The sequence below is a fragment of the Vombatus ursinus genome, unplaced genomic scaffold, assembly GCF_900497805.2.
Source record: "Vombatus ursinus unplaced genomic scaffold, bare-nosed wombat genome assembly UNPS02014801.1, whole genome shotgun sequence".
Lineage (NCBI taxonomy): Eukaryota > Metazoa > Chordata > Mammalia > Diprotodontia > Vombatidae > Vombatus > Vombatus ursinus.
The window spans coordinates 15,548,589-15,609,536 of NW_020954579.1; the positions used below are offsets into that span (position 1 = coordinate 15,548,589).

At 38.0% G+C, this 60,948-nt stretch overlaps 1 protein-coding gene and 1 long non-coding RNA gene across 2 annotated transcripts; both read left to right on the top strand.

Moving 5' to 3' along the window:
* Positions 1-3,818: 3,818 nt before the first annotated feature.
* On the top strand, positions 3,819-40,000 carry LOC114050810. Its single transcript, XR_003570081.1, has 3 exons — positions 3,819-3,889; positions 37,875-37,982; positions 39,916-40,000. It is a non-coding gene; the product is annotated as an uncharacterized LOC114050810 (long non-coding RNA).
* Positions 40,001-41,986: 1,986 nt separating this feature from the next.
* Positions 41,987-60,619, top strand: JPT1 (Jupiter microtubule associated homolog 1). The gene is made up of 5 exons (XM_027873153.1): positions 41,987-42,168; positions 48,787-48,929; positions 49,229-49,320; positions 50,963-50,981; positions 59,627-60,619. The coding sequence occupies exons 1-5, from the start codon at positions 42,113-42,115 to the stop codon at positions 59,773-59,775; spliced, it is 459 nt and encodes a 152-aa protein (XP_027728954.1). The 5' UTR covers positions 41,987-42,112; the 3' UTR covers positions 59,776-60,619.
* Positions 60,620-60,948: the final 329 nt, after the last annotated feature.

The following is a 60,948-nucleotide window of genomic DNA, read 5'->3' on the forward strand; positions in this document are numbered from 1 at the left end:
CTAGGTTCTCCCTAAACACTAATTTTGGGTCTTCCTGAGAATTGCATTGAGTATGCTGCTGGGGGCTTTTCATGTAGCATTTAAGAGGCTCTTTTAAGATCTATGAGAAATTAATTTGGTTAAGACTCTTTAGTTCAAAGGGGAGGGCACTTAAAAAGATAATACTTAGTTCTCCGGAGTCCCCCAGAGCACTTTGTAGGATTGGGAATGTGTACTAATGAATTAAATTAGCCCTGGTTGATTTGTTGAGGTCAGCAAATACTTAAGGAGAAAGTGAAAACTAATAATAGGTTAAAATATGAAGTTGACAGCAAGGATCATTAAGTGCCTATTATTTGCCAGGCACTAGAAATAACAAATCCCCAAAATAAACAGCCCTTGCCCTCAAGGAACTTGCATTCTATGCAATTAGGGACATTAGTAACAATGAATTGGTATGATACACAAAGTAAGAACCCAAGAGGATCAGAAAAACTAATAAGTGGTTATTGCTATGTTAAAGTCAAAATATGTGCCATTTGGGGTGGGTTAGTGATCTATAAGAAACACAAGTTAGGGACATAATCATTTACAATTCCATGTTTCGTAGCTATGGCTTGTATGAGTGATTTCTTATGTTCATGCTCATATACATATATGAATATCACTGCTTTTCAGTGGATGTAAAAATAAAACATATACTTGTAAAAATAAAACATATACTTAAAAAAATAAAAGTAATTGTCATTGCAAAATATTTTCTCATTTGAACCTCATAATCCTTTAAGATTAAGTAATAGTAGCTCCCACACAAATAAATATGTACAAAGTGCTTTCTGCACATTATTTCTTTTCATCTTTGAGATCCCCACAATGAGTTAGGCCTTGTGATTTAGAGGCTATTATCCCCAACTTACAGGTGAAGAAGCAGGCCTTAGCCTGTTAAGTGATTTGCACAGTCACAGCTATCATGTCAGAGATGGGATCTGAATCCACCAAGTCCAACTCTATCCACTACGTAGATAATAGAGGTATGTTCATCTCCATTTTATAAATAAGGAGCCAGTCACAGAAAGGCTAAATGACTTGCCCCTACTTATACAAGCTAGTAAGTATCAGTGGTAGGTAGAATTTGTACCCAGATCTTCTGGACTCATCCAACAGTTTACCAAAAGTTTAAAGTATATTAATTTTGTTTTTATTAGGAATGAGCTTTATTTTTGAAAAAATATTGGTTCACATGCTGTTATAATGGGTCCAGTAACGGATTAAAACCACCCTAGCTAAGTCAGAAGAGCTCATCATTAATTTTTTATCATTTCAGTCGTGTCCCACTCTTCATGATGCCTTTTAGGGTTTTCTTGGCAAAGGTGCTGGAGTGGTTTGCCATTTACTTCTCCAGCTCATTTTTACAGATGAAGAAACTGAGGCAAACAAGGTTAAGTGACTTGCCCGGGTCACAGAGCTAGTCACAAATCTGAGGTCAGATCTGAACTTAGGTCTTCCTGACTCTCGGCCTGTTGCTGTATCTACTGTGCCACCTAGCTGCCCACTCATCTTCAATGGTCAGGCTATTTGATGATTGATTCTTCAGACGTAGCAACCCATTAAATCCAGAATGGCTCCTTAGTCCTGTGCCTTAGTCCCTTTTCTGCTTCTGCAGAACAGTATTAAGAATCACATGCTTTTTGACTATCTGTAAACATTAATTTAGATATTCATACCCTAAGTGTGAGATCCTGTTCTAACAAATGTACTTAAACTACTGGAGGAACTTCATTATATCAGTTTTTATATTCTCAAAATGCAAATTAAACCAAAAGACAAAAGCGGCAGGATGGGTCAGGTTTTTCTTGGAGATAAAAGGTGGCAGACAGTTTCATTTTGTATATATAACCAAAAAGAAACATTTGGTAGGATGTTTGGTCATAATATTACAGTGTTCTGATGAGTATTTGCAAGAGTTTTCATTTCTTAATTTGCATTTGTTCTCTGAATTTGAACATGTTTTCATGTCATTTGGTTTGAAAATTTTTTGAAAATTGTTCACATCCTTATCTTTGGAAAAATAGCTCCCTTAGGGCTCAGGTGGTAGGAGCAGCATCTGCCCTCAATCATGCTAGGCTACTTAGTCCCTAAAAGGAAACGGAAACTGTCCTCCAGATTCAATTTTATCACAATGATCTAAAACAATTCCAAAAGACTCATGATGGAAAATGCTATTCACATACAGAGAAAGAACTAGGGAGTCTGAAAGCAGATCAAAGCATTCTATTTTCACTTTTTTGTTGTTTTTTTCTTTCTCATGGTTTTCCCCTTTTGTTCTGATTCTTCCTTCACAGCATGACTAATGTGGAAATATGTTTGATATGGTTTGATATGATTGTACATGTATAACATATATCAGATTGCTTGTCATCTTGGGGGAAGGAGAAAATAATTTGGCACTTGAAATCTTATAAAAGTAAATGTTGAAAACTAAAATTAGTTAATTTTTTTTAAAAAAGATTCAATTATATCAGAGGTTTGAGGTTCAGATTCTTAATGTAGCTTCCTGATTGCATAAGTAAATGCAATACACCAGAAATTGGATCTCTATGCTTGAGACTCTCAACTAACTGCACTGACCGTAGCATACATGAAGATAAGACATTCAGCATTCAGCTGAATCTGTGTTTTATTCTTGATTAACATCTTCTCCCTACTGCCATCATTGGGCAAACATTTTTGTTAAAAGTTATATGGTCTGTGAGTGTCTCATTTTGTTCTGATCCTGGACCATTAGAGGAATCTGTTAGACCTGGCCCAAAACATTTGGCACAGCTAAAAGGAATTGACTTGAATAATATCTTTAAAGTGAGGGAAGAACCTTGCTAGCTGTGTGACCCTGGGCAAGTCATTTAACCTCATTGCCTAGGGGAGAGTTCTAGATGGTGGGCTGGGGAAACACTGGATGGGTGGCAAAAACTCAGTATCAGCCCTGGTACTGGGAAGGTCTGCATGCAGCAGAGTAATAATCTCTTAGTTAACTAACTGCTTGTGATTGACATGTAATGAGAATTGGTAGCTGTGCTCTAAGTGATAACGCTTACTAAGCTCTGGGCTTAATATTCCTGGTACTGCTTCTGCTCATTGTGACCCTTTGGACCATTCAGTAAGGATACAGGCCTGCTTTTATCCAGTGTGAACTTCGAAGATTTGGCATCACACATCACATGCATTAGAATCAAGAGGTTCCCAAAGTGGGCAATACTGGAATGATCCAGAGGGGCAGTGGTAGCCTTGGGTACAGCTGGAGGGCATTGAATAAAAATAAGGGGGTGGTAGAAGCATAAGGAAAAAAGAGAAGAAAATTTTGAAAAATCATTCATGTTTCATCTCAAGTGCAACAGTTAAAGTTGTAATGATTACATTATTTTCCAAATAAACACACAAAATGCAAGTTATAACAGATTAGTGGTCAAGTCCACCAGACAAGTCTTAACAAGCAAGTGCTGGCAGGTGAGTGTGTGTCACATTGTCAGGAAGTCCAGTGTGTCGGCAGGAATATGTGCATGTAATGACTTGTTTATAATATAATATTATTTGGTTACATGATGCAATATTGCATCATCAAAATTTCAATGCAGGAAAAACCCATACATTTACAATGTTATTAAATTTAAGATGCATCATTTTAAAAAATTTTGTATTTTTTAAAATTATGCAAATTAAAAAAAAAAACCTGTTAAAAGGTTAAAGAAAGTAGATTTCCAGGGGGGCACTGAGTAATTTTTTTTTTTTTTGCTTTGCCATCTTGGCTCCGCCCCCCCCCCAATTTTTTTTTTTTAAAGGTAGCAGCAGGCCAAATAAGTTTGGGAACCTCTGCACTAGATTAAGATACAAGACTTGGTCTCTCTGAAGGAGCTAGGTAAGCCTGGGATTTCTGGATTTCATTCTCTGTGGCCACTTGGGTATTCTTTCAAGGGGCTCTATATATTACTTGCTGTCATTTTGAGGTCTTTGTTTTTAGTTTTCTTTTACTTGCACTTAGCTCCTCCAGTGCTCTTTATGCCAAGTTTCTAGAATCCTTGAGGTCAAGATTGTTAGGTAATGGTCCTAAAGTCATTTAAATGGGGGAAGGGGTGGCCCTAAAGCCATTTAAATGCAGGATCCTCCTAAAAGCTACCTTGCCAACAAGGAGTGGGATGGAGTAGTTACAACATCTACCTTACATAAGCTAGCCTAGTTTTTTCCTAAAAGGCAATGGAACTATCCTTAATATTTAATTGGTCCATGGAACTAGGGCTTGAATTATTTAAATGTTTTTTAATTTAATATTTTATTTTTCTCCTAATTACATGTAAAAACAATTTTTAACGTTTTTTTTTAAATTTTGAGTTCCAAATTTTCTTCCTCCCTCCCTTTCCCACCTCCCTGAAATAGCAATCAATTTGATATAGGTTATACGTGTAAAGGATATTTCCACATTAGTCATGTTGTAAAAGAAAACAGACAAAAAAATGAATAAAATGAAGAAAGTGAAAAATAGTGTGCTTCGAACTGCATTCGGACTTAATGAGTTCTTTCTCTGGAGGTGGATAGCATTTTTCATCATGAGTCCGGAATGAATTATTGTATTGCTGAGAATTTATCATTTTCCTTTTCTGTCATATTAGCCAATCTGATAGGTGTGAGGTAGTACTCAGAGTGGTTTTAATTTGCATTTCTTTAATCAATAGTGATTTAGAGGATTTTTTTCATATGACTATAGATGACTTTGATTTCTTCATCTGAAAACTGCATGTTCATATTCTTTGACCATTTGTCAATTGGAGAATGACTTGTATTCTTATAAATTTGATTCAGTTCTCTATATATTCGAAAAATGAGGACTTTATCAGAAATAATTTGCTATAAAAAAAATTTCCCCCCAGCTTTCTGCTTTCCTTCTAATATTAGCTGCATTGGTTTTGTTTGTGCAAAACCCTTTAAATTTAATATGATCAAAATTATCCATTTTATGTCTCACGATACAGTCTCTGTCTTGTTTGGTCATTAATTCTTCCCTTATCCAAAGATCTAACATGTAAACTATTAGGGCTTGAATTCTTGAAATAGATTCTTGGTTATTTAGAGTCTAAGAACCCAGTACATAAGAAGTCAGGAGCACCTCAGGTTTCATACATCTTGCTGACCGCGCACATCACTGTGGTAAATGCATCAGCAGGGGACCTATACCCAAATGAATTACCGTTGTGTCCTTGCTGACTATTTTCCCCATGCTATTGTTAAATTGACTTGTTTTCGTCAAATGTTATTTGGTCTTCAAGTATCTCATTTCTTTGCTATCTGAAGCCTGAGCCCCTGGATTGGCCCTATTCAGTCCTGTCTCAGAATAATTCCGCTCAAAAGCCACTGTCTTTCATGGTCTTTATATAAAGGATTTCCTACAGTTGTTGATCCCCATCTTCCCCCAAATCACTATGTATCTATTTTGTACATATACTGTATTTACTTATGGTTAAACATTGTATCCCTTTAGTAGACCATCAGGTCCTTGAGGGTACAGACTATCTCACTTTTATATCTGCATTTCCAATGTCTAATGCATGCCTATTACACAGTAGGTGCTTAATAAAAGCTTGTTGGATGATTGATCTCATGTATGGCTGTGAGTTATAAGATACCAGAGTCTCCAAAGAATTAAAGTTGAAGGTTACTCAAAGGGGAATGGAGATGCACATTGTGATGATGAGTAGGCTACAATACACTACTGAGCCAGAATTAATTGCACAATAAAAGAAGCATAAAGGATAACAGGAAGTTATGGGGGTTGGGGAGAACAGAAGATGGGTTTTTTATATAGCAATAAAGCAATGAACAGCCCATGTGTTCCACTGGTAGCTACGTAATGCTAAGAGAATTAAAGCACCAGAGTGTTTGGTGGACCTTTTGAAGGACTGAAAGGCATGAATGAGCTACAATCTGTATTATAGGAGAGATGTATTACATTGAACAAATCATAGATCCATTAATAATCAAGTATCAATATGATATCCTACGTTAAATTTTTTTTTTAGATGACATATCCCAACAAACATTAAAACAGACCTCCCCCCACTACCACTATAAATATCTTGCAAAAAAGAAAAAGTTTATTGACCATTAACTGATTGACTGTTGTATTTAACTAGAATTTTGTGGCTTTGATGCCATATAGTTCAGTCACATCCTCCTCTTTATGACCCCATTATGGAGTTTTCTTGGCACAGATACTGGAGTGGTTTGCTATTTCTTTCTCAGTGGATTAAGGCAAAATAGAGGTCAAGTGACTTGCCCAGGGTCACATAGCTAGTAAGTGTCTAAGGCCAGATTTAAACTCGGGTCTAACTGACTCCCAACCCAGTGCTCTATCCACTGAGTCAAATAGCGGCTTCTTGTTGATACTATATCAATTACTTTAGTTATTTTGTATATTATTTCTTCGGCTCTGATTTCTTCTTTACCTTAAAAAGGTAGTAATAAGAGTATTCTTTTTGTTTTCCTGTCCTTTTGTGAACTTAATTTAAAAAAAAAAAATTTAATTTTTATTTTTTTCTCAGTTGCATGTAAATATTTTTTAAACATTTGTTTTTTAAGATTTTGAGTTCCAAATTCTCTCCCTCCCTTCCTCCCCTCCCCCCTCCTTGAGAAGGCAAGCAATTTGATGTAGGTTATCCATGTGCAGTCATGCAAAACATTTGATATTAGCCATGTTGCAAAAGAAAATACAGATCAAAAACCAAAAATAATAAAGTAAAAACAGTATGCTTCAATCTGCATTCAGACTCCATCAGTTCTTTTTCTGGAGGTGGATAGTATTTTTCATCATAACTACTTCGGAATTGTATGAATTTATTTTCTACATATTTATTTTTTAAAATTTGCTTTTATTATTTATATAATTGCCTATATGTAGATCTTTCGGAAGGGAGGAGTTAGCTTTCTTTTTTTTAAATTAATTAATTAATTTTTAGTTTTCAACATTCCCTTCCACAAGATTTTGTGTTCCAAATTTTCTCTCCATTTCTGCCCTCCCCCCACCCCAAAACGGTGCGCATTCTGAATACCCTGGAGAGTTAGCTTTCTTTCCTCCATCATATTGACTTCAGTGCTTCATTTTGGTATGGAAATGGCATTGTGTTCTGGGAAGCTATGCTAGCAGAAAATGTGCTCTTGAAGGTTCTATCACAGTGGGTAGGCTTCAAATATGATCCCCAAAATAGAGTAACTGCTTTCTGAGGCCCAGCCTAAAATACATCGAGAACAATCACCAGTGAGCTAGGTGACAGTGTGTAGAGTGCAGGCCCTGGAGACAGGAGAAACTGAATTCAAATCTATCCTCAGATACTTATTAGCTGTGTGACCCTGGGTAAACCATTTAACCCTGTTTGCCTCAGTTTCCTCATCTATAAAAATGATCTGGAGAAGAAAATGTCAAAAATGCTCCAGGATCTTTGCCAAGAACACCTCAAATGGAGTCACAAAAAGTCAGACATGACTGAAACAACTGAACAACCTAGATAGATATCTTCATGAGTTCAAATCCAGCCTCAGACCCTTACTAGCTGTTTGACTCTGGGTAAGTCACTTAACTCTTGTTTGCCTCATCTGTAAAATGAGCCAAAGAGTCAGGAGTGACTCAACAACAACGAAAGTATTAAAAATAATAATACTTATACCCTTTCCTCCTCATCTTCATGGATAAGTAAACTTCTTAAAAAAAAAAATAACCAGCAAGAGGGCCACACAGAGAATGAATTATTTGGATATGGCAAAAAATGCAAGATGACTCTCAGTCTTGGGCAGCCCCTTTCTGTTTCTGCAAGTGACAGTTACAGAGGAGTAGAAACAGGAACAACAGGTACTACAAACCATGCTTTTTATGCCACCTATAAAATTTAACTTAATCTCGGTACTCTGAACGTGGGATCCTTGTCCGATGACCTAGGAGACACATTGCCAGAATAACTGAATCATGGCAATCTTGAATTTCTTGTTGACAAATGAAACCAGAAGGAAGGCAGCAGGTTCAGCCTACTGGAAAGATAGCTCAGAGGAATCTATGCTTCCTTGGAGAGGCAAAAAGAGGAGTTGATAGAGTGCCTTTTATCATGCTCCCAAAGGCACCAAGAAAAATCATTTAATTGGAAATCTGATCCTCTAGTACTAGACTTATGAATTACAAAAAAAGAAAAAAGAAAGAAAAATTGTTGCAGTTTATTTACCGTTTGTTGTAGAAGATAAAAAGGTGGAGAAGTTCTATGAAGAATTCAATTGAAAAAAAAACACTCTCTAAAGTAAATGAGCACATATTTTAATGGTCAGTAACTTTAGTGCAAAGGTAAGAATAGTGAGTGCAGCAAGAAAATTTGTTGGGGCAGCTAGGTGGCGCAGTGGATAGAGCACCGGCTCTGAAGTCAGGAGGACCTGAGTTCAAATATGGCCTCAGACCAAACACTTGACACTTACTAGCTGTGTGACCTTGGGCAAGTCACTTAACCCCGATTGCCTCACTTAAAAAAAAAAAAGGAAAAAGGCAGTAATAGTGGGAGAAATTTTGGTGATGTAGAAATTGGAGATAACAATAAAATTTATCTTTAAAAATAACAAAATAAAATTGAAAAAAGAACTTTCCAGGAAAAATTGCAATGTAAACCAGAAATGTAAAAAGAATGAATCTCTCTCTTCTCCACAATTAAAAGAAAATGAAAAATGCGTTCAAAAAGAGCTGGAATAACGGCCAGCTCAAAGTACAGAAAAGAAGAAAAAAAATGTTGAGTGTTGGGGGAGGGAAAATCCTATTAGACAAAAAACAAAGCAACACTTAAAACAAGAACAAAAAATGTTAAAACAGTATTTAAATTTTTTTTTTTATTTTTAACAAGTGTTTTTAAAACTTTGGGTTGCAAATTTTCTCCCTTCCTCCCTCCCCACCCAACTTCATTGAAAAGGCAAGCATCCTGATACAGGTTATAGATTTGTAGTCATGCAAAACACTTCCATAGTAGTCCTGTTGTGAAAAACTAAGTATATTTCCCTTCATCCTATCCTACCCCCCATTTATTCTATTCTCTCTTTTGACCCTGTCCCTCCTCAGAAGTGTTTGCTTTTGATTATCCCCTCCCTCAATCTGCCCTCCCCTCTACAAACCTCCTGTTCTTTTGTTCCCTTCCCCCCCTTATTTTCCTGTAGAGTAAGATAGATTTCCATACCCCATTGTGTATGTTATTCCCTCCTTGAGCCAAATCCTATGAGAATAAGATTCACTCATTCCCTCTCACCTTCCCCCATTTCCCCTCCACTGTAAAAGCCTTTTCTTGTCTGTTTCATGTGAGATATTTTACCTCATTCCACTTCTCCCTTTCTCCTTCTCCCAGTATAATCATCTCCCACCCCTTAATTTTATTTTCCAGGTATACCTTCATCTTCAACTCAACCTGTGTCCTCTATCTATGTACCTATACAAACATAATTTTTTCCCTCCTACTATCCTAATACTGACAAAGGACTCATGAGTTATAAATATCATCTTTCCCTACAGGAATGTAAACAGTTCAACCTTAATAAGTCTCTTATGATTTCTCTTTCCTGTTTACTTCTTCCATGTTTCACTTGAGTCTTGTATTTGAAGGTCAAATTTTCTATTCAGCTCTGGTCTTTTCCACAGGAATGCTTGAAAGTCCTCTATTTCATTGAATGACCATTTTTTACCCTGAAGGATTATACTCAGTTTTGCTGGGTAGGTGATTCTAGGTTGTAGTCCTAATTCCTTTGCCCTCTGGAATATCATACTCCATGCCTTGCGGTCCCTTAATGTAGAAGCTGCTAAATTTTGTGTTATCCTGATTGTGTTTCCACAATACTTGAATTGTTTCCTTCTGGCTGCTTGCAATCTTCTCCTTGACCTGGGAATTCTGGAATTTGGCTACAACATTCCTAGGAGTTTTCCTTTGGGGATCTCTTTCAGGAGGTGATTGGTGGATTCTTTCAATTTCTATTTTGCCCTCTGGTTCTAAAATATCAGGGCAGTGTTGCTTGATAATTTCTTGAAAGATGATGTCTAGGCTCTTTTTTTGATCATGGCTTTCAGATAGTCCAATAATTTTTAAGTTCTTTCTCCTGGATCTATTTTCCAGGTCAGTTGTTTTTCCAATGAGATATCTCACATTCTCTTCTATTTTTTTCATTCCTTTGGATTAGTGTTACAGTGCCTTGATTTCTCAAATTGTCACTAGCTTCCAATTTCTCCATTCTAATTTTTAAGGAAGTGTTTTCTTCAGTAAGCTTTTGGACTTCCTTTTCCATTTGGCCAATTTTGCTTTTTAGGGCATTCCTCCCCTCACTGGCTTTTTGGACCTCTTTTGCCATTTGGGTTAGGCTATTTTTTAAGGTGTTATTTTCTTCAGTATTTTTTTGGGTCTCCTTTAGCATCCCTCTCAGTTTTTCCTCTACTTCTCTTACTTGCTTCTCAAAATCCTTTTTGAGCTCTTCTATGGCCTGAGACCAATTCATATTTTTCTTGGAGGCTTTGGATGTAGGAGCTTTGGCTTCATTGTCTTCTTCTGGTTGTATGTTTTGATCTTCTTTGTCATCAAAGTAAGATAATATAGTCTGACTCTTTTTGCGCTGCTTGCTCATGATCTCAGCCAATTACTTGAGTTATAAACTCTTTGTTAAGGTAGGAATCTATTTCCAGTGTGGAGAACGTACTGTCCCAAGCTTCAGGGGTTTTGTACAGCTGTGTTCAGAAATACTTCTAGGGACCTGTAAATTTTCAGTTCTTCCAAGGTGGTATGATCAAGGGCAAGGTATTTACTCCTTCCCTGGCCTGTGCTCTGGTCGAGGAGCACTCTTTTCTGTCTTGGAATTGTGAGGAGGGTTTCCTCTCCACAGCCACTGCAAACTGCACCATGCCAGCACTCCTCCTCACCCCAGGACCACCACCCAGAACTGTGACCCAGATTCAAGCACGGGCAAAGCAAGAGAATCCTGCATCAGCAGAGAGATCCCTGCAATTCCCCTCTGATCAGCCACTCGATTCCCCCTCTGTCTGTGGGCTGGGAGCTCAGGAGAGCCGCTGCCCCAAGGGCACGCTCAGGACTTGTGGCTAAGACCTAGCTCCTTCTCTCGACACAGTCACAGACTTTTCCCACTGACCTTCTCAAAACAGTATTGAAAATATAAAAGTAAAAAAAGTCAGTGGATAAGCATCAAGGTATTCAAAATTGAACATCTGACACATAAAAGTGGGAAAAAATTTCTTCTACTGGAAAATCAGCTCAAAACTCAAAACTGCCATTGAAAATCTCAGTAATGACAGGAGGATTAAGATAACTTTTTAAAAATCCCAATAAAAGGAGATAAAGTAACAGGAAAAAATGATAATCTCAAAATAAATTCTTAACTACAAAGCACCCTGAATGCAAGTAGGCCTGCATGTAAATAAGGTTTGTTTTATTGAGGCTCCTGAGAGACACCCTTACCTGAGTTCCCATGTAAGTAGGTGCCCTCACGATTCCCCAGTGTCGTTCCAGGTGAAATTAAATCTTTCTGGTATCCATATTCTCCTCCAGGGCTTATCTATGTTAGGTCTGGAGGAATATAATTGTGATTTTCTCTCCATTGCTTATGAGAAAATTCAAATGAGATTCTTTCTTGTTCCTCTATCCATATCCACGAGCCTCAACTCATAATGATAAAGGGATAATGTCTCTTGCTCTTTAGGGTCAAGAGCTCTTTCCAAATTTCTATCAATTCCAGCATTAATCACAAAAAGGAGGTCATAAGATTTTGCATTTATGAGATACATGGATCTACAGAATGTAAATGAATATAGTCAGGAAATAAACAAAGCAAGTATTAGCTATTTGGGACTAACAGCCAGGAAGGACAAACTTTTGACCCTATGTCTCTTCTTCTCTTATTTGATCAAGAGGGTAGATATTATTGTTCAGTCATGTCCTTACTCTATGTGAATAGTCTATTCTTTCTTGGCAAAGATACTGGAGTGGTTTGCCATTTCCTTCTCCAATGGATTATGGCCAACAGAGGCTAAGTGACTTGCCAGGGTCACACAGCTAGTAAGTTTCTGAGGCTAGATTTGATCTCAGGTCTTCCCTGACTCCAGGCCCAGCATTCTATCTAGTGAGCCACCTAGCTGCCTCACAATCTTTGCATACCTAGCTTTAATTTCAATTAGCTGTCAGATTTTAAAAATGGTTCAATAGCAATGGATATCATGGCCTCTGGACTGCTTTATACATTAAAGTGTATGTCCTTCTAAACGTCAAAGAAATATCATGGTAGGTTGACTGGTCTTCATATCTTTCTATGTAATGAAATATAACAGTCTTACCCAGGTGAGGAGGAGAGGGACAACTCTGTATCTCATATGGGCAGGGGAGATTTGATTCCTGATTGAGAATGCTGAGTGTGATGATGTATACCTCAAGAAAGGATCCTAGTGGAGAGAAATTGAAAGACACACAGCAAAATGTCTAGAACCAAGTAAATAAAGTCCCACAAGTAGGTCTGAAGTATCTTGCTTAGTATTCTCTCAGACACTTAGGATTTATGTTTTCCTCCACATACTAAGTTTTGTTGTTCAGTTGTTTTCAGTCATGTACAACTCTTTGTGATCCCATTTGAGGTTATCTTGGCAAAGATACTGGAGTGTTTTGTCACTTCCTTCTCTGGCTCATTTTACAGATGAGGAAACTGAGGCAAATAAGGTTAAGTGACTTGCCCAGGTTCACACAATTAGCAAGTGTCTGAGGTCAAATTTGAACCTAGTGCATAGGCCCTGTGTTCTATCCACCTCACCACATAGCTAACCTGAGATAGAGTCTGTTAATCCATTGATGGAGTCTGAATTGTTTACTTGTCAGGCAGTGGCCTACATGGCCAAATGGTTACATTATTAATCATATAATTTGGGTAGGACACAATGAGAGATATAGTATGGTACAATGGAAGAAACCAGGTTTTTGGAGTCAAAGGACCTAGGTTCAAATTCTGACTCTGCTAGCTGTTCTGACTTTACATCTTGGGTAAGGGCTTGGGTTTGAATCATAGAAGCACCAAGACATCGAGAACTGAAACTTGGTAGCAAAAATAACTATTTTTGAACAGAGATAAGCTCATGTTTCTAGCAACAGAGTGATGCCTTAATAAACATTCTGCAAAATGTCTTCCCAGCCACTCACCTTGCAGGATCACTGGCTTAACTTTGGTTGTTGTTGTTTGTTCTTAGTTCTCGAAGAGGAACATGGCGTTAGGAAGTTGTAGTTATGACTTGAAGTGAATTGGATTTATGTGAGGGAGGGCTGTGCAAAGTCACCAGCCTCACTTTATCCTCTGGAGCCATCTGGGTCCAGTGGCAAGATATAGATCAGGATGCCTAGAGATGACCCAGGATACAGTGGGAGACCTTGGCCTTTTTAAGCAAAGGTCTTTCCCAGGACTGTTAGACTGAGGCAATACCCATTCAGTGATTAAGGCTAGGTAAGAAATGAGGCAAAGAATGGCCTCTTTTACCTAGTTAAAAAAAAAATCAGTCTGGGAGAGGAAGACCCTCAGGGTTTCTGGCCAAAACAGAAACTATTGATATTTACATTTACACTGAGCCACTGGGGCCCAAACAATGACCATTAAGTGGGGCTTGAGCTGGGACCTATTCTTAGCCAATCAATGAGAGTCAGAGTGAATTGGGTTTAAGGCTTGGTGGTTGGAACTTGATGGAGGCTTCTAAAAGTCTAATTAGGGAAGTCCCTTCTATGAAAACTGCCCCTCAGGGATGTAATTTAGAAAGTTCATCTGGCCATTCTCCACACTGGCTACCTAAGCAGATGTCCTGTAGAATTTTGCTGTCTAGAGTCAGACTACTACAGCTGGAAATTCAGAGAGATCTTTGGTTTGCCCTGTTTTTCTGTAAAAAAGCCTTCTACAAAATCCATCTTTGAAAGTGACATTCATATTTCTTCATCTTATTAGTATAGAAGAACCTAACATGTCAGGGTTCAAATGTGGTGTTTACACTGTTCCTATTGTCCAAAATATGAAATGAAGTTGGTTGAGCAGCCTATTAAGATTGTCAGCATCTCTATTTGATTAGACACTGCAGATGGATGGTGAGCTGGGTCCAGAAATTGAAGAGGAAGAAAACAGTCTGTATTGCATCTGGGAAATGTCTCAGTGATTTCAATAATAAACTGTTCCCTAATATAAAAATCCTTCTTCTTATCCTAAATACTTCTTTGATGTTGCTTAAATCATAAAATGCCACAATCTCTGAGGAATCAAAATTGCAATTTGATCAGCATGCAATCTATAGATTTATCAAGGTCATTGATAAAAAAATGTTAAAACACTTACTAGCTGTGTGACTCTGGGCAAGTCCCTTAACCCCGATTGCCTCACCAAAAAAAGCAAAAAAACAAAAAAAAATGTTAAAACAGTATTGGGCCAAGTACAGAGACTTTTTGGGCACTGTATTAGTCTTGCTTAACCATTCCCGGACTGGTTAGTGCTTAGCACAGTGCCTGGCACAGAGAAGGCTCTTGCTAAATGTTTATGGACTAACTAATGTAGAAATGTGTTTAATATGATTGTACATGTATAGCCTCTGTCAGATTGCATGCCACTTTAGGGGAGGGGGGAGGAAAGGGAGGAGAAGAAAATTTAGAACTCAAAATCTTGATGAAAATGACCTGGATTCCAAAAACCACAACCCATCTCCTGAACTTTCCATCTGCACCTAGCTACTCAATAATCTTTTCAATTGTCCTTCGTTGTGGCCCAGACCCAGACCAGCCCTACATTGTCTGTTACCTCCTCAGGCTACTTCCCACCTCTAAATCTCATCTAGAACCACTCTGTGTTACCTCTGGCCCACCCCAGGCTACTTGCTCCTGCTAGGTCACATCCAGATCTTCCCAGTTTTTCTGTATAAAATATCAACCTTACCCCCATTAAATGGCTCAGATTCTTAAAATCTGACCTGCTTATATTGGAGTTACAAATAGCACAGACTCGCTGGGAATCTTGCCCACCCCAACCAGTGTTTTAATAAACTACTTGGACTGAAAGAAGGCTTGAGTGGTCAAATTCTTTCAAGGTAGACCTGTGCCCTCTGCCCTTGCATTTTGGGGTTCCCAAGACCCCCAGACTGCAGCAAAACCATACTGATTCTTTGTGGTTACTTTTTCCCCCCTCTATGTTCTTTAATCATATATTTAATAAAATATGCTAAAATTTAACCAGGAATTGAAGTTAAACTCACTGGTCTATATTTTGCAGATTCTTCTCGCTTCCATTTTTGAAAATCAAGACGTTTGCCCATCTTTGGTCCTGTACACTTCTATTTTTTTTTTTAATTCTGAACTTCATAAACACTAAATAAAATGATCATTTACATTTACAGAGTAGAGCAGACAACTGTGGATTGAACATGAAACCATGAATATTACATTCAGCTTGCTTTTCCTTTTAAGTAAATAATAAACTCAATGTTACTTTTAAAGTTGTCCTATCTGTGGTTCCCTTTGAACTTCTTTCTATCCATTTCTGTCCAGTTTAAAAAAAAAATCTTTTAATGACTGAAGCATATGCAATGATTACTTGATTTTTGGATTAGTATCAGAACTAGCATATAACTAGCATGTTATAAATAGCATGTACTACCAAAGATCTCCTTATACATACCCTTTTACCCAGTACATGCACAATCTCCAGATCTCTTTGTACATACCCTTTTACCCAGTACATGGCTTACCTGTTCCTGCAGCCAGGGGAGTCTACCCTACTCCTCATATGCTCCCCTGGGAGGATATGATAAGTGTCCCTGGTGGCCAGCAAGGCAAAGGTACCTCATCCACCTGACAGATGGTCAGGAAAATGAGTACAGAAGAATGCCTCTGACCTTGGGCCCACTTAGGAAACTCCTGGCCTGACCAACCTAGGCACCAGCCACTGGAACCTCACATTTTAGTCTGTTAGCCCAGATAAAACTTGACCCCACCCATAGTAAAGCCTTAACACCACCCCACCCCCATAGATGCCTTCCAATCAAGAGCTCCTAGTTCTGACTCCAGTACCACTTACAGGCTCTCTACTGTTGGCATATGCTAGGAGAAACTCTATAGGCATTACCTAGAGCTACCCTAAGCTTCTCCCCTGGGTCACAGCTTCTTCCTCTTGCTATACTTTGCTATTGGCCTCTGGACCTTGCTGCTGTCATTACTACTGGTCAGCTGTAGTGTCAATGAACTGCCAATAAATCTGCCCCTGAGTAACTTAGGAATCCATGCCTTCTTTTTGGTACCCCACAAACCAGATCCAGGCTAATGATGGACAGTTCTTCTAATACATATGGGGTGCTGTCAGACATTCAGTGACTCTACTGTGCTGATGAGCATGTCACTATGATTCAGGATGCAAATTCAAGAGCTGTGAGTCTCAACCTTATTATGTCTCAGCAAACAAGGACATCCACTCCTCAAGAAGTGCCCTATATGTGGAGGAACTGGACAACACTGGAAATGATGCTGCTGCTTCCTTCCTTCTCCTTCTTTCCTTCTTTCCTTCCTTATTTCACTCTCTCTCCCCTCCCCCCCTTTCCCCCTCCTTCTCCTCCTCCTCCTCCACTTCCTTCTCCTTCTTCTCCTTCTCCTCTTTTCCTTCCCCTTCCTCCTCCTTCTCTATTGCTACCCCCTTCTCTCCCCTCTCCTTGGCTATAATTCCAAATAGTTTTTTTTCCCCAAATAGCTAGGTTATTCTAATTTTCAGAATGTCCATTTCTTGAATAAGATTTTTCATCTCTTATTACTAAGCTTTTCATTCTCTTTCCAATTCTTTCATCTAAAGCTCTTATTTATTTTATAATATCCTTTTAAAGAATCTGTTATTTAATCTCCCTCAGAAATTCTAATAAACCTTGTGGTCAAGCAATATCTTTATCTACTCATTGCTGCTGAGAAATTACTCTTCCTCTAGGCTTATATCCTGGATGTGCTGTATCTATAGCATTTCCTTATTATATGGGCCTTCTTATATTTATTCACGTTTCCAGTTTTACTTCCTACATTAGGACTTTTTGTCTAAGTCAGGCTCAGCTTGCTCCTACATACTTGCATGGGATAGGAGGCCCATGTTTTGTCCCAGTCTGTATTGTCTAGGGCAGGGGTCAGTAAACTCCGGCTCAAGGGCCAAACCCAGCTCACTGCCTGTTTTTGTCCGGCCAGGGATCCTAGTCTGGTTTAAGGTCCTGCTATTGGCCCTTCCTTCTGATGTTTGCTGTGCACAAAGAACTGGGAGGTCCCAGGCTTATCTGTATCTTCTGGAAACAGAGTCCTGAGCTCTTCAAGGCCTTTGTGGCATCTTCTTGGACACTTTCAGAACCCCTAGGTTATGTAGACTGGACACTGCCCATCCATAGGCTCCTACTTAACCACCTTAGTGTCTCTTCCTTGGAGCACTCTGGTTTTCTGGTCTCACATCTATAGAATATGCTAGACCACTCAAGGGCTTCCTAGCTAGGGTACCCCTAAGAGACTGAAGCTGGATGGTCTCTAGGTATTGTGGTTATTCCACTCAGCTCCTCTGGCTGGGCCCCTTAGTGCCTGCAGGTCTCTAGGTGATCCTAGGCTAGATGAAGGGGTTTATAGTATTTCTCTATTTCTTAATCATTATTTGGTATGATTCTCTTATTATATCTTTTCTGGAGTACACACATAGGAATTAGTCTGTTCTGTTCATATTCACTCAGCCATCTTGAATAGAAGTATCATCTCTCCTTGATCTTTTTCTGCCTCTCACCCTCCAACCCATTTAGGATTTTATTTCATATAAAGGCTTACTTAATTCCACTTCCAAAGCTGGGTAACTAAAGACACTGATGACAGAAAATTTGAGGAAATTTTCAATTCAACTTTATATAAATCAGAATCTCACTTGGCTACTTAGTTATACAGTATACAGTGGACTAATGGATGCCCTGTACTGAAAAAAAAATATGGTGCTTTTGGTTGTAGGATGAATGGTGAGAATACCCAACATCTGAAAAGTTCAAGTTTGTCAGTACAAATTAAAATATACAGAGAAATCCATGCAAGGTATTAATAAAGTGTGGCATTAATTTAAATGATAGCTGTACTATTGCCATCTGGAACTTATGATTTTTTTTGAAAAGTAAATGTGGGTGCATATATCTGAGTCTTTTTATAACTTGCCTCTTTTATAACTTAACTCAGCTACAACAGGTAGATAAAAGTTTAGAATGTTTCCATCTTTAAATTTGACTAAAGTGAATGCTTCAGTATCTGTTTTATCTTGATCTAATTCTCGTCCAATCTGGCAACAAGAATCTTGTTTTCTTTCTCAGGTTATTTTCTAACTGCTCCCTGAGAGGTGATCACTAGAGGGAGGGGACCATATTACTTCCAGAATTCAACTGCATGAAGACTTTTCTTACCTGCTGGCTATTGAGGAGTTTCTTATTTTGATAATCCACAAAAGACTTCTCTGATTATACTAATTAAATAGTCAGATCCAATAACCTTTACATTGTTTTTCAGTTGTATACAACTCTTCGTGACCCTGTGGACTATACCATCCAGGGGGTTTTCTTGGCAAAGATACTGGAGTGATTTGCCATTTCCTTCTCCAGCTTATTTTTACAGATAAGGAAATTGAGGCAAACAGTGTTAAATGACTTGCCAAGGGTCACACAGTAAGTATCTGAAGCAGTATTTGAACTCAGGTCTTCATGACTCCAGGCCCAACATTCTATCCACTGAGCCACCTAATAACCTTTGCATACCTATCTTTAATTCCAATTAGCTTTAAGATTGTAAGAATGGTTCAATAGCAATGGATATCATGGTCTCTGGGCTGCTTCTTACATTAAAATGTATGTCCTTCTAAATGTTAAAGAAATATCATGATAAGTTGAATGGTCTTCATATCTTTCTGTGTAATGGAAATATAACACTCAGTCCTACCCAGGTGAGGTGGGGGGAGGCACAACTCTGTGCTTCATATGGGAAGGGAGATTTGACTCCTGACTGGTTGAGAGAATGCAGTGTGATGACGCAGCCCTCAAGAAAGGATTGCAGTGGAGAAAAATTGAAAAGGATAAAGAGCAAAATGTCTCTAGAACGAAGTAAATAAAGTCCCTTAAGTAGGTGTGAAGTGTCTCACTTAGTATTCTCTCAGACACTCAGGATTTGTATTTTCCTTCACATACTAATTTTTGTTGTTCAGTTGTTTTCAGTCATGTACAACTCTTCATAACCCCAATTTGGGGTTTTCTTGGTTAAGATACTGGAGTAGTTTGCAATTTACTTCTCCAGTTCAATTTTATAGATGAGGAAACCAAGACAAACAAGGTCAAGTAACTTGCCCAGGGTCACGCAGCTAGTAAATGTCTGTCTATTGTACCACCTAGCTGCCCCCCACATACTGGTAGCACATAGTATAAAACTGTCCTTCCTCCACTTTACCTTGGTGGGAGTGAGTATTATATTTTTCCCCTGGGCCTCTCGGGATTCTCTAGAGTTACGAACACTTGAGGCCAAATGACATGATTGGGCCAGCTTTTCATATATGTCTGAAGACTCCAGTTCAATATTTACAAGTTTCTCTCTCTCTCTCTCTCTCTCTCTCTCTCTCTTTTTCTCTCTCTCCCCCTCCCCCCTTCTCCTTCCCTCCCACCCTCCCTGCCCCCTCTATCCTTCCCTCCCTCTCTCTCTCTCTCTCTCTCTCCCCCCTTCCCATCAGCTCCTCTTTAGATGTATCCTTCCAACCAATTGAAGTAAGTCCCTCATGCAAGTATGCAGCTCAATATTCTCTAAGCCAATCAAGACTCATTATCTCTCTCTGCATATGATGCAGCATGCAGCATCTCAGGGCGGTCCCTTCTCCATTTTGCCAGTGTTGGAATGAATGTTCTGCAAAGAATAAATTGCTCTAGTCTTTGTTATTCAAAAATCACTGACTCAGCCAGTGGCTTTCCCCACAACAAAATATGAAGCCTCTTTTCCATTCCTTTAACTGCCAGGGCTCAGATGGATTTCTTCCTTTACTCTCTGTATCAGAGTCAATAAATGTGTATTAAACATCTACTATGTGCAAGACGCTATGCTAAGCACTGCAGATACAAAGAAAGGAATAGGTCTGTTCCAGTCTTCAGGGGGCTCACAGTCTAATAGAAGAAGATAACATTTTTTTTTTTAAGCTGAAAAACACGCGCAGGAGAGAAGAACCTGATTGGGGGCAGGAGCATTATGAAGTTCTTCAGCCTGGTGAGAAATAATCTGAGGATGCAAGAGTTTCAGAGTTGATTTTGTCTTGTAGAATGATGAGTTTCTGGAAATCATGAAGTCCAGGAAAGCAGCCAGATGGGAAATGATGAGGTGACTTTCCCGGGTTCTTTCCTTGAATGGTGGAGTTTTCATATTAAAAACACTCTTTTATCAAGTACTCTAGTATCAAAATCTTCACAAGGTTCTCCACTGGAATCATGATCAAGGGGGTCATAAATTGATAATTTCCTAAGAGCTTCCATTCCATTCCATTCATTTAATCTTCATTTTTATCTTTTTATTATATTCATCTTCTTTTGTTTCATTTTTAATTGTCAATTTTAAAATTATTTCAAAATATCAATTTTAAAATATTAATTTAAAATGTTTTAAAATCCATAAGATTTTGAGTTTGAAATTTCTCCTCCCTCTCTCTCCCCCCTCCAAAAAATGGCATGCAATCTGATATAGGCTCTACTTATACATTCATATTAAGCATATTTTCCCATTAGTTAGAACTAATGGGAGGAACCATGAGAATGAAGCAGTAAAACAAAATCACTTCCATAGGTTTTTGAGCCAAAGTTTCTCCCCATCTCTTCCCTCCCCCCACCCCAAGATGGTGTGCAATTTGATATAGGCTCTACATATACATTCATATTGAACCTATTTTCACATTAGTCATGCTGTAAAGAAGAATTAGAACCAATGAGAAGAACCACGAGAAAGAAGAAACAAAGAAAAAGAAGGGGGAAAAAGAGAGCAAATAATATGCTTTGATCTGCATTCAGACTCCATAGTTCTTTTTCTGGATGTGGACAGCATTTTCCATCATAAGTCCTTTTGAGTTATTTTGGATCCTTGAATTGCTAAGAAGAGCTAAGTCTATCAAAGTTAGTCATTGTACAATATTGCTGTTACTGTGTACAACGTTCTGGTTCTGCTCACTTCACTCAGCATTAGTTCATATAAGTCTCTCCATGTTTTTCTGAAATCTGCCTGCTCATCATTACTTACAGCACAATAGAATTCCATTAAGTTCATATACCACAACTTGTTCAGCCATTCCCCAACTGATGGGCTTTCCCTCAATTTCCAATTTTTAGCTACCACAAAAAGAGCTGCTATAAATATTTTTTGTACATGTGGGTCCTTTTCCCATTTGTATGATCTTTTTGGGATACAGCCCTAGAAGTGCTATTGCTGGGTCAAAAGGTATACACATTTTTATAGCCCTTAGGAGATAATTCCAAATTGCTCTCCAGAATGGTTGGATCAGTTCACAACTCCACCAACAATGCTTTAGCATTCCATTTTTCCCACATCTTCTCCAACATTTATAATTTTTCTGTTTTGTCATGTTAGCCTCTCTGATCCATGTGATGTGGTACCTCTGAGCTGTTTTGATTTGCATTTCTCAGTGCAGTGAGGTAGTGTTGTGCATAGAGCTCTGGCCTTGAAATCAGGAGGACCTGAGTTCAAATCTGACCTCAGACATTTGACACTCACTAGCTGTGTGACCCTGGACAAATCACTTAACCCCGATTGCTTCACCAAAGATAAATAAATAAATGATTTGCATTTCTCTGATTAGTAGTGATTTAGAACTTTTTTTCATATGACTAAAGATAGCTTTAATTTCTTCATCTGAAAACTGCCTGTTCATATCCTTTGACCATTTATCAATTGGGGCTTTTGTTTCATTTCAACCTGCATCTTCTGTTCTTATTTTTTGCTAACTGCCTGAATCATTGCCTTTTTTAAAAAAGAGACACTCAATCAGGGTCACCAATTATTTCACCAATTATTTGGCCCTGTTCAGGTTCCTTTTCCTCTTCCCACCTCTTGTTTCTTTTGCCTCTTCTTTTACTTGCTCCAATCCCAGATTCTGCTAAAACATCTTTCCATAGCTCTTCTGCTATCAATTTAGTGTGAAGAAACTCTATTTCCTGTGTTGTCCTATGAGGTTGCTAGGCAGGGAAACACAACATTGTCTGTAGAGCATGAGCCAAGTTGTTATAATGATGATTTTTCCTGCTTTGTAGCAGTGCAAAACTGCCTGTCTTCATAGCCCAGCACCTCTGTCTTTAGTTGCCATCTGTGAACCAGGCAAGCCTCCTTCCATGATGTTTCAAAAAACAATGACTGTCTCAGCACTCAGAACTACCACTTCTTTCTCTGTCCTGTGATACAGGTCTTGCTACTTGAGTTTAGCAAGTTCGGGTCACTACTCCTGCTTGACTGCCTTTGATCCACTGCTATGCACTAGATTGTAAGCTCCTGGAGGGCAGTGATTATCTTTTGCCTTTCATGGTGTGATCTGAGCCTTATTATCCGTTGACATAGAACTCTCTCCTTATTGGTGGAGATCAATGCCCTGTGCCTGGATGAGGGTAGGGTCAAAGTTGGGAAGAGTGGGAGAAAAAAGATATTCAGGCTCTTCGGAGTTCTTCTGGCCTCCAGTGTTGAGAGAAGATGCAGGAGATTCCAAACTCTTTTCAGATTAATGAAGAGAGAAAGATTCTGGGGAAAAGACTACATATAGAACTCAGATCACTTCTTTTTTCCAGCTACTACCCTAGAGACTTTAGGGAATTTCCCCTGGATAAGATCTGAGATTTTCTCTCTTGGTTGAATTGAGTTAACGCTCTCTTAATGGGAGAGCTCCTTCCATCTGTATGTCTGGTATATATTTTGATATGTATACTATCTCACTACCTACTTAGATAAATGGATTTATTTGCTATGTGTATGTTCATTGTAGAACATGTATTTGGTGGAAAGGAAGTCAACCCTTAGATGTTTACATCTAGACACTCCTTTCTGCATTAAGAAATCAAGGAAGATGGCTGAGTAGGTCAGAAAATTCCAAGCTCTCAAGATTCCCCCCTCCCCCACAAAAGAGATAAAATAGCACCTTAGGGGAAAAAAAAGAGCAAATAGTATGCTTTGATCTGCATCCCAACTCCATAGTTCTTTCTCTGCATGTGGATAGCATTTTCCATCATGAGACTTTTGGAGATCTCTTAGATTTTTGCATTGCTGAGAGGAGCTAAGGCTATCAAAGTTAGTCATCACACAATGTGGCTGTTACTGTGTACAATGTTCTCCTGGTTCTGCTCAATTCACTCAGCATCAGTCCATACAAGTCTTTTCATGTTTTTCTGAAGTCCCCTTGTTCATCATTTCTTATAGCATAATACTATTCCATTACATTCATATAACATAACTGGTTCAGCCATTCCCCTATTGATGGGCATCCCCTCAATTTCCAATTCTTTACCACCACAGAAAGAGCAGCTATAAATATTTTTGTACACGTGGGTTCTTTTCCAATTTTTATGATCTGTTTGGGATACAGCCCAAGAAACAGAATCTTAAAGAAGAAAATGACACCTTGAAAATTAGATAGAATTGGGCAAGGGGAAGCCAGCAAAATTATTTATAAGAGATCAAGAAATAATTAAACAAAATATGAATAATGAAAAAATAGAAGTGAAAGTGAAACATAAGAAAAACAACAGATCTAGAGAATAGATCAAGAAGAAAAAACAAAAATAATCAGATTAATTGAAAGCTAATTGATCAGATTAATTTGAATTCTTCAAAAAAAGAATCTTGATACAATAATACAAGAAATAATTAAAGAAAATTGTCCTGAAGCATTGGAACAAGGGGGGAGGGGAGTAGAAATAGAAAAAAAAATCCATCAATCACCACTTAAAAGAGATCCTATGAGGAAAACTCATAGGAATATTATAGTCAAATTCTGAAACCCCCAGCTCAAGGATAAAATATTAAAAGCAACAAGAAAAAAAAAATTAAATATGATGGTGCCACAATTAGAATCACACAAGATCTACCTTAAAGGACCACAGGTCTTATAATACTACATATATATATATATATATATATATATATATATAGAGAGAGAGAGAGAGAGAGAGAGAGAGAGAGAGAGATTTGTGATTTTTTAAAATTAATTTATTTTGATTTATCAGCAATCACTTTTGAGTTTTAAATTTTTCTCCCTCTCTTTCCCCACTTTCCTCCCCAAGATAGCCCACAATCTGATATAGGCTATACAAATACATTCCTATTAAACATATTTTCACATTAGTGATGTTGTAAGTAAGAACTAGAACCAATAGGAGGAACCACCAGAAAGAGGAAACAAAACTCAACAGAAGAAAAAAAATAGCAAATAGTATGCTTCGATCTGCATTCAAACTCCATAGTTCTTTCTCTGGATGTGGATTGCATTTTCCATCACGAGGCCTTTGGAGATGTCTTAGATCCTTGCATTGCTGAGAAGAGCTAAGTCTATCAATATTAGTCATCTCACAATGTGACTGTTACTGTGTACAACATTCTCCTGGTTCTGCTCACTTCACTCAGTATCAGTTCATGTAAGTCTTTCCAGGTTTTTCTGAATTCTGTCTGCTCACCATTTCTTATGGAACAATAGTATTCCATTACATTCATATACCACAGCTTGCTCAGCCATTCCCCAAATGATGGATATTCTCTCAATTTCCCATTCTTTGCCACCACAAAAAGAGCTGCTATAAATATTTTTGTACATGTGGGTCCTTTTCCCATTTGTATGATCTCTTTGGGATACAGCCCTAGAAGTGCTATTGCTGGGTCAAAGGGCATGCACATTTTTATAGCCCTTTGGGCATGGTTCCAAATTGCTCTCCAAAATGGTTATATCATTTCACAACTCCACCAACAATGCAATAGTGTTCCAATTTTCCCACATCTTCTCCAACATTTATCATTTTTCTGTTTTGTCATGATGGCCAATCTGATAGGTGTGATGTGGTACCTCAGAGTTGTTTTGATTTGCATTTCTCTAATCAATAGTGATTTAGAGCGTTTTTTCATATGGCTATAGATGACTTTAATTTCTTCATCTGAGAACTGCCTGTTCATATCCTTTGAGTATTTATCAATTGGGGAATGACTTGTATTCTTATAAATTTGGCTTAATTTTCTATGTATTTTAGAAATGAGGCCCTTATCAGAGAGACTGGCTGTAAAAATTCTTTCCCAATATTCTACTTTCCTTCTAATCTTGGTTACATTGGCTTTGTTTGTGCAAAAACTTTTCAATTTAATGTAATCAAAGTTATCCATTTTGCATTTTGTAATGTTCTCTATCTCCTGTTTGGTCATGAATTCTTCTGTTCTCCATAAGTCTGATAGGTGAACTATTTCTTGCTTTTCTAGTTTGCTTACAGTATCAGCCTTTATATCTAAATCATGAACCCATTTTGACTTTATTTTGGCATATGGTATGAGATTTTAGTCTATGCCTAGTTTCTGCCATACTCTTTTCTAGTTTTCCCAGCAGTTTTTGTCAAAGAGTGAGTTCTTATCCCAGAAACTGTGGTCTTTGGGTTTATCAAATAATAGATTACTATAGTCATTGACTACTGTGTCTTGCATACTTAACCTATTCCACTGATCCACCACTCTATTTCTTAGCCAGTACCAAGCAGTTTTGATGATTGCTGCTTTATAGTACAATTTAAGATATAAAATGGCTAGGCCACCTTCCCCTGCATTTCTTTTCACTAGTTCCCTTGATATTCTGGACCTTTTGTTATGGAACACATATATTGAAGAGCAAAAGATTGGGGGCTCCAACTGAAAACATTGTACCCAGCAGGTAAGCATAATCCTGAATGAAAAAAAAATGGACATTTGATCAACTGTCAGACTTTCAAGATTTTGTTAAAAAAAAAAAAACCTGAACTTAATAGAAGATTTGACATATGAGAACCAAGAGAAACATAAGGTACACACCAAAGACTGATTACAAGGGATTCAATAAAGACAGACCATTTACTTTTTATATATGTAAAATGCAAAAAGTATGTCTAAAATTTTTATTAATAATTGGGTAGCTCATAAGAAAGATTGGGGTAGACCTGAGTATGATATGACTTTAAAAAGTAAAACCATTTAGGAACAGCTAAAAAGAGTAATTATTTTATTAAAATGAAGTAGAAGAAGAAGACTTGATACAGGGGAATTAGATGGGGGAGAGGGCTGTAGTTCTGGTAACTACTTTCATCAAGAATGGGTTTAAGAGGGAATAATACATGCATATACATATAGAAGAGTATAAAAGTCTCCTAAATTTAGAAGAAATAAAATGGTGAGGGAATAAGAAGTGGGGAGAAGAAAAGGGAGGGAGCTCTAGAGGAGAGGGTGAGGGAATATGTTATAGGGGTCTACCAAAGGGTGTTTAGATTTATGGGAACGGGAGGATAAGGGATGGATCCTTGGAGGGGGGCAGGCTAATTAATAGAAGGGCAAAGTAGCAGGTAGAAGTAAAGTAGAGAAGTCAGGAGGGATAGGAAATGAGATACGCAAAAACATAGAAACAAAGATCAAAAGTAGAATTTGTTTGGGAAATTATATGTCTGTATGTAAGTATATATGTGTATATATGTATATATATACATCTATAACTATAGAGAAATATATCCACACTCAGTTGTAGACTTCTGGGGGCGGGGAGGAGAAAAAAAGATCAAAGTAAAAAAAAAAGTACACAGCAGAGAACAAAAGAAAACTTACAAGGAAGCAAAGATGGACAGCTCTTGACACAATGTGTAGTGTTTATCAAACAGGTTTTCTTGAAATGCAAATTTATCGTTACATATTTTGAATCCTCTCTTATGTTCTGCTATGCACAAGACATGCTTTTCCCCTTTTTTCTTACATTGTAATTAAGTTCCAATATTTTAGTTTATAATATTTTTTTTCTTTTCTCTATTCTGTGTTTGTGTTCTGGTGTTTGAGTCTAAAATAAAATTGAATTTAAAAAATAGCAATCAGGAGTTTAGCCTGAACCTAAAAATTACATCCATTGTTGTTGAGTCATTTTTCAGTTACGTCTGACTCATCGTGACCCTATTTGGGATTTTCAAGGCCAAAATACTAAAATGGTTTGCCATTTTCTTCTCAGCTCATTTTTACAAATGAGGAAACTGAGGCAGACAGAGGTTAAGTGACTTGCCCAGGGTCACACAGCTTGTAAGTGTCTGAGGCCAGATTTGAACTCAGGAAGATGAGTCTTTTTGACTCCAAGTCCAGGGTTCTTATCCATTGCACCACCCCGAAGCCCTGTTTATATCCCCTTGACTAAAAATATTTAAGGGAGCAGACAGATATAATTTTAACCCATTACTTCCTTTCTCTGAAGAAAGCAGAGGGGCTAGCTTCTGGATCCAACCTTCTGCTTTCCTTCCAGAAAAGAATTAAAATCTCCCTTGGAGAAGGGTGGGGAGATGGGACAATAAGAGATGTCTGTTCTTGCCGCTCTGAAAGCTACATACACAATATCACAGCAGGACAGCCTTGCTATATTTGTATTCTCAGCCTTTGTTGCAGTGCCTGGTACATAGTAAATGCTTAGTAAATGTTTACTGACTGACTAGGTCTAGGACTTCTCTCAAGGCTTGACTCTCGCTGGGCTTGGTAGCCTGCAAATACTACCATAACTCCTATCACTAGACTTCTAGTAGTTCAGTCTTCTAATCTAACCTTTCAAATCTCACAAAGTCACAGCCTAATCTAGTCCATCTCTAAGAATAAAAAACAATAAATATAAGAGGAACAGGAATAACAGCAAGGACACATGCTCATTTTTTCACTTTGACTTGGGTAAGGACAGTAGGCTGGTGCTACTCTCTCTTCCCACCAGGAGACTCACAGAAGATTTTCTTGGACCTCTAAGAGTTGTAGGAGCTATGAAGAAATGATGTGACTTGTATAGATTAGGACATCTAGAAATGTTGTCCAGACTCTAGTCAAATTGACCTTATCTACTGAGGAAATCTTAGAAGAGTTTTCTTTTTCTTTCTTTTCCTTTTTTGTAAATAGTATTTTATTTTTTTCTAATTACATACATGGTTTTAAACATTCATTTTTATAAGATTTTGAGTTCCAAATTTTTCATTACATATTTATGTCATCTTGTTACATAAATTTATGTTCCCTCTCCTCTTCTTCCCCCTTCCCAAGACAGCAAGCAATCTGATATAGGTTATACATGTGCAATCATATTAAACATATTTCCACATTAGTCATGGTGTGAAAGAAGAAACAGAACAAAAAGGAAAAGCCACCCAAAAAACCAGAAAGCAAAAAACAAGTCAAAATAGTATGTCTTGATCTGCATTCAAACTTCATAGTTCTTTCTCTGGAGGTGGATAACATTTTCCATCATGAGTCTTTTGGAATTGTCTTGGACTTACCCAGAGTCACACAGCTAGTGAGTGGTTATGTGTCCTCAGGGCTACCTCTAGAACCTTAATGGAGAGAGAAGAGAGATGCAGCCAACCATCTGGGAGATTCAACTCGTAGTTAAAGTTGGAGTTGGGGCAAGAACAAGGGACAGAGGGAAAGTCAAATTTCCTGAGCTAGCCAATGGTAGGTGAAAAGTAAGATATGGGAAAAATCTGCCCCGTTCTATAGAAAGGAGAGATTCTTTTTTTTTTTCTTTTTTTGATTAGGCAATGGGGTTAGGTGACTTGCCCAGGGTCACACAGCTAGTAAGTGTTATGTGTCTGAGACCAGTTTTGAACTCAGGACCTCCTGACTCCAAGGCTGGAGCTCTATATACTGCACCACCTAGCTGCCCCAAAAGGAGAGATTCTTAGCTTCTTTGTGTCATGGTCCCCTTTGGCAATCTGACAAAGCCTATGGACCCCTTCTCAGAACAGTTTTTAAAGTTTTTAAATGTATAAAATAAAATATATAGGAATACAAAGAAGGCCAATTATATCACAATACAATTATTTTAGAAAAACAACTTTGTAGAATCTAGGTTAAGAACTCTTGATATAATGGGATTGTAAGCCCAAGTACCCCGCTTTCTCTGTTTATTACCCTAAGTATTGCTTCTCTGCTGAGGAGAAATACATGCTGAGGATAAATTTTATGGGTCAGGTTGTACTTCTTCAGTTTGTACCACAAACCAATTAAATTTTTTTTTTAATGAACAAAAATCCATTTTCTCTTTCTCTTATCTCCCCACCCATCCAAAATAAAAAAGAAAGAAAGAAATATGAAACTCATATAACAAATATTCATTGCAAAGCAAAGCAAATTCCTATATTGGCCATGTCAAAAATATGTTTTGATCTGTATTCTGAGTTTATCAGCTCTCTGTCAAGGGGTAAGTAGCATGTTTAATCATGTATCTTCTGGAATTGTGTTTGGTGATATCATTGGTCAGAGTTCTTAAGTTCTAAGTCTTTCAGAATTGTTTGTATTTACAATGTTGTTATTGTTATTATATAAATTGTTCTCCTGGTTCTGCTAACTTCACTCTGCATCAGTTCATATAAGTCTTCCCAGGTTTCTCTGAAATTGTTCCCTTTATCATTTCTTATAGCCCAATAGTATTCCAGTCTATTCATAAACCATAATATGTTTAGCCAGTACCCAATCAATAGGTAAGAGATTGTTTCTGAAAGGGACAAGTTGCTTTTCTCCTCAACCTGGGAGAGACTGAAAGGTTCTTAAACCTAAATGTGAATCCTGGAAACTACAATCCCATATAGAGAGCATTGTTTTCCTTTCTACATGGAGAGGCTCCTAGCCAGGGAGGACTTGCTTCAGTTTTTAACTGCACTAAGACAGAGAGCAGAGGCACTTAACCAAGATCAGAGCAGTGGTCAGCAATACTTAACAGGAAGTGGTACTATGGCAGTTAGGGAGACAAAAAATCTTTCTAGTAGGTGCATTGAATTGACAATAACAATGAGGATATTGATGTTACTGGAGATCTCCCAGCTCACTATTTCACCTATTCCAACTACAAAAATGCGTATAGCTGGAATGGACTAAAGCCTGGCTGTTGTCCCTCCTTAGGATCAATGAAAGGATAATAAAGGTTTAATTCCCTTCCCTGGTGCCTATTTCAGACACACATTTTCCAAATGATTTTCTTTATTTCTTTAAATTGTTTCTATTTCTTGATTTTTGTCTCCTATAAACTTTGTCTGATCACAGGTGATCTGTGATTAATGTCTATCAGTTGTATGTGGAAGGAAGTGCAATGACTAGCTTGGCTAGTCACAGGACTAAATAGGTCAGAGATTTAGACATCTATTCAGAATGCCAGCGCTTTATTTACCAACAGGGACTGTCAATTGAGATAAAAATTTCATGGTTTTGATTGTACTACTAACTCTTGTCAATATCAGAGACAGATGAATCAGGACCTTAGGTTGGTAAATATCCCAAAGAGACTTCTGGTTTTTGTAGCAAAGAGTCAGTTAGTAGCCTGGACAAAGGGAAGGTCAAATTTCCTGAGCCAACCAATGGCAGGAGAAAAGTAGTATATGGGAAAAATCTGCCCTGTCTAAATTATCCCTTCCTTTTCATTCTCATTATTTCTCATTATTCTCAATGATTTTTTTCTATATAGCTTTTATTAATAAATTAAATTAAAAAATAAACTATTTAAAAATTTTCATTTAAAATTTTCAATTTTTAAAATGGTCTTTTAAAATTTAAAACTTTTAGAATAAAAAAATTAAAATATTTATTTAAAAATAAATTAAAGTTAATTAATAAAATATCCCATTGGCGCTTTGTTTAGTTCAATATTAAATCTATAGAATATTTCAGATGATACAGCCATCTTTACTGTACTGCCTTGACCTAGCCATTTCAATTCCTCCCTTATTTCTATAAAAAATATTTTGTAGTTATCTTTTAAATAGATCTTCTGGAGATAAGAGAGAATACTTCACACTGCTTTGTGGACCACAGCACGTGGTGTCAGACATTTTCTATATATTGAATAGCTTTGCTGTACTGTTTTTTCCCCTTATTTTTTATTCTTTGTTATAAGAAATGGTTGTTTGGGGGGGGAGGGAAGGGCAGGATTCATTGGGAAATATAGATGATGTAAAAACAAAAGATGTGAATAGAATGTATTTTAAAAGTAAATAGATCTTCTCAGTGACTTGGTAGAGATTTGATACTTTTGTCCAAGAATTTGATACATTGTTGCCATTATTGTAAATGATATTTTTCTTGCTGTCTCAGTTTCCTCATTACGTACCTCAAAGGATCCTTGAATTATTTCATCAAATATAGATGTAACAAGAAAGTGCCATACAAATGTAAGCTGCTATTATTGTTGTTGATATCATCATCATCATCATCATCATCATCATCATTATCATCTTGTTAACAGTGTTACAGCATTAGAACACATAGTTATAGGGATTACTTATCCGCGAAATTTCCAGTAATTTTATTGTTTTTGTGTGAAGTGTACCACTGTGGCCTGGTCTCTTTGATGTCATACTGCTTTTTCTAATTTCACTTTTCCTCATAAATCATATTGGAACATGGTGCTTTTCAACAGAGGTGCTGACATAACAGAGACAGTGCTTGGTCAGTGTCCAGCCTGCTTAGAGCTGCAGGGGCTAATGAACGTAGTCATTCGTTAAAACCTCTTTAGCTACCAGAGCTCGAGTTTTTCTGGCATAGTCTTTGAAAATCTAAGATCACTTCCACACCACAACAAAATACTGCTGGAGCAAGAATTTAATGGAGCCTCTGTGACAGACTCATATGTCCATCACCCAAAGATCAATGTCAGTAAAAATGAGAAAGGATTACTACTAGTATGGCTGTAGGCTAATGAGGTGCTGTTTTTTTTTTAATTTTCCTTTTCACTAGTGATTCTCTTTACAAGACAATTTTTAAGTTTATAGAAGGGTTATAAATTCTCTTTGGGGAGGGAATAACCACACTGACAAAATCACAGACCCTTGAACTATTAAAAGACTCCTCTTTCTTAGTTCAAATCTGGCCTCAGACACTTACTAGTTATGTGACCCTGGGCAGGTCATTAACCCTATGTGCCTCATATGTAAAATGAGCTGGAAAAGGAAATGGCAAACCACTCCAGGATCTTTTCCAACAAAACCCCAGATGGGGTCATGAACAATCATACAAGACTGAAAATGAATGAACAACAACAACAACAATGAATCACAGTGTGGCATTTTTGTAGGCATAAACATAAATGTAATATCAGAACCCCCAGGCAAAATTTGGCAAAGATATTAAGCTCTGCTATTAGCCATTGCCTCTATAAATGCCAGAGTAGTTTAAGAGGGTACTTACTCTCTTTGTTCATCTTAAAGTATTTCATGGGTTGCTTGATTTGAAAGCTATGGTCTAAGAATTTATTCCTATGGGTTTAACAAAAGTAATGTTATAACCTGAAAAACTTGATTGGATGGAATGTTTCTCAAATAGAATTTGTTACTAATAACTCATTTTATTTTATTGGAGCCACCCCAGTCAACTAACTTTTAAACAACTGCCTCTTCAATGCCTATTGTGTGCTTTGTTGAGTTGTTTTTCAGCAGTGTCTGATTCTTCAAGATCCCATTTGGGGTTTTCTTGGCAGAGATGCTGATGTGATTTGCCATTTCCTTCTCCGGCTCATTTTACAGATGAAGAAACTGAGGTTAATGGGGCTAAGTGACTTGCCCAGGGTAATACAGCTACAAAGTGTCTGATTCCAGATTTGAACTCAGGAAGATAAGTCTTCCTGCCTCCAGGCCAGGCAGTCTATCCACTGTGCCACCTAGCTGCCTCCTAATGTGTTAGTTACTGTGAAATGAAAAAAGGAAAGCTAAAAAGTAGCAGGTTGGGGAAACCAGGAAAAAACACATGAAAAATTAAATAACAATACAAGGAATATCATAAGGCACTATTAGACACTATTAAGTGCTTGCTATTTGTCTTTCATTCTCAAAGAGGACCAATGACATCATAAGGATGATATTAGTGTCACTCTCTCCTCAGAGTCATTGAAATCCAGTGGCAAGACAAAGGTCAAGATAACTGTCAATGGCCCCATTAAATGCCAAATAAGTGCTTAGAGACTTAGTGTAGTACAGTAGAAAGAATGATAGACTTGGGATTGAATTCAATCCAATACAACAAACCATTTATTCATACATTCATTGTTGTCTAAACACTTTCTCTTTTTCTTTCTTTTTTTATTCAAATTTTATTTTATTTTCATGTCCAAATTCTCTCTTTCCCCTTCCCCATACTCTCCCCACTCCACTCCCACATGCATTGAGCAACCAAGAAAAAACAAAATCTGTATAGTCAAATGAAACAAATTCTTCCATTAGTCCTATCAAAAAAAAAAAAAAAAAGACTCAGTATATGCTCTATCTGGATAGTGTATTTCACCATTGACTCTTTGGAATTATGGTTGTTCATTGTGCTAATCAGAGAGTTCCTAAGTCTTTTAAAGTTGTTTTTCTTCACAGTATCGTTGTTATTGTATAATTTTTTCTCCTGGTTCTGCTTACTTAACTCTTCATCAGTTCATCCATTTCTTACCAGGTTTCTCTGAAACCATTCCCTTCATCATTTCTTATAGCACAATAGTATTCTGTCACCCAATAAATGCTTATTAAACACCTATTATGTTTAAAAAAAAACCCAGTAGGATAAAAATTTGAAATGTTAAAAATCAGTAGGATTGAATTTTTATCTAAACTTAAACAGTAAAAGAAAAAAAAAAGCTTTCCCATATACACAGTAGAACAGAAAAAGATGATTTTATAAAAACCTGCTAATCTCTATAATATACAAATTGTTTTTTTTAAGGTATACATTAAATTCTCCTTGTCATTTTCAAAGTTGTCCTGCTTGTCTCTGTTTCCCTTTCCTTTTGTTTTCTTTTGTGTACTTTCATTTAAATGCTTTCTGGGATTTTCAAGTTGTGGTTTGTCACTGCCTTGATTAGAGTTCTCAAGTTTTTGAAATTTGTTTTTTTTTCTTCACCGTTGTTGTTATTGTATAAATTGTTCTACTGTTTCTGTTCACTTAATTCTGTATCAATTTATATAAATCTCACCAGGTTTCTCTGAAACTATTCATTTCGTCATTTCTTAAAGCACATTAGTACTGTAAGAGTGTTCCATTATATTCATATATCATAATATCTTCAGCCATTTCCCAATTGTTCATCAGCTTCTTGTTTCCAGTTCTATGCTACAACAAAAGGAACTGCTATAAATATTTTTGTACATACTGATCCTTTTCCTTTCTTTGGTTTCTTTGGTGGTATAGGTCTAGTATTAGTATTGTTGAATAAAAAGATATACATAATTTAGTGCCTTGGGGGTGGGGGATAGTTTCAAACTGTTATCTTTTTCTTCTTTTTTGTGAATTTTTTTTTTCAATTAACAACCATTTATGTTTTCTTCCTCAGCCTTTCTCTACCTTCACTGGAAAATGAAGAAAATAAATCCCTTATAACAAATACGCATAGCCAAACAAATGAAAATCCCATATTGGCAATATTCAAAAATGTGTGTCTTATGCTACTTATTTAAATGATTACCATTCGATTAGAAGGTTGATAACATTCTTCATTGTCGGTCTTCTGAAATCCTGGTTGATCCTTGTATTGATGGTAGTTAAGTCTTTCAAAATTGTTCATTTTTATAATGTGGTTGTTATAGCATACATTATTCTCCTGGATCTGTTCACTACACTCTGTATCAGTTCCTATAGATCTTCTCAGGTTTCATTGAAACCATTCCTTTCTTTATTTCTTACAGCACAATACTATTACATTCATATACCATAAATTGTTCATCTGTTCCCCAATTGACGGGCATCCCCAAAGTTTCCAGTTCCTTCCTACCACAAAAAGAGCTGCTATAAATATTTTTGCTCCTATAAGATCTTTTCCTGTTTCTTTCATCTTTTTCAGATTATAGGCATAGTAGAGGTATAGCTGGGTCAAAGGGTAGTTTCAGTGATTTGGAGAAATAGTTTCAATTTATTTTCCAGAATGGCTATACCAATGCACAGTTCCACCAGCAGTGCATTTGTTGTTTTCATTTTTGTCAACTTTGCCAATATGATGGATATTTTGTCAACTTTGCCAATGTGGTGGAACTTCAGAATTGCTTTAATCTTCATTTCTTCTAGTTATTAGTGATTTGAAGCACTATTTTTCATAGGGCTTTTGATGCCTTAGGTTTCTTCCTTTGATAACTTCCTGCTCTTATCATTTTACTATTCATCTAGTAGGGAATGGTTCTTGTTCTTACATATTGGAATTAGTTCATTATAGATCTAGAATATAGGATCGTCAACATAGAAATCTGTTGCAAAGATTTTTCCTGAGTTAACTCTTTCTCTTCAAATATTAACTGAATTGATCTTATTTGTGCAAGAACTTCTCTATCCCCTGATTGGTCATGAGATCTTTCCCTATCAATAGCTGAGATTGGTATTTCCTTCCTTGCTCTTCTAATTTGTTTATATCTGAATCATATATCTTTTTGGAGCTTATCTTGGTGTGAGATGTTTGTGTAAACCTAATTGTTGTTGGTTCATTTTCTACTTTTCCCAACAGTTTTTGTCAAATAGCAAATATTTACCAGAGTAGTTTAGTTATTTGAGTTTATTGAACATCATGCTATTATAGTCTTTTGCTTCTGTATGTTGTATACCTAGTCTGTTCCACTGATTGACTTTTCGATTTTTTAAAGCAGTACCAAATTATTTTTGATCGTTATCATTATATTCATTGTCTTTGGTACCTTTAAGTAATCTCTTTATGACTCCAGGATACATCAGGATTTTCAAGGGATTCTTCTTTCTTCTTCCCCATTAGACTGTTAAAAAAAAATGCATCATTGTAGAGTTCCCACAACATTTTCAGATATATCTACCTTTCTATGTTTCTCTTGACTCTTGCATTTGCATTTCAGAGTTTCTACTCAGCTCAGATCTTTTCAGTAGAAAGAATAGAAGTTATCTTACTCATTAGAGGTCCATTTTTTCTCTTGTAGGATTTTATTTAGTTTTGCTAGATAGGTTATTTTTGGTTGTAATTCTTCTTTTGCCTTTTGAAATATCATATTCCAAGCTCTCTTCTTCTTTAAAGTGATAGCTGCCAAATTTTATGTGATGATGATTGTGGCTCCTTGGTATTTGAATAATTTATGACTGCTTGCAATATTTTTTCTTTGACATAGGAGGTCTGGATTATTGTTGTTATATTCCTGGGCCTTTTCATTTTGCGATTTCTTTCAGGAAGTAACTGGTGGATTCTATTTTCATTTTACTCTCTGGTTCTAATAAAATGTGAAATTTTCTTTCATGATTTCATTCATTACAGTATCCAGGGTTTTAAAAATTGTTTTGAAAGTAATTAAAAAAATTTTTTTTTAAGTTTTCAGGCAATCCAGTGATTCTTAGATTATCTTGACTTGGTTTCCATGTCAGCTGTTTTTGATAGGAGATACCTTATGTTTTGTTCAAATTTTTTTTCAATTTCTTTATTATGTTCTATTATTTCTTGTTGTCCCATGGACTCACTGATTTCTGTTCAGTATATTCTAATTTTCAGTCCATCACTTGGGTAAGGTTTTACACCTCTTATACCAACTATTTATTCTCCCTTCAATTCTTTTCTTTAAAACTTTCATTTCATTTCTATCATTTTAAATACCATTTTAAACTCTTGGTCCATTTCTTCCAGGAATTCTAGAAGACCTTGTGACTAAGCTATGTTTTTGTTTAAAGCTTATAAATGCTGAGGGCATTATTTTTTTGTTCTAGATTTGTGTCTTGACTATCTCAACTATTTATAGCATTTCTTTATCATTGCTGGATTTTTTGTTTTGTTCTGTTTTGTTTTACTATTTTTTTCTAGTCTTACACCTCAAGTTGGAATATTCTGTAAGAGCAAAGCTCTACTCGCTTCTGGAAGGAATGGTGGGTCCTTGTTTGTTCCTGATTTGTACTATCTGGTGTCAGATAATGAGTACGATGTTCTTCAAAGACTTTAAAGTCAGTATAGGCTAGAGGGCAGTCAGCTTTCAGAGCCAGAGGTATGATCTGATCTAGTGCATGCTCTCATCCCTGCCCCTGGCCCTGGGCTTTGCAGGTTGCTGACCTCATTTTAGGGTTACAACAACATGACCTCATCCCTAGTCCACCCTGGTCCATGGTTTACCCCAGAACACAAACTCATAGGCTTTTGATTTTCCTCTCTTAACCCATGGTTCTTATGTGGGTTAGATTCTTTGCCCTATGCTTCCAGGCCTGGCTTTTCTGTCTGGATCCCTTCCCTTTTCCCCAGGGGAATATACACTCTCCAAGGTTCCCTGGATCACTCCTGTTTTGCAAGCTAAGAGGTTTCCTTGTACTGTGATCCCAAGCTGGGCTTTTTTGGTTGTCTTTTTCTGAGATCTGTACTGGGAAAACACACTTATTAACTTTTTTCCTTGGATTTGTTCTTAATAATTCAGTTTGTTGCTCTTTTTTTTTTTAATCCTTGTTGGGAGTGTGTGAGAACTTTGTTGTTCTGCTGTTGTTCACTCTACCATATTGAATCTCTGCTAATCAACAGAATTTTAATAGAAATGAATGGTGTCCTGGGTACAATGGTAAACATAAGTCCCTTGCTCTCTAGAAGATGACATTCTAACAGAACAATGGATAATGTAATTGTTTACAATTTTGTAGGTGCTGAAATACGGCAAATTGCTGAAATCTACAGTATTTAAAACCACCTCAGTGGCTCAAATGGACTCATCTAACTGCATAAAACCTTGCAAGTGTTTTGGAAAAATTGTAAGTAGGACAGAGAATAGGATTTAGGGGGGAAAAGGCCTCCTCCTAAGGAGATAACCTTCTATTCTACTTGCCCCTGGTATTTGCTGCAGGCTGTGATATGGCAATAAGCCATCCTCAGAAGCTCCAAATATTTTTGCATTTGTTGCAGGGATCCGTTTACCCCAACAGGTGGAAGTGTGTCATGCCTAAAGGATACCAACAGCTGCAGGAGCCTGGGCTATTCAGAAGCTGTCTTAAGGAATAAGTTGGAGGCCATTCCCTGTTACTGAGGCATAACTGAGGCTTGTTAGGATCCCCAGACTGAAATAATTGCTATTTTTGTCAGTTCCACATCACCTGTTATATATAAATATTAGAGTGAAAATGTCGGGTCTTAGCCATGTGCTGCTATGAAGGATTTCCCTTCGCCACACTCTTTTAGAGGTGGAACAATTTTGGAAGATTTCTGATTTCTCTTCTACTGTTTTCAGTGCCTCAAAATTGGATTTCAGTCTGCCTACCTGATCACACAGTAGGTGCTTAATAAATAAGGGTTTAATGGCAGTTGTAATAATATGTACTTCCTATACAAATATGGCATTACTTAGCAGTCTACAATCAATAAGGCATATGATCTGAATTATTTTCCCAGTAGTAATAATGGATTCCCTCTTTGCATTTTGATATTTTAACATAGAAAGTCAAAGCTAGGAAAGACCTTAGAGATCATTTGGTCTAACCTCTCATTTTATGGATAATTGAGGCCCAGAGAGGAGGACTAAGTTGCTAAGCTGGCAGAGAGGCTGGTGGGAGAGCCAAGAACTTAAGCTGGAGTCTTGATTTCCAAATCACTGCTCTTTTCCATCATACCAGGATGATTTGCAGAGTTTCGTTTATTCAGCATAAACACCGAGGACCTATTTTGTTGTCTAGTTTCTCTTGTAACCAAGGAAATATATTTTTGAGACAACTGATCTGGGGGAGAAGTTTGTGGGCATGGGATGGCAGTTGTAGTGGAAAGATACTCTGCCCTAGGAGTCAGAAGACTCGGTCTTGACTCTGGCCCCTAATACTATGGAACTTTGGAATCACCAATCTTGACCTCAGTTTCTTCCCCCATAAAAAGAATTTAGACTGGATAATTTCTAAGATCTCTTCAAGCTCATTCTGTGGCTGTGGAATCAAATCTATGACTTTGGCTTCATCAGCCCTGTCTTGTAATGAGCAGAGCTAATCAGACACAGCCAGCCACTTCAGGCTCCACAGAAAAATCACTATTTTGTTCAATTCTACATCTGTTACATTTGGGTATTAGCATTCAAATAGAAGGCCTTGCCAACATGCTATGAAGGATTCTCCCTCTCCAACCTTATTTATCAGGTGGGATGAACATTAGCTCTCTAAGAGCAGAGAACCCTGAGGAATGAAAAATCATAGACAGTGTAACATGAAGGATGGCATTCTCTTGCTCTTTTGTCCCCCTATCAAGTACTTATAAAAACCTTTGCTATGTCCAGGTCACTAAGTGCTTTGAAGGACAGAGAATGTACAATGAAAGGATCACAGGATTCAGAGTTGGAAGGGACCTTAGACCTAGTGGCTTCATAGCTGAGGAAACAGGGACTTGGGGGTTGTGGTGGGGGAAGTAAAGACCAATAGAACAGTAAATGGCAGAAGTGACTGGAGGGGATAAGATGGGGTAGTAGAAGGCCTAATGATATTTCTGGCCCTGTTTCCTCATCTGAAAAATTAAAGAATTAGACTAGTTGACCCCTGAGGACACTTCCAGCTCTAAATCTATAATCCTATGATCTGAACAAAAGCCTTACTCTAAATTAATGCAAATATCCACCAAATATTCAAATCTCAGGGGAAAATTTTGTTACAAAATGAATTTGCTTGACCAATCAATCTATCTACAAGCATTTATTAAGGGTCTACTCTATTCCAGGCACTGTGCTAGGTGCTGGACAAAGAAGAAAATGAAGTCCCTCCCTGCAAGGAGTTTACTTTTTACCAGAGGAGACAACATGCACATAAATAATATATACAGAATAAATACAAGGTAAATTTGTTTGGGGGAGGATGGGTGGGAAAGGGGCACTAGTCATCTTTAATATTATCACTAAAAAAATGAAAAAATTTTCTTTTAGTTGAAACACCCTGTGAAGTACTTTGGTACAAGAAAGTTTGATGTTTCCCAGTAGTATTGAAGTACCCTATATTCTTTGTTGCTGTTTTTAAGTTGTATCCAACTCTTCGTGACCCCATTTGAGGTTATCTTGGCAGAAATAGTGGAGTAGTTAGCCATTTCCTTCTCCAACTCATTTTACAGATGAGGAAACTGAGGCAAGCAGGGTTAAGTGACTTGCCCAGGGTCACATAGCTAGTAAGTTTCTGAGGCCAGATTTGAACTCAGGAGGATGAATCCTCCTGACTTCAGGCTGGGCACTCTATTCACTGTGCCAACTAGCTGCCCTGCCCCATGCTCCATCTCCACATTATTATACAATTTTGCAAAGAGCATTTCATTTAATAGACTGGTTTTTTTTAAAGGAATGTATAATGAGGTTATAAAGTCCAGGAAAGGTCAGGATGTGAAGGGCTTTAAAAGCCAAACAGAAGAGTTTATATTTTATCCTAGTAACAAGAGGAAACCACCAGAGTTTATTGCGTCACAGGACTGATATGGCTCTGACCTATGCTTTAGACACATCACTTTGGCAGCTGTAAAGGATAGATTGGAATGGAGAGAAACTGGAGGCAGGGAGATTGGTTAGAAGGCTATTAAAGTAGTTGAGGTGATAAGTGAAGTCAGCCTGAAGTAGGGTGATGACTGTTTGAGTGGAGAGAAGGGAATATAAAGGAGAGATATTACAGATGTAGAAATGACAAGATTTGATGGAGTAGATATGGGGGTTGAGTGAGAGTGAGGAGTGAAGATGACCCAGAGGTTGAGAACCTAGGTGACTAGGAGGATGGTAGTTCCTTTGACAATAATAGAGAAGTTGGGAAGAAGGGTGAGTTTGGGAATAAAGATGAATTCTGTTTTAGACATATTGAGTTTGACTTGACTATATCCAGTTTCCAATGTCCAACAGGTAGTTGGTGATGTATCTGGAGCTCAGGAGAAAGCCTGGGGCTCAATATATGGATCTGGGAATCATTTGCATAGCTAATTGAACCCATAGCAGTTGATGGAATCACCCAGTGAGATTATATGTAGAGAAAAGAGGAAATGGCCTAAGATAGAGCATAGGGAGACACCCAAAATGAATGGGAGAGGCATAGATGAAAGTCCAGCTAGAAGACTAAGAAGAAGGGAGTAGTCAGACAGGTAGGAGGAGTTCTAAGATGCAGAAAGGAAAAAATGTACAGGAGGAAAAAGTGATCAATATTGTTAAATGCTGGAGAGTTGAGAAGGATGGATGAGAATTGAGAAAAGACGTATTTGAGTTGACAATTATAAGATAAAGGGTATCCCCCAAGTGCCTAGCACAGTCCTTACACACAGTAGGCGCTTAATAACTGTGTTGAATTCGCTGAACCTAGAGAATATTAAAAAACAACAACCACAACAACACCTTAAGAAAGGCATAAAGCTGCTCAATTTCTAGAGGCGAAATTGTTGAAATAAGAACGAGGCCTTTTTTTTTTCTTTTCTTTCTTTCTCTCCCCCCCCTCCCCCCCATGAGAAAGCTAGCAGTTTTCTTTATTCTACTCCCTTATAATTGACAGGGAGTTTAACTTATAGTTAGTACGGGCAGGGGCTCTGCTTTGTCCAATCATCTCCACAGATTTCGGGGAGGGGGCGGGCGCTGCAGCACCACTCTTCGCTGGCGAAGGGGGCGGGCCTCCGTGGCTTTTTGCACAGCGGCATTGTGGCTGCCTGGCAGTCCATCGAACCAATGGAAACAAAAGAGCCGGTTTGAATGGCCCAATACCGGGTGGGGAAGAGGCGGGGTCTCGGCCCCGTATAAAATGGGAGGCCAGGGGCGGAGTGGGGTAGAGGGTGATTTTTTTTTTCTCTGTGTGTGTGTGTGTGTGTGTCCGTGAGTGTGTTCAGTTGGACCTTGTCCGAGAGCCGCGCTGCTCTCCGTCCGTTTGCCCGTCCGTGCACCCCGCCACGGTCCGGCTCCGGCTTCGCCATGACCACCACCACCACCTTCAAGGGCGTCGACCCCAATGGCAGGAATAGCTCCCGGTAAGCGGAGGAGGAAGAGGAAGAGGAGGAGGATCCTCGGTCTGGGGGAGTGGAGGGGGCGGAGGCCCGAGGCTCTGACCCTCGATCCCCCGAGTCCGGCCGCTCGGCTCTGCTGGAGGGCGTGGGTGGAGCGGTGGCGTGCGTCGCGTGGCCGCCGACTCTGGCAGTTGGCCGGGGTACCGTCCCCCCTGCTTCTCGGGGCCGCCCGAGTGTCCCCTCCCCGGGGATGGAGAAAGGGGGAGCGAGCGCAGGCTCCTTTGTGTGAGGGGCAGAGCCGGCGCCGGCCGCTCCACCCAGCTCACCTGTCGAGACGTGGACGCCGGGGCTCGTGGTCCCCACCCCCTGCCCCAGCCGGGGCCGGCCTGGGCTTTGTAAATGGGGGCGGTGGCTTTCTTGGGGAGGCGGTGGGGGGGATGCTTGAGACTCCCCCTCCCCCCAGCCACACATGCACACACACACTCAAGTTCAGCCCGGCTCCCAACCTGGGGTACCTGTCTGTCATGGTCTGCCAATAGCCCGGACTTGTGCCTCATCCCGTGCCCCTCTCCCCCCACCTCCAATGGCGAGCTTGGGCCCCCTGCATCCATCCCCTCCTCCTCCCCCCTGCGGGGAAGGGTGTTCTAGTGTCTGGGTGTAACCCACTCTCTCCTCGCAGGACTGGATTGAAGAGGCTGGAGAAAGTAAGTAACCTTCCCTGTGACAAAGGGAGGCTTTCCACCCCACCCACTCCCTCCCCTGTCCAAGCCCACCTGAGAACCAGGGGGCCCAGAGATCCTCTCTGTGGTCCCCCCTTTTGGACGTCACCCTTTTATTCCTTCCCCTCGCTGCTTTTCCCCCTTAACATTTCTCCGGGGACTTTATCCTCCCGTTCCCCCGTTGCAGTAGCTTCCTGCACTTGGGTGGGGCTGGAGGCACATCCATTGTCTCTTGTGAGGCTTCTCCACCTGGGAAGAAGCTCCTCTGCCGGCTGGGAGGCAGAGTTATCCACTCTTATTTAACTCAACCTGGTGCTTTTGAGGGAAGTGGAGGTTTATGGTGTCCTGGCTGAAACCCTTTAGGCCCTTAACTTCCTGGAAAGGTTGGCTGGATGCTGGCTTTCTTTAAGGTGTCTACATTGTTTGCGCTAATCGGGTACTGTGGCTTTAAATGTATTCCAGCCAGCTTGAAAGGAGCATGCTCCTCCTGGGTTGGAGGAGGCTTGGATTCCACTTTGCTTTAATGTGTCTCCAATTCTCCCGTTGATCACACCACCACTACTGTCTTGGCAAGTGGCTGGTATTGGGGTCCTAGGGAAATGTTACATAGGGAGCCATTTTGTGGGGCAAAGGAAGCAGAGGCATGACAACGGGGAGATGGGAGAAGGTTTAGAGTACTTGAACAAAAAAGCAAGCTGAGACACTGGAGTCTTCAGTCTTTTCAGAGAGCATCTGGAAATCACGTCGTTAGTATCACTTTTGAATTCACCTGAAATGTTTATTCTACAGTATAAATCAGATATCAAATTGCTAGTCTTCTCAATGGGTGGAGAGGTGGAGGGAGGGGAAGAATTTGGCACTCAATTTTAAAAAAATATTAAAAATAAATATAAAATCAGGATGGACAAGGGTTTTTTTTGGGGGGGGGTTGTTTTTAAGCAACTAATGCCAGTGGTTTTTTGGGGAAAGGTGAGCAACATTTATTAGGTGAAACTAAGAAAGTACTTGCTTGCTGCTTGCCTTGTCTTCTTTGAGCTGGAATGTAATTAAATACAAATTAACTTTTTGAAAGGGTAGTTTTAGGAAGGAAACCAAGCCTTGGCTTTATATTTCCTTGGAAATGTCTCCTGCTATTTCATCAACTTTCAGGCTTAGCTGCCTGAAATGGTTAGAATGAGATTGCAAAATTTGGAATTTTCAGGTCACCTTTTGGAATTGATGATAGAGTACATATATCACACAGAGGCTCATAAATACTTTTATTTTTCTTTGCAAAACACTTAAGATGCTGAGTTTTATTGAAAGTTTTTATTGTCTAATTAGCATTAATTTACCATGGAGATTATGACTTCCATAATTCATCATGGTCTTGTATTATTGTGCTTCACTTTCACTGTCTTCATTCAGTTTTCTGTATTTCCAGAACTTCCTTGTCTTATCTTTGCCAGATTTGCACAACATCAAGGGTTCTTAACCTGGGGCCTGGGAAGTTTTTTTTTTTTAAATAACTTTCAATATAATTTATTTACTTTGTAATCTTATGTATTTTATATATTTACATTATTCTGAGAAGGGATCTATAAGGCTTTACCAGGTGCCAAAAGGGAGGGGTCCTTGACACACAAAATTTGAAGAACCCTGGCTCTACATAATTGTTTGGTTTGAGGTTTTTTTCCTCCCTCCCCTTGGTAGAAGTAAACTGATTATGAATTTTAAAGAGATAAGGTTGAAGAGTTTTTCCTCAGAAAAGGCATTCTACTGCAGATAAATGGGCATAGTATTAATACTTCCTTAAATGTTTGATCCAGAATTAGTCATATCCAAGGAGAGAATATACTCTACATTTTAAGCAGAAGTTATTTGATTTTTAAATCTTCTGAACCTTTGTTGAGGGACTTTTCCTACTTAATGCTGTAAATGTCATCAACAACAGCTTACTCTGTTGTGGGAGGCTACGTTGTTGGCAGTTGTAAAAGGAACACAGACTTTTAGGGTGGGACAAAGCTTTTGGTTTTTTTTTAAACTGTTGCTAGACTTAAAAAAAAAAAGACAGTAAAACTCCTCAATGTCTCAATTCTGAATACATTTATCTACAAATAGTTTACTGTGCCTTCCTTCTTAATTAAAAGAAGCTTTCCAAGCCTGAGAATGAAGGGAAGGTGGACTGAGGCTAATTGAGGAGAGTAATTCAAGTCATTTAGCTGATAACATCATAGATTTAGAGCTAGAAGAGATCTTAGAAGCTATTTAGTCCAACCTCATTTTGCATATGAGAAAACTGAGGCTGAGGTCCTTTTATTCCAAATCTAGTACCCTTCAATATATGGGTACAGATAGTAACTTAGCACTTAGTGCTTTTATGGCTTACAAAGCGCTTTCCTTAACTCTGTCCAAGTATTATCCCCATTTTATTAATGAGGAAACTGACTCCATTGTGGCTTGTCCATAGCTCACACAGTTGAGAGTATGGTGCATGTACAGTGGATAAAGTGCTGGACTTGGAGCCTGCTACAGTTAAGCTCAGATATCACAGCTGATAATGTTAAGCTGGAGGAATCCCTTTTATATTCAACAAGCATGTATGTCATGCCTTCTGTGTGTCCAGTATTGGAGATATAGAAAAAAATATGAAATAGTCCTGGCCTCAAAGAGCTTGGAGAATATATATCTATATCTACATGGAGATATAGAAATAGATATATACATACACATACACATGCATACATATAAAATAAATACAGGGTAATTTGTAGGGAGAAAGACACTAGGGATCAGAAGACGCATTCTGAAGATGGCAACTGGGGTGATTGAAGCTAAAGATTCTAAGAGGTAAAAGGAGAGGAAGGGAGTATATTCCAGGCATGGTGGGGGTGGGTACAGTCTGGGCCAGAGCTTAGATACAGAATAGGGAATGTTTTATGTGAAGAAACAGCAAGAAGGCCAGTTTGACTGGAAGGGGATGTTCGGGAAGGGCAACAATGTATTATGCCTGATAGAAGAGTTTGTATTTGACCCTGGAGGTAATAGGTAGCCACTGGAATTCATTGAGCTGGGAAGTGACATGATTAGGCTTGTGCTTTAGGAAAATTATTTTGGCAGTTTTATGAACATGGATTGGAAGGAGGAGAGTGTTGAGTCAGGGAGAGCAGTTAGGAGGTTACAGCAGCAGTCCAAATGAGAGGTCTGGAGTGCATAGGCAGACTAGTGATTTTGTGATTAGAACAGGACAGTTTCTGCCCCACAACAACAACAAAGAGACAGCAGGACTCTAGATGTTGAGGTAGAATTGACAAAACTTAACAAGTGGAGTATGTGGGGTGAGGTGGAGTTAGGGGTGTCAGGGTGGTGAACCTGAGTTACTGGAAGGAGGAGGATACCCTTGATAGAAATAGGGAAGTTTGCATGAGGCTTGGGGAGAAGGCAGAAGAGAAAAAGTTCTGTTTTGGACATGTTGGAAATGGGAAATGTCCAGTAGGTTGCTGGTGATGAAATAGAGTTCAGAGGTCTCTATATCTGGGAATTATCTGTGAGAGAAGATAATTAAACCCATGGGAGTTGGTGAGTAAACCAAAAGAGTATAGAGAGGGCCCAAGATAGAGCCTTGGGGTGTAATCAAATTGAAGATCACATATGGATAATGAAGCAGCAAAGGAGACTAAGAAGGGGGTGGTCAGGGAGAGGAGGAGAATTTGGAGAGCAGTGTCACAAAACCCAGAAAGGAGTTTCCAGGAGGAAACAGTGGTTAACAATGTCAAATATCGCAGAGAAGTCAAGGAGAATGAAGAAAAGTCCATCAGATTTCAGTTGAAGTAGGAGGCAGTAAGTGTAAATAGCTTTTTCTCTGTGAGTTTTACTTTGAAAGAGAGGAGGGAGATGGTTGGATCTAATGAGGGCTCAGAGGGCAGATTTGTTGGGACAAAGCTGTTGGGAAAGAACTAATAGGAAGAGATTGATAATCAGGAGGATTGTAGTGGGGAAACTGCTGGAGGGGATGTGATCAGGAATGTACTTGTTAAAGGGTTGATCTTGCCTCTTCAGAGATTGGAGTAAAGGATAGAAGAGGGAGTTTATAGTGATTGGCTGCTCTTGGTAAAGTATGAAGGAAGAGTCTTCTTTGTGAAGCTGGGAGTGGGGGGAAGGGTTGTGTTGGAAGGCTTGAGAAGAGCTATGGAATAGCTGCTAGTGTGGGTGGAGAAGGGGCAGCACTCCTGCGCCCTAGAAAATCAGTTAAAGGAGGAGTCAAAGGGCCTCCTAATTCGGGCCAAGGAATGAGCAGGATGTAACTGAAGAAAAGAGTTTTGGTCTGGAAGACTAGGACCTGGGGCCCAAACAGTTAAGGCTCTTCTTTCAGAAACCAAAATGGGGAACAAATACCTCTAGAGGGTAGGATAGGCTAGGCAAGGGTTCTTAAACTTTTTCCACTGGTGACCCCTTCAGCACTTCTTAAACTGGGGTCTCCACTCACAGTTTAAGAAGTACTGGACTAGAGCAGTGGATAATAAGGCAGCACCTGAAAGGAATTTAATGCTGTAAATCTGGACAGAACTAAGTAATAGGTGATCATATATGGAATTTATCTTAACAGTGCAGGATCTTGCATCCCCAAATTTCTTCTGTTTATATATTTGAATTGTGTGTTAGAGTGGGAGAAATGGGGGGAGGTTAGCTTCTTACCCATTAGTAATGATGACAATGAAGAGTTAATCTAAATCTTACCAATGAAGGGGACCATTTTGTTTACAACCTCTTACGACAGGTAAAAAGATTTAAGTTAAATTTTGTTAATTTAATCTTTACATTAGTCATTTGTGGAGGTGGGAAAAACCTTTCCCTTCTGCCCCACCCCCCAAAAAAGTAACATTAGGCCAAAACAATCTGATAGAGCAACTACATCTAACAATGTACTCAACATTCTGTCCTAGTAGTTAAGTCACTGCCTCTGTTGTTAAGGATAGGAAGTTGTTTATTTTGTTCCCAGGGACCTTCAGTGTTTTTAGTGATCAAGTCTTCATTTATGTTACTATAGACAATAACTTTCTTTTGGCTCTGTTTATTTCATTGCATTTGTTCACACTTTTTTCCATGTTTCACTGTTATTATTCCTTACTGCACAATAGAATTTTATTTCATTCACATGCCATTTTTTCCCTAGCCATTCCTCAGTTGATGGGCATACTTGATCTGTTTCCACTTTTTTACTACCACAAAATACTAAGCCTAAAATTTAAGATAATATATCTTTGCCAGGAAAACCAGATGGGGTCACAGAGTCGGACATGACTGAAATGACTGATCAGCAACAACAAAGAAACGGCAGGATTGTAGAAGGAATCCTGGATTCTAAGCATATTCACGAGACTTTGGAATGATTCTTAGTGTTTGAGCTGAATGTGTTTGCCTTGGTATCTAGTTGCTAATTTTCATGAGAAGTCATAGGCAAGATTAATGTTATGTGTAAGCTTCTTAGGTGATGGCTGAGATTGAAAATATATTGCCTTATTTTCTACCATAATTTGTGCTTTGATAACTGGTGGAAATTCATTGATATCATTTCCTCATTTGGTTTCTTGGAAAATAGTTATAGATGGACCACTTTGGAGACTAAAATCTATTCCACTCTAAAATCCATTCTTGTAAATTGAGAAACTGGTAGTACAGGCTTCTTTGCCAATGTACTCTACTATGGCTGAGTGGTTTTAGTTTTCTTTAGAAACTTTAGCGTTGGTTTACCAAGACTTCCAATAGAGCTTCCATTTGTGATATAATGTTAGTATTCAGAAGTGAGTTTGAACTGTGAGTTCACTTTTCCTTAGTGGTCCTGTCTGCATTTGTTCCTTGGAAAATTTTTTTAAACCCTTTTTTTATTTTTTAATAATTTTAAGACTGTTAGGCCCTTGATGAATCTTTGTTCCTTTATTCTTAGGGTGTTACGTCCTCCAGGTGGCGGGTCTAATTTTACTTTGGGCTTTGATGAGCCTACAGAACAACCAGTGAGAAAGAACAAAATGGCATCTAATATTTTTGGAACATCTGAAGAAAATCAACCGTCTTGGGCCAAGTCAGCAGGTATTCCTCACTTGCATGGACTCAGCTTACCGTTCAAAAGTGATATACTCCCCGAATAAACAGTCTCAGCTGTGTAGTGTTCGTGAGGAAAACATTAAACCTTAGTCCAATCAATAATAAAATAAGAAAGTTTAATTCTTTTTTAGTGAAGACACTGTCTGGAAATAGTTGCTGTCCTTTGAATGAATTGATAAGTTTTTCAAGACTGTCTTTTGTTAATCCTATAACTGTACTAGGTGGTGTGTTTTTCTTTTTAGTCATTACATTCTTGGATTCTAAGGCTTACTCTTTATTTTTAGGGGCTCAGTCAAGTAGGGATAATTCTGAACCGTCTGGACTCCAAAGAAGAAACTCTTCTGAAGCTGGTTCTGGGGATATTTTAGGTCCAAAGGTTAGTATGCCATATTGTGATGCAAAAAGAATGTTTTGAGATTTAAAAAAAAAGAGAGAGACCAATAGCCAACAGCTATACAATGCGTTAAGATTTATAAATTACTTTACAATATCTCACCCCCAACAGCTTCCTATGACACTACTTCTATGGAAGGGGAGTAGTCCACACAAGAAAATCAAGACCCTCGGGCTTACAGGCTGAGCTCTGAGTTTAACATGTACTCAAACTTCTCTCAAACCAAGAATTGCTTTTGTTCTCGTATTTATCTGTAGTGCTTTGGTGCCATAGACTGTTCAACTCACTCACTTTACAGATGAGGAAATTGAGGTCTAGAAAAGTTGTAACTTGACCAAAACCTCACACTAGAGTAACAAAATTGGAGCAAGAAATTAGGTTTCTAAGGTGCGTTCTTCAGATCTGGTGGCTACCATTTTACATGGAATTGGGGTAAAGCTAGTTTAATATTTTGGCATATTATTTCTAATTGTCTAGTTCAGGTTTACTAGACTTATATCAAAGATACAATGTAGGGGCAGCTAGGTGGCACAGTGGATAGAGGTCCAGCCTTGGAGTTAGGAGGACCTGAGTTCAAATATCAGACACTTGACACTTACTAGCTGGGTTACCCTGGGCAAGTCACTTAACACCCCCCCCCCCATTGCCTCACAAATAAATAAAAAACAATTTTTTTTAATTTAAAAAAAAGATACAATATGCATGTCTGTTCTAGCTAAACAGTGATGTACATGACAAGAAACACCTCAAAAAACTGAATCTCTATTCCTTTACTAAAAATTGTGAAAAGTGCTCAGATCATTGTTGAGGAAGTTGAATCTGGAGGGGCTTCTTCATTGGACTAGATCAATCAACAAGCATTTATTTAGATAACTTCTAAGGTCCCCTTCAATTCTAAATCTATGCTCCTGTAATTCTTGGGGGATTTGGAATTGATATCCTGGATTGGGATAAGTGGGTTTCACATTCTGATAAGAGTTCAAGGTTTAAAAAAACAAAATTGACCAACCCACAACTTACTGTGAGCCACAATGTTAACTTGATATTAAGATCGTTCATAGAATTATTTCTTTCACTTTCAGTTTGGTGCTGTTTATTGGCTAAAAGGTAGAAGTTATTTATTACACAGATGTACACAATCATAATGTCTCAGGCTGCAAAAATAAAAGAGAATTTTTAAGAAGGTAGAAGGGAGTATATATAACTCGGACCACCTCAGCCAAAGATTAGGACTGAGCAAGTTAAAAAAACTTTTGATATACCTAGATTTTTCTTTATTGTGCTTCATTTTTTCTCCTGTGTAAATATAAATTTGTTAGGAGACATTAAAGATAAAAGTCTTAAAATAGGAATTTCCTCTTGAGCTGATTTGTGGGATTTGTGATGCAGTTTTTAACAAGAACTAAAAGACCAATATCTTTAGCATTCTGGCTAGCTTTCTTTTATGCCAAAACTCAGTTGAATATTAGATCAAAAAGATTTTTGTAGCCACTGTCTCCATCAAGCAGCTTCCAAGCGAAACAGAACTTGTAAGCCTCTGGCTACTGGGTTCACATATTGTATCTGTGTTGTCAAGTGTTGGATACAAAATCTTATTTTTCCTTTCTTTTCTTTCACTTTGTAGGGAGAAGGTGATGTTCATGGTGAGTACTTCTAGTTTGTTTCTGCTCTATATATGGTGTTACAAGAAATATAAGGAGTATTGTTTTAGACCACGTTGTTCTGGAGAAGATGAGGGTGGTAGAATAAATGAATATGTTGGGCATGAAACTGGAACCTGCTGTAATTGATAAGGTGAGTTAAATGTATCAACAGTATTCTACAGAGAATGGAGAAGAAAAATACTAGGGACTGACTCAATCTATTTTATTAAGCACCCACTGTGGATCAGGAACTGTGCCGAGCTTTGAAAGTATTATACCTCGACATCTCATATCTTAATCAGCAATGAGATGATTACCTACCTTCTCTAGGTAAATTTTTGGCATTTGTGGTTTCAAACGGTAACAGTGGAAGCTTTTGTAAAAAAGACACAACAAACCCCACAAAAGCAAAAAAACAAAAAACCCAACAGCCTCCCTTCCCCGAAACCAAATCCACAAATCCTAAAATTGAGATTACCTTTGTCTTTGTCATGCTAAATGAGTGTGTTCCTATAGATAACTATAGGTATGTCTGGCTTCTCAAATTTGGTAAACAATTTTTTAAGGCATAGTGTGTATAGGACTTTTGTGATTATTCAGTAAGAGAGAATCTTACTTACCATTTCATGAATGCTGACCTTTTAGAGGTTGGGTTCTAAGTATATAAATTAAAAGCTAATTTGGGGGCAGCTAGGTGGCGCAGTGGATAGAGCACTGGCCCTGAAGTCAGGAGGACCTGAGTTCAAATTTGGCCTCAGACCAAACACTTGACACTTATTAGCTGTGTGACTCTGGGCAAGTCACTTAACCCCAGTTGAAAAAAAGAGAAAGCTAATTTGACAAATGTCAAATCTCTGGTTGTAATGAAAGGGATTCAAATATCAATCAGTATTGATAATTTTAAAAATAACTCATCTGTAAGAATGCAGCAGTCTCAGAGTCTGATCCATGCCTTCTCTTATTCTTGTCACTGCTATATATTTCTTACTTTGAGACTGAAACTTCTGGAGAACAAAATAATCATCCACTCAAGCATAGTTTCTTTAGTAAAGAATCAAGTCAGTTCTTTAAATTTGAGTACTATTTGAACTCCCTGAAACCATTCTTAGAAATCAGAGCTCAGTCATTTCCTTATTGGTCCAAATATTTGCATGTCTGATTTGAGGTGAAGAGACTGTCCTTTTGGTGACTGATTGTTTAGTGGTCTTGACTAAGTAAAAACAATAGACTGCTGTTCTTTTAATGGCATTTAAGTGCCTAGTTAATGCTGTATGTAGGCACTTAAATATTACTATAAACTAAAATTCTGCTGTGAGAATTCTCCAGTCCTCATTCAGGACCAATGTAGTGGTATCTCTTCTTTGGCTGCAGAAGGACAAGTACTTAATTAATAATGTAAAATCTAGCCTTTTAGGTATTATCTTTGAATGTAAAGAAATGGTAGAAAAACATTTCTGTTGCTTTAGATCAGAGTTATGTTTCTTTTGATAAGCCAGCTTACCCCTTGTATACAGTTTTGTGGTAGTTTTTGCTATAAAAACATGCCAGTATATGATACTTAGTATAATATTGTCCATGTGGGCCTTTGTTATAGATGAGGTTATTATAACTCTCTTTCTGGTGATTATAGTAACTAAACTTACCTACAAAGAATGCTAAATTGATCAATATTAACTGAAATCCCTGCTATGGTAGAAGTGTATCATAGGGAAGCTCTAATGGTAATATGATTTTTTGTATAAATTAAAATTATTTACATATTAAGACCCATTCAAGTAATACATTTCTCTTGGTTAGCATATTTTTGGCATAGTACTTTAAATTTTTAATACACTGGCTTAGCTAATCTGGTACCCTCCACCATCATCATAATCATAGTTGACATTTATATCACACTTAAGGTTTACAGAGTATGACTAACTTGTGATCCTTCTTAGCTACAGAGCATGGAATAATCTGTGATGGTATTTACTGAAAAGTGTTTTAGTTATGAAAGCCCTGTTAAATTCCTCACCAGTCCAGCTTTATTTTCCCCCTAGTTTGCTATTCTTCCCCCCCCCGCTCACCCCTTGTAGGTAAATTATATGTGGGACTACATGACAAGTTATTTTTTTTTCTCTATGCTCATATGGAATGAACTACCTAAACATACTGAACCTCTCTACCTACTAATATTTATATATTTTCCATTTACATTGAGATGCATGTTTAACATTGCCTGTGAAAATATCTCTTATGCCATCTGAACTCTGGGAGTCAAATTGTTAGTGCCATTTTCTTTTCAGAAATTTAATTATTATTCTTCCTATACTATCTTCCATCCTATGCCTTATTAAAAAAAAAAAATAGATAGTCTTGAAGAGATTTTGGTTGAACATGAAAAAAGTGACTCAATGTTTAAAGTAGTAGTCTCTATCCGTGGTCTCTTTAAGAGAATATATATTTGTCTCTCTTGAGTGATTTAGACACTTCTTTGGCCTCCAAACAGAACAGATGGTGAGTTTCTTCTAGGTCTAGGATTCAGTGGCCCTTATAATCTCCTCTCAACCCTTCTTTCTCCCACCCCTCCCCCAGACCTTTATATACACTTATTATTAGTGTGCTAGAGAAGAGAGGGTAAGTACAATTTCCAGTTGGATAAATAAACACTTAGATCCCAAGGACTGTTCCTTTATATATAAATCTTATGTGGGACATTGGTTCTATCTTTATAAAGACTATGTTCTTCTTTTGATATAAAACAGACATAAGACTGGGGGAAGAAATAAGTGATGCATTCCAAAACTGACCTAAGGAAGTGAAAGCTACCATTGTAGAGCTGTAGATTGATTCACTGTGCTTCAGATGTATTCATTAACTGCACAATCCAAACAAACAATGAAGTATTGAACATGAACCAATTAATTCAGACTTTCAGAAGTTCTTTACAGTGCTGAGTGGGTAAGCAGTGTCAGATCAACTTGGGCATAATGTCTTGAATTGATAAGCTGGCTTACCCTGAAATCATGACCCTTTAAAACATATACTAAATTCAGCACATAAATTCCAAAAGCTTTCTCATTTTGCTTTCCCTCTGAACTGTCTTCTGATAATTTGTAAAACATGCTTCCTCAATGCTCTTCTTTCTTTTTTGGTATTGCTATTCCTAGACCTACCCTCAAATAAAAAAAATTATCAGTTTCCCCGCTCTTGACACATACACTTTGTGTATGTTATCCACAGTCATACAAAACAGAGCCACATATTTGCCATGTCCAGAAATGTGTGCCTGCCTCATTCTTCACCTCTGGCCCTCTCAGGTTTCTCTGAATTTTTATGGTAAGAAATTTGTTCAGTTAATCCCTAATTGATGGGCACTCATTTTCTAGTTCTTTGCTATAAGAAATTAAGCTACGAATTTTCTTTATACTTGTGTCCTTTTTCCTTGCTCTCTTTGGGGTATATCACAGGATACGTAAACTTCAGCACCATTTTTGGGTATAGTTCCAAAATTGCTTTCTGGAATGGCTGAACCACTTCACAGCTTCACCAGCAGTGCAATCGCACCCCTATTTTCTCTCGACCCCTTCAACATTTGTCATGTTCCTTTTTTTTCGTCATCCTTGTCCATCTGATAGGGGTGAGGTGGAATCTTAGACTGGCAGAACTCAGATTTAAATCTTACACCTTTCAATAAAAATGGCTATATAACCTAGAGATAAAAGACTGCATCACAAATTAGAGAATGGAAGGAGATGCCTCTCATACCTATAAGAATATATACAATTATAAGAACAAGAGGCAGCTAGGTGGTGCAGTAGATAGAGCACCGGCCCAGGACTCAAGAAAAACTAAGTTCAAATCCGGCCTCAGACACATAACACTTACTAGCTGTGTGACCCTGGGCAAGTCACTTAACCCCCATTGCCCAACCAAAAAAAAAAAAGAATGAGACTCTTTGAGAGGATTCAAAGGAGAGAAAGTAGACAGTTTTGATTACTTAGAATTGAAAAGCCTTTACATAAACAAAAGCAATACAGATAGAAGGGAAAATTAACTTGGGAAAAAGAAAACTTGGTAGCACATTTCTCTGATAAAGGTCTGATATCCAAGATATATAAGGAAGTGATACAAATATATTAAGAACAAAAGCCATTCCCCAGTGGATAGATGGTCAAAAAGTGTAAACAGGCAGTTCTGAGAAGAAAAGCAAGCTATCAGCAACCACATAAAAATGCTTCAAGCCACAAATAAGTGAAATGCAAAGGGAAAGGATGGATGTGTAAAAATAATAGCAGTAATATTTGTTCTACCAAGACCTGGAAATCAAGTTGGTAATTCTCGCCCCCCCCCCATCAGCTGGGGAATAGCTGCATAAATTATGGTATATGAATGAAAAGACAGATTGAAGAGAAAATGTATACAATAACAACATTGTGAAGGAAAACAATTGTGAAAGACAGAAGGTTTCTGATCAGTGCAAAAACCAATCATGACCCCCAGAAGTCTGATGATTAGTCGTGTTTCCCACCTCTTGGCAGAGAGAGGTGGTAGATTAGAGGTGAAGAGTTAGATGTACATTTTGAGACAGGGCCAAAGTTTGAAATTGTAGTTTGTAACTGTTTATTTGCTGGAAGGGTGGGCTTTTTAGGGGGAGGGTGGGGGTGGAATAGAAAATTAGTGATAGTAATAGTAAGTCAGAACCATCAGTGAGACATTTAAAAAAAAAAACATAGAAAAGGGCCTACAATAGGAAACACAGCCAAGCAGGGCAGTGTTGGAACTACTCTATTAAATTTGAAATAGAATAGAAAAAAATTAACTTTTCATAGTGGGGACTTCATTTTCATAGGCAGTCCATTTTCCTTTATCCTTTTTATAAGTAAATGTTCATGTCTTATGTTGGTCAAGTTTATAATAAAATTGAATAAAGAATATAAAATGGGAAAAGCTGCATCTATATATAATTAGTGCAATAACAAGACATTGACTTACTGATTTTAACAAATGAAATGTATGTATTTTTGCTGTGGGCCTAGAACAGAGCAGCAGTGTTGGAAAGCTTCTAATGAAATTGTCACTTGACCTAGGTACTATGAGAATTTCATATTTGTTGGATTATTAACTACTTTATGGAGTATTCCCTGAATTCAGAATATTGAATATAAGTCATTGAGATTCTGTCATGTTTCTGGAAGTCATAGAATAGTTTTCATTTTGGGAAAGGCTTTTTTCCCTTTGGCTTTCTTGTATTTAAAAAATTTAAAACCAAGGTTGTAGAGAAGATTTTTGTAAACATTTAATTTCAGGGTTTGTTTAATTATTGAAAAACCTGAAATATTAATATGTGAAATTTCAGTTGAGTTGTCCCCTCTTATTAGAGGTTCTTTTTGTGGAATGGGATTTCAAGTGACTATCATTTTGCTTTTCTCATTCCAGGATTTTGAAACTCCTCTAAGTATTAATTACATGGAAATGCTATTTTATTTTATTTTTTTGGGGAGGCAATCAGGATTAAGTGACTTGCCAGGGTCACACAGCTAGTGTAAAGTGTCTCAGGCTGGATTTGAACTCAGGTCCTCCTGAATCCAGGGCCAATGCTTTATCCACTGTGCCACCTAGCTGCTCCAAAATGCTATTTTATTTTAAAAAAAATTTTTCCCAACTACATGTAAAAAGAATTTGTGAGGGCGGCTAGGTGGCACAGTGGATAGAGCACTGGCCCTGAAGTCAGGAGGACTTGAGTTCAAATCCAGCGTGAGACTAAACACTGGTGCAGCTAGGTGGCGCAATGGATAGAGCATGGCTCTGGAGTCAGGAGGACCTGAGTTCAAATCCGGATTCAGACATATAACACTCACTACCTGTGTGACCTTGGGTGAGTCACTTAACCCCAATTGCCCTTACCCCTCAAAAAAAAAATCAGGAAAAAAAAAAGGAAAACAATTTTTGTCATTTGTTTTTTAAAGTTTTTGAGTTCCAAATTCTCTCCTTCCCTCCCTACCCTCCCCCCTCATTGAGAAGGCAAGCAATATGATGTAGGTTATACGTGTGTGGCCAGGTAAAACATTTCCATATTAGTCATGTTATAAAAGAAAACAGATACTCCCCTTCCCCCAAAAAACAAACAAACAAACAAACAAACCAAGAAAAATGAAGTTTAAAAAAAGTATGCTTCCATCTTCATTCAGATTACATCAATTCTTTCTTTGGAGGTGAATAGCATTTTTCATCATAAGTCCTTTGGAATTGTCTTGGGTCTTTGTACTGCTGAGAATAGCTAAGTTAGGGGTGGGGAACCTGTGGTCTTGAGGCTACATGTGGCTCTCTGGGTCCTCAAGTGTGGCCCTTGACTGAATCCATACTTCACAGAACAAATCAATTTGGGTTCAGTCCAAAGGGCCAGACTTGAGGACCTAGAGGGCCACAGGTTCCCCCACAGTTATCTTACGATACTGCTGTTACTGTATACAAAGTTCTGGTGTTGCTCACTTCACTTTGTATCAGTTCATTTAAGTTTTCCAAGTTTTTCTGAAACCATCCTGCTCATCATTTCCTCTAACACAATAGTATTCCCTTACAATCTCATACTACAACTTGTTCAGCCATTCCCCAATTGATGGGCACCTCATCAGTTTCCAATTCTTTGCCATCACAAAAAGAGCTGCTATAAATATTTTTGTATGTATAGATCCTTTTCCTTCTTTTTTTTTTTTTGGATCACTTTGGAATACACACCTAGTAGTGGTATTACTAGGTGCACAGTTTTATAACCCTTTTGGCGTGGTTCCAGATTGTTCTCTAGAATGGCAGGTTCAGTTCACAACACTACCAAGAGTGCATTAGTGTCTCTATTTACCCACATGCCCTCCAACATTTGTCATATTCCTTTTCTGTCGTATTAGCCAATTTGATAGGTATGAGGTAGTACCTCAGAGTGGTTTTAATTTGCATTTTTCTCAATCAGTGATTTAGAGTGCTATTTATTTTATTTTATTTTATTTTATTTTATATTGGCTGGCAATGAGGTTCAGTGAGTTGCCCAGGGTCACAGAGCTAGTAAGTGTCAAGTGTCTGAGGCCAGATTTGAACTCAGGTCTTCCTGACTCCAGGGCCAGTGCTCTATCCACTCCACCAACTAGCTGCCCCTATTTTATTTTTTAATAGGAGTGTGTTTTAATGTCCAATTTCTTGAGTAGAGTTTGTAGGGAAAGCGCTTTCCCCCCCATTGATAAGACTGTGGAGGTAAGTTTTTATTAGGTACTCTTTCAAAGCAAAATTGTTAAGTAAATAAATACTCTTTTACCAGATAATTTAAATATAAACTAAATGTATACTTTTTACTATGAGTTTCCTGGCGAAATTAAAGCATTAATCCTGATCATAAATGACATAGTACTAAAAAAGCTTCTAACAGACTTGATAGAGTTTGGGAATCTTTTCTGTACCCTTTGGTGTGGGACAGGACTGCAGATCCTTCTGGTCCTGAAACTTACCAAGAATTGGGGTGACTTTAGAGAAAATACTCAGCTGCCCTGCTCCTGATTTACTATCTCCATAAAATGAGGACATGTGATGATTTCCTAAGGTCCTTAACAGCTCAGACTAGAAACCATTCTGTAACTACTTAACTTATTTCATTTGACTAAGTTTTATTGGACTTTTGTGTGCATGTTTTATAAAGGTATGTTTCTACTGAAGCAGAGAAAAACTTGTATTAATGAGTTTGCCTCCATATTTCATACCTTGCAGTGATGTGGTGCCTGTCCTTGAATTTTTGCAGGAAAATTTGTCCACAATTTTGGGAGGGACTTCACCCAGAAAGATATAATGAAGACGTCTTAGACCTATTTTATATCTTTAAGACTTTTTACTGTTTTCATGGTTGTCTTGATTTGTAGACATGAACTGAATTAACCTGTTTTTACTTTACAATTTGTTTTATGCAATAATGAGTTGCTATAGTTAACATCTTTCAAAGTCACTTATGGTGTGAAACTAAAGTATGTATGATTAAACAGTGAAATCAGCCTTTGTTGGAGTGAAAAATTAAAAAGCATGTTGTATAGTATAGTAACTTCTAACTCTTCTGAATTCATTTAGCTATTTTTAAAAAAGTAAAACTACCAACAAAGATCATCCCTTTATGCAGAAATGAGGGTTTGGGTTTTTTAAAGACCACTTTTCTCTATGTATAGTTCAATGCATTTCTACCATAGAAGATTGTTTCTTTAAGAACAGCTGCTAATTGGGAGTTAACTCTACCACCTATATAACTTTCTGATCTTAAGCAAATGTCTAAACTTGGAAAACATTGATTCCAAGGGACTTACATTGTAAAGTAGAAAGGCTAGTAGAAATGGGAGTGGAATTTGTATTGCCTAACATGGGGGAGGCCTTGAGGCCACATGTGGCCCTCTGGGTCCTCAAGTGTTGCTCTTTGACTGAATCCGAACTTCACAGCGCAAATCTCCTTGATAACAGGATGTGTTCTGTGAAGTTTGGATTCAGCCAAAGGTTCTTTGCTTGACGACCTGGAAGGTTCCCCATTCCTGGTCTAACACTTATGCATCCCAAGTGATATTTCTTCAGGGGGACAAAAAAAGGGAGGTCTGGGAAGTAGAAAAGGAAAGACTGTCTAATTAGATTTTTTTTTATCATGCTAGAAAATGCGGAAGCAGACTTCCACGCTGACCTGGGGCAGAATGAAGAGAAATCTGTGCCCGCCGCACCTGTTCCCAGCCCAGTTGCATCAGCACCAGCACCATCCAGAAGAAATCCACCTGGTGGCAAGTCCAGCTTAGTCCTTGGTTAGATATGACTTTTTTTTCCTCCCCTCCATGCTTGTGAACTGCACAACTTGAGCCTGACTGTACATCTCTTTAAATTTTCTTTCATTAAAAAAGCACTTTATGTACTACTGCCTTTTTTTTTTTTTTTTTTTGAAAGAACAAGTAATCCCCCATTTGTCCAGGTCTGCGGGCCATGGCATGAGTGTTCTCTATAGTAGATTGCTGAGGGAACACTTTATGAAGCTTAGTGATGTGTTTTCAAGAACTAAAAACTCAGTTCTAAATGTGTTAGAGTTTTTTGTACCTAGGTGGTTTTTTAAACTCCGTTTTTGATCAATTGAGGCTCAGTAAACCCATGTAAACAGTCTGAAGGTACAGTTCTTCTCAGGCCCCCGAAACACAAAGTTGACTTGATCCTAGGCTGTCTCTTTGGTTTCAATCTAATTTATCCTGTAAATGTCCTTTGCTACAAGCATTCACACTTTACTGTGCCATACAAACCTATAAAGAACCCTGGGCCTCATATGCCTTGCTGACTGGAAAACAGAAACTGTCTTTAGATTTTGAACATAGGAATTACACTAGGTGTAAAATTGATGTCTGACAAGCTGAGCCTAAGACAGGGGAAGGAGTTGAGTGTCCAATTGAATTTAACTGGATTCAGAAACAGTAGAGAAAGGGGAGTGAATCATACAGAAAGGAGTATTCATCAAGGAATACCTGCAGGGGTATTTTCCTACAAAATGACTCAGTGCTGTGTGCATGATCATGCTGGTGCTTGACCATGAAGTGAAAGTCTCATCTTTAAAATGTGTTGTAATTTCATTAATCTGGGCTGTTTAAAGTAAACAACAGAGAAGTTTTGAAGTGTTGTGTCCTGTGTTTGTTTTTTTTGGTGGGGGGAGGAGAGGTAGATTTTTACTCTTCTGTATGTTTTGGTTTTTTTCCTTGAACCTATGAATTGTTCATTTCTTCACTTATTTTTACAATTTATACTTGGGTTTGCCCCCTTGGTTTTAACTTTTTTAAGCTCAAGAAATGGCAGAATTAACCAGCAAAACTGAGTATAATCCTTTAGGGGAAAAAATGGTCATTCAGTGAAACAGGACTTTCAAGCATTCTTGATTAAACAACCAGAGCTGAATAGAAAATTTGACTTTCAAATACAAGACTCGAATGGAACTTGAAGAGGTTAA

Coding starts and splice junctions, on each gene's coding strand:
- JPT1 (XM_027873153.1), top strand. CDS start 42,113: ATGACCACCACCACCACCTTCAAGGGCGTCGACCCCAATGGCAGGAAT. Junction 42,169..48,786: donor AATGGCAGGAATAGCTCCCG/GTAAGCGGAGGA, acceptor CTTTATTCTTAG/GGTGTTACGTCCTCCAGGTG. Junction 48,930..49,228: donor GTCTTGGGCCAAGTCAGCAG/GTATTCCTCACT, acceptor CTTTATTTTTAG/GGGCTCAGTCAAGTAGGGAT.